We start from the raw sequence: 69,906 nt of genomic DNA, 5'->3' as shown, positions 1-69,906 counted from the left end.
CTCACTAAGGTGCCGTTTCACCTGGAAAAAACCCAACTATCACCTTGATTTCCCATCCTCTCCCTTCATCCCAGGAATATTAACACTGGAAATCTGGGCTGCAGCACAGTGAAGGCAGAGTTCAGCAAAGGCTCTGCAGGGTCCGAGGAGAGGATTTACAGATTTTAGCCAAGGTTTGCAGCAGCAGGTTGGGTACATCCCACCGGGAGAGGTGCTGAAAGGGAAAATCAAGGGGAAGCATTCCCAGAAGAGATCGACTGGAGTATTAAATATATTTCATCAAGGTTAATTGATTTAAGGCACGTGAATCCTGTCCCTATTTCTGTCAAACTTAAACTTACCCAGCCCAAAGCTTGGAATGAAAGCTCTGGGACAGCAGAACTGCTGGAGGCCCTGGTAAATCTGGGATTTAGCATTTTGCATTTAGGAAATGTGTGACATCACTTGCATCAAATCCCTCTGATAAATCCAAGCTATCTCACTGATCCATGGAAAACAGAATAAAGGAACCAATAGAGGTTATTTTTGAAGAGGAACTGGATTTTTACAGAACTCCAGGTTAAAGCCAGGGGACTTTTTGAACAAAATACAGACTGTGAGCATGATTTGTTCCAGTAGTTACAGCACAGGAAATAATACAATAAAAATTATTTCTTCTTTATCTTTTAATTAAAGTACATTTCCCCCCAGGAATAAAATCCAATCTCATAACAGAAAAAAGCCCCCAAAATGAAATGCAACTAATTAAATTTTAATATTAATTAATATTGATTAATATTACATTTTTATATTAAAATTAATATTTTCTCCCTCCAAAAATAGCTTTTTTCTTTGAATCCTATGAAATATTCCAAGTGCAAAGCCATCCCAACCCATTTTCCCAAAAAAGCTGCTGTGGGTTGTTTTGAATCCACACTTTCTCAATGTGTTGTGACAGTTTCAGTGATCAAAAAATTATTAATAATCTGATATAAATTTCCTTTGGTTTAGGCAATGCAAGAGACCACATTTATCTGAGCCACTTATAGATGTGTAGAGGATTAAAAATAAATACATTACAAATATAATGCCTTGATTGCACTGCAGGGTAGCTGTCCCACAGACTCTGAGAAATACTTTTATTCCATTTATTTCCACCAAATTTTTACATTTTTAGGCAGACCTCACCTGATGGAACAGCTGAAAAAATTATTTACAAAGCAGAACTGGGATCTGAGCTAAAGAGAGAAAAGCTCTTTTTGAAAGGCAGAATTGTTATTGTCATATCCCAGAGAAGAATTTGGGGTACAGGGAAGTAGAGAAATTAGAGAGAAATGAGGGAGAAAATAGAGAAAAATGAGGGAGAAGTTAGAGAGAAATGAGGGAGAAATTTGAGAGAAATTAGGGAGAAATTATAGAGAAATTAGAGAGAAATGAGGGAGAAATTAGGGAGAAATTAGAGAGAAATGAGGGAGAAATTTGAGAGAAATGAGGGAGAAATTTGAGAGAGAGGCCCAAGTTGTCTTAAGTCCAAGGACACAACACCAAATGTAAATAGAAATTAGGGGAAACTTTCTTTTCAAAGCAAAGAGATGCTCTTAGGGTTACTATAAATAAAGTTAAGAAATGGGGTTATTTTATGCTTTGTGGAGTCCTGGGTCTGCAAAGCTTCAGCCTTTGGAAATGATCTGTCCCTTCATTTATTTTAATCCTCTCTGGATTTTCCTCCATTATGTGGGAGTGTAAAGGGAGATGTTTGTGCCAACGAGGGTTTTTCCTGGTTTTATATGCAGGATCATGAAATTCCACTACGAGGCAGCATCAGCTCAGGAACACTTTTTGAGTGGATTCCACACACAGAATTCCAAGTGCTCTGAAGGAATGCTCACCCTGGCCATTCAAATTTCCATCACCAAAATCAGCCGTGAAAATCTGTGTCTGCAATATTTGACTGCACTGAACGAAATAAACTGCATTTAGCATAATGGGAATGCTTTATAACTTCTATTTCTATTTCTATTTCTATTTCTATTTCTAATAGTAATAATAATAATAATAATAATAGTAGTAGTAGTAATAACTGGCCCAAACCATGTTGGTTTTGAATAAACACTGGATGTAAATCAACATTAATTCCACAGGAGCTCCGTGCAGCCCCCACAGCTCCACAGCTGTTCCCCAGAGCTCAGGATTGTGCAGAGGTCACAATGAAGGGCTGCCTTGCTGAGGGTCTAAATCCCAGAATCCCAGAGTCCCCGGGGCTGGGAGAGCCCGGGATCACCCAGTGCCACCCAGTGCCACCAGCATCATCCCACCCGCCGTCCCCAAGGGTTCTGGGGCGATCCCAGTGACTCCAGACCTCCTGGAGCTGTTCATCCCAGTGCCTGGTCACTCTTTCATACAATTTTTTCCTTCCCAGTCTCCAATCTGCCCCTGCCCTGGTGCCATTTGAGGCCGTTTCCTCTTGTTTTTCCCTTGGGACAGGGCAGCAGAGCCTGAGCCCACCCCACTGCCCCTCCTGCCCCGGAGCCGTGGCCTCCCTGAGCCTCCTTTTTCCAGACCAAACAGCCCCAGGAGCCACCATGGCACCAGCAGCCCCCTCCATCCATTCTCCCAGAAGAGAAGAACGGGAGAATTTCTCCTGTCACACAACCACAGAATCAAGGATTATTTAACTTCTTGTACGTGTAAGTCAAGAAGTGTCGAGCTTTTCGTGGGTCCGGGTCTTCAAAGAGTCAGGAGCAGTTGTTGGTTGCTGTAAAGTTGTTTATTGCAGGAGTGCATCAGTCTCCAAGACAGAGTTCAGAGTATTGAAGTCTGTGCTAAAAGCTTGCGTGCACCCTGAGCAGCAACTTATTATTATTTCTTCTTCTTCTTCTTCTTCTTCTTCTTCTTCTTCTTCTTCTTCTTCTTCTTCTTCTTCTTCTTCTTCTTCTTCTTCTCCTTCTCCTTCTTCTCCTTCTTCTTCTTCTTCTCCTTCTTCTCCTTCTTCTCCTTCTTCTTCTCCTTCTCCTCCTTCTTCTCCTTCTTCTTCTCCTTCTTCTCCTTCTTCTCCTTCTTCTCCTTCTCCTTCTCCTTCTCCTTCTCCTTCTCCTTCTCCTTCTCCTTCTCCTTCTCCTTCTCCTTCTCCTTCTCCTTCTCCTTCTCCTTCTCCTTCTCCTTCTCCTCCTTCCATTTCTTCTCCTTTCCTATATTCTCTGTATTCTCTCACCCCGATCCAGGGGTTTTTATTCACAAATCATCCAATCAGCTAAAAACACCAATCTAAAACATTCTTTATAGACCTATTAGAATCTCAGCTCTAAAGTACAGAAGTGGTGCCAGCCCTTACACATAAGTGACACATACAGTTCTATTTATTCATGTAAATGGTTCTGTTTTATCTAGAAATACAAGCAATTCTCTTATTGTGTTTTCATTATGTCTGGGGCTAAGCTACTGAACCTCTACCTAGGCTTGGACTTTAAACTAGACTTTAGGGATTTTTGCTTTCTCAAGGCACTTAAAGTATATTCCCACTTACTTAACACTAAAACTTGTACTTCACGTCTGCATGGCTTGATATATTTTAATTTCTCTAAAGGCTTTAATTCAATCCCTGCATTCTTTTCTCTCTCTGAAGGGCTCAGAGAGGTTTCTGTTTTATACACTAAACAATATTTTATACATCCAACAGAGAAGGTTATCAGCAGCAGAAGGCTCCCCCCAGCTGCTGCCCACTGGATCCTCCAGAGCCAGAACCAGCTCTGGGAGCTCAAAGCAACTCCTGAAAGTTCCAGTAATTACCTACAAAGAATCCGTGTGCGTTCCATCTAATTAGATAATCTGCCCACGTGTTCAGCACCAAGGCATCCACTCCTTAATTGGAAAAAGTCAAGGGCAGAAACTAATTAGCAGCAATAATCAAAAGCAGAGGTCTAATGATAATTAACAACACATCCCCTCTACAATAAATCCTTTTATTAGGGGGTTCAAATTGTAAAATTAAAGGAGGAGTTTTACAGTAAGTGTTTCCAATTGCCATCTTCTGGCAAAACTCTGCAGCATTTCCTCAAAATAAAGAGTAGGAATCCATGATTTTCCACGCAAGGCCTGTAAGTATTTGTCCTGTTTTGCTAAAAATAAAAAAAAAAAAAAAGAGAAAGCTGAAGTTCCCAGGTCACTCTCCAGATTATTACAGTGCCATGGCCAGAGCAGTCTGGGTCATGCTTTGGGCAAAATGTTCCCTCCCACCATCACTCCAGCAAAAAAATGCACACAAGGGGAAGGGGAAACCACCAAATCTTGCTACAGGGGGAGTTTTACTGCTCTCCACAAGCATGGGAGGCTACAAGGTTTAAAAGGGTGGCAAAACCTCGGATTTGGGGGGAATAAAGGGTTAATGAGCTGCAGGGGGGAAAAAACAAAACAAAATAAAACAAAAAAAAATACCAAAAGAAAGAAACAAACAAAACCAACAACAACAACAAAAAAAAAAAAAAAAAGAAAGAAAGAAAAACACCAAAAAAAAAAACCCCAAAAAAAGCATCTTCATGGCAAGTCAGAAATTCCCATCCCATGGGGAGGCAGGGTCAGCAGTTGTTTGCTGCCATTATTAATGCCATTATTAATGCCATTATTAATGCCATTATTAATGCCATTATTAATGCCATTATTAATGCCATTATTATAATATGACCAACGATTTCCTCAGGAAAGTGGGCTCTGGTGTGTCATTATTGGTTATTCACACCCAGGAAAACTCTCGGGAAGTCGGGATCCTGCAAACTGGGAATTTGAGACTTTGTGTGCTGACAGGCACCGATCCCCCCAAAAAATCCCGTTTGTGACCTGAGCCTGTGGACAAGGCTCCCAAAACGACAGAAGTGGGATCATGGGTGTGCAGTTTGAATAAAAGTCTGCAATATCACATGGGGAAAAACTTAAAATGTAAGGTTTTACAATATAGTCACCGATAGATAGCAAAATTAACATTTAAAGGCATTTGTTCTTCTTTTTCACCTTCTTGTCCATAGGTCTAAGCAGGATTTTGTAGTTAGAGAAAAAGTCGGCATTGCGGACCATGGGTAGTTAGTTATTAAGTTAAAAGTAAAAAATAATTTAAGTATAACTTCTTAATTGGACAGTTTATCCTTAAAAGAGCCTTATAGAAAAAAAAATACATCTCAATTTTTAACTTGTTATCTTAAAGAGCTATAAAACTCACAGTTTATAAAAGTCTCACTGGAAATTAAATTTCTCCACCTCTTCTGCACCTTTCTCTACTCTTTCTCTACCATTCCAAGCCCCTTTACTCACACTTTGAATAATCTTATTTATTTCACTGAGACTACTCCTGTGAGTAAGATCAAGTGAATGCTTGCAGGGCTGCAGGAACCCTGAAATTCTGAAATTCCATCACTTTTATTCTGCCCCCGTGGGCTGGCTCACGTGCATTCCATGGTAGTCTGTCAAATCCTGAGGAAAAACTTCCCAGGACTGGAAATCCACCAGCTTTCCAGAAGTTTACAAAAGGGAAAAATTAATAAATATAAATATAAATATATAAATACTATAATTAATAGGAATAATAGGGAGAACTGAAAAAATAGAAATAATATGAATAATGTAAATAATAGAAACAATAGAAATAAATCTCCCTGAGCTCCAGTCTTCTCATGTCCCCCCCAACAAAGGTATTTTGGATTTTGCAGCATCCTCCTCCCAAAGGACTCTGATGGAACAAAATAAATCCATCACTACTTTATCATTTTGCTATTTGTGTGTTACACCTCTGAGAGCAAAGCAGGAGAAATAGAAATTATTATTTCATCCACTGTGTGGATGAGGAATGATTGCCATCCATATTGATTAACCCCTGGGGATTTAAAACCCACGGGCTGTGAAATCCCAGCTGCTTTGTTGCTTTATTTTGAGTGATTTCTTCTGAGTTGTTTTATTTCAAGTGATTTATTTTGAGTGATTTCTTCTGAGCTATTTTATTTTGAGTTGTTTTATTTTGAGTGATTTGTTCTGAGTTGTTTTATTTCGAGTGATTTATTTTGAGTGATTTCTTTTGAGTTGTTTTATTTCGAGTGATTTCTTTCGTGTTGTTTTATTTTGAGTTGTTTTGTTTTGAGCTGTTTTATTTTGAGTTGTTTTGCTTTGAGTGTGCTGATCTATGACATACTGGAAGGTTTAATATCCTGAGTTGAGTTTTGCTCAGACACATGTTCCTGTGTTTATATTTGTTTATATTTGTCTGAGAACCTGAGAAACCACTGCTGCCACCCAGGGAATAAAGTGTTTTCATGCCCAGAATTGTGCAGATCCTGCAGCTCTTCATCAGGTGCTAAGCAATAATTAGAGTTACTCTAAAATTGAGTAACCTGAGAAAAACAAACAAACAAACAAAGCAGTTATGATTTTTTTGCAGCCCCAGAAATCATCTGATTTTTTTTTTGTTTTTTCCCAGGCATTATTAGCTCAGTGCTGGTTGTTAATGTATATAATATATAATATTATAAACCATAATATGAAAGATTTCATTTCAGTTAAAATAAAATATAACAGAAACCAGCTCAGTGCTGGTTGTTAATGTATATAATATATAATATTATAAACCATAATATGGAAGATTTCATTTCAATTTAAATAAAATATGACAGAAACCAGCTCAGTGCTGGTCTAATATGAATAGAATTTATATAAATAATATATAAATAATATATATAATATAATAATAGAATGGAATGGAATGGAATGGAATAGAATAGAATAGAATAGAATAGAATAGAATAGAATAGAATAGATATTATATAGAATATATATAGAATATATAAATAATATATTCCATCCCAGGGACTCCCCAGCCTCCCAGGAAAGAACCTGAGCCTGGAAAAGGGATTTGAAATGACCTTGCCCAAAACAAAAGTTTTTCACCAAAAAAGAACCAACAAAGAGACCAGAAATTTGCCCGGGGTGTGAGAATTTGAGACGAAGGTGGCAAAAAGGGACAGGATGGAGGAATTTACTGCAGAAACTGCAGAGCTGCTCTGGCTCTGGCCTTGCACTGGCAAATCTCTCAAAACAAAGAAAGAAAAGTGGTTTTTGTGGGGACAGAAAGCACAGCTGGCCCAGCACAAACCTCACAGAGCACAGGGCCAGCAGGAAGGACGTGCACTAAGAATAATGACAATCCTTAAAAATCAACCGCTGCCTTTTGTTTTGAGTGTGCTGATCCACGACAGGCTGGAAGTTGTGAAAAACTGGCTCGAGCTGGGTTCAGATGGAATTCGATCTTCCAAAGAGTTGGCGAAAACTTCCCAACACAAAGAATATAAATCAGTGTATATTGAATTTTAACACAAGTAGTTCCCACCAGACTTCCCAGTGGCTTTTCCAATATTTTTTTTTCCTAGAGAAACAGCATCACCTTCAGGCCAAAAAAAAGAGACACATTCCAGGTTTTTTTAATCGGGAAAACTTAAAGAAATACATCTCATAATCTTGCACATTTTTATTTCTTTCTGATCTGAGGCTGCAAAACATGAACATGCAAAAAAAAAAAAATAAATAAATAAATAATAGGGCTGTACACAAATTTTAAAGAATTAGGGGGAAGGAGCAGTCTCTCATAGTTTTGGATGCACTGAAGTTTCAGACGAGCCCACACAGAACAAATCAAGACAGCAAAACCACAAATACATTATTTTTTTATTCTCCATTTCCTTGCATGGTCAAAAGGCCCATGTGGTACACGAAGAGCACAAAACAGGATGTTCCAGGCTGTGCAAGTTGACATTTTCAGCAGAAATCAGATTTCTGCTCCAAATTGAGACATAAACCACTAAAGCACAGCAGGAAATGCTGCTGCCATTGCTCTAGAGTGTTAGCTTTCATTTTCTTTTCTTCTCTTTTCTTTTTTTTTTTTTAGTTAGAGTTGGGATCAAGTTTTTGGACCCAGTTGTTTATCAACTTTTATTCATATATATTATATATATATATATATAATTTATTTTTAGTATTTTGAATGTCTTAGCACTTCTAGCTAACAGTCTAGAAGTGAAGTAACGGTCATGTATTTCACTCACTACAAGGTTTTTTAAGGTTAAACAGTTTAATTAAAGCTAACACTTACTTATATTTTTGACCTAATGACTAAACACTTGTGACCTTCAATGCAGCATTTTTATTTAATTAAAAAATACTGCTTACACCTAAGAAGAAGAAGAAAAACAAGAAGGAAGAAAAACTTATGCCTTAAACTTTCGTCTTGTCCTATACTTATTATTATATTCTAAAACTTTAAAATCTTTACCATGCCATATTCCACGCTTTTATTTAAACTAGACATCAGTGACTTTAGTTCTATTATTTCATTCTGGAAGCTTTCTCCAAGGCCTCAAGTCAAAAGCAGTGTTCCCCTTGGGGGGATCTGTGCTTGACTGCACAGAAAGTTCAAATTTCTTAATTTCTTAATTAATTAATTCTTAATTTCGGGGTTGCGGCAGCAGAGAAAGCAAAGCCAAGGGAGCAGCCTGGGCTGGTGGGGAGTTCCCTGCTCGGGGCAGGGGTGGAATGAGATGAGCTTTAAGGTCCCTCCCAGCCAAACCACCTCGGTAATCCTCTGCTTTCTACCAGATGTGATGTTGATCATGATTCATGATTCAGATCTTAATTCACGCAGGGAAAGGGCAGCGAACTCTCCAGGCGGTTTTCTGTAACTCTGCCGCGCGGCGCCGGCAGCGCAAACCCGGGGCGCAGAGGCTGCAGAGAACGGGAAATTCAGAATTTCAGCGGTTTCCTCAAACACCTCCCAGCCTGTCCGGGGCACGGCAGCTCTTCACCGGGCTGGGCCGGGCTGGGCACGCTGTGCACAGAGCATCCCACGGAGAGGGACCCCGAGCTGCCAGCGACAGCACGGCCGGGGCGCTGGGTACGGATACCACGGCATCGTGGCTGGGAATGGTGCCTGAGGGGCTCCAGGAGAGCTGGACAGGGACTGGGGGCAAGGCATGGAGGGACAGGACACAGGGAATGGCTTCAAAGTAGGACTGGATGGGATACTGGGAATTAGCAATTGTTCCCTGGCAGGGTGGGCAGGTCCTGGCACAGGGTGGAATTCCCAGAGCAGCTGTGGCTGCCCCTGGATCCCTGGCAGTGCCCAAGGCCAGGTTGGACATTGGGGACACAGTGGGAGGTGTCCCTGCCATGGCAGGGGTGGGATGGGATGGGATGGGATGGGATGGGATGGGATGGGATGGGATGGGATGGGATGGGATGGGATGGGATGGGATGGGATGGGACGGGACGGGACGGGACGGGATGGGATGGGATGCGATGGGATGGGATGCGATGGGATGCGATGGGATGCGATGCAATGGGACGGGATGGGACGGGACAGGAGAGGAAGGGACGGGATGGAATGGGATAATGGGATGGGATGGGATGGGATGGGATGGGATGGGATGGGATGGGATGGGATGGGATGGGATGGGATGCGATGGGATGCAATGCAATGGGATGCAATGGGATGCAATGGGATGCAATGGGATGCAATGGGATGCGATGCAATGGGATGGGACGGGACAGGGCGGGATGGGATGGGATGGGATGGGATGCGATGGGATGCGATGGGATGCGATGGGATAATGGGTTGGGTTGCGATGGGATAACGGGATGGGTTGCGATGGGATAACGGGATGGGATGGGATTTAAGGTCCCTCCCAACCCCAAACCTTCTGCGACTCTGATCTATGAGCGATGCAGGGCACCAGCCACCGCCCCCACAGCTTTCTCACACAGCGAACACCGCAGAGCCGGGGGTGGAGCGGGTCCGGACGAGTGACAGTAAAGGAAATAGAGGCAGAAAAGGAAATAAAGACAGAAAAGGAAATAAAGGCAGAAAACGCTTTTCCCATGTTTGGGGACAGAGCAGGGCCGCTCGGTGGGCGGGGCCTGGTGGGAAGGGGCGGGGCTTTGATCACTGGGGCGGGGTCCGATGTTGAATAGGCGTGGTCTGTCCTTACGGGGGCGTGGTCTCTGTGGAGGGGGCGTGGCCATCCTTCCGCCATTCCCGCCCCGTTCTCGCCGCCATTTTCCGCTCGGTGCCGGCGCGGGCGGACCGAGGCGTGGGGGCTGGCGGGCATTGATTAGCGGCCATAAAGAAGCGATCAGGAGCCATGGGGAGCCGCAGCGGAGTCTCTGGGGGTTCCCCGCCGCGAGGTACGGCTGTGAAGCGGCGGTGTGTGCGGTGCCGTGCCCCCTCGGCGCGGCCCTGCGGCGGTAACGGAGCCGTTCCCTGAGGGCAGCGGGCCGGGCTCCGGCTGCGATCGTTCCCGGGGGTTCCTGGAAGGCTCCGCGGCTCCCGGGAGCGCTTTGCTGGCTCCGTGTGGGGCTGTCTGAACCGCTCGTGGAGGCCCAAACACCCGCCGGGTTTGTCTTTGGCAGCGTTCCGCTCGCTGAATTGACCTGGGAGGTGCCTGGGAATGGGTTTAGTGTGGGAATCGCATCAAGGCCTGGTATTTGTGAGGGGCAGGACTCAGGGAAGGGCTTCCACTGCCACAGGGCAGGCCTGGATGGGGTATTGGGAATCAGGAATTGTTCCCTGGCAGGGTGGGCAGGGGCTGGGCTGGAATTCCCAGATTTGCTGTGGCTGCCCCTGGATCCCTGGAATGTTCGGTTCCAGGCTGGACACTGGGGCTGGAGCAGCCTGGGGCAGTGGGAGCTGTCCCTGCCGTGGCAGGGCTGGGATTCAATGAACTTCGATATCCCTGCAGCCCACGGCAGTGTGGGATTCCTTGAGCTGCGGCTGCCGGTGCTGTGCCAGTGTCACCCTGCAGCTCTGGGGGCTCCGGGCAGATCCCAGGGACCCTCTGGGCACAGCCTGGGCCCGGGGGCTGCACTCACTCGTGTCCCCATGGATTCCTTGCAGGCGTTGCTGCAGATCTGAAGAGCAGGAGTAACAAAAGCTCATCAGAGTTCTGACAGAAATGGTTTTTCCCTGGAATCTCCCTGGAAGTGGTAGATCTGCAGAGGCCGTCCAGTTTCAGACACTTGTGGAAACCTGGCGATGAACACTTTGCATTTTCTCAAACGTTCTGAGGTGCTCAACGAATAACCTGGCTTTGAATCTGCATCATGTAGGAGACTGTGCTGCTCAGCACCAGAGGGACACTGAGCCTGGTGTGATCCCCTGAGTGGGATTGTTGTTCTCCCTGGCAGCATGGACACAAAGGATCCAAGGTACACAATCCCTCTGGGCATGGGGTGCTCTGAACAGGGCCTGGGATTCACTGCAAGGATTAACAGGGAGAGGAAATCATTTGCCCGGTGAATTTAGCATCCCCAAGGCTTTCTCTTGAAGGGAACATTTTGAATAACCTGGAAAATCCCAGCCTGCAGGTGCAACTGCTCTCTGAAATTACTTCTGCTTGAATGAATTAACAGAATGAGGGGAGTAGAACATTCCCTTAGACTGTGGAATTATCAGTTGTACAGATCCAAGTTCCCAGTATTTATTCAGTGACTTCTACAGTCCTGCCAGAGCTCTGAGCACAGGGAGATTCTCAAATGAGGGTTTTTTTCACCTGGTTTTAACAGATGTCTTCTATCCACTGTTAATAGATGAATATACAGGGTTAAGATTGAGCAGAGTGTGCTCTGGCCTGATTTTAAACTGGTTGCTTTGCAGAGAAAATAATTCCACTTGTATTTGCAAATAATGTTAAATTAAAAAGCAGTTCATTTCTATTAAACCTGAGGGGAAGATTATTTAGAAATAGATGTACCCTTGCCCAGCTGACTAAAAACCAGGTCCTGTGCATATTAATATTATGGGAATGTTAAATAAAGTAATAAAAATAAATAAAATATAACAGTGAAGAGAATGATTATTTTAATATATTTTAACCATTAAAAATTGTGACATAAACTTCATAGCTTCTTTATAATTATTTTTTTTCTAAGCTCCCTTTTGATCCTTTCTCTTTCTGGGAACATTTCTTACAACAGTGATGAGTTTATTTCAAACAAAGCCAAGCCATGTTTGTTGTCTTTGTATTAATCAAGTTGGAATGAGTGGCATTGAATTTTCAGATACTAGCAGTGCAGAGTTAATATAAAAAATCATTTGGTGGTTTGTGCTTTGCTTGAAATAGTGAGAGCCCTTTTCATGTGGAAAAAGGAAAGGGCTGTTGCCATAAAATGGACAAAAATTGCCATAAAGTAAGGATCAGTGCCCCCCTCCAGGTAACTTTTTCAGTACCACTCACTCTCCTGCCTCAGACCCTGCAGAGGATAAAATAACTGTACAGAAACCTTGGGTTAATTAAAAGTGATTTACTAAGGTAATTTATTCTGATGATTTAGTAAATGTGCTTATTTTTCATGTATTGTAGGAACAGAAGCAAAATGTTTCTTTTGCCAGCAGAAGGGTTTATTTGTTAATCCCCATGGGAACCCTGATGGATGTGCCAATGCCTTTCTATCAGCTTGGTAAGTACCTGAGCCTTTGGGTTAGAGAGGAGCAGTGCAGGGAGCTCATTAATTCATTAATAACCCTGCTGAGTTAATGAAGAGACCATCATGGTGGTGTGAAACTGTCCCTGGAGTCATTGCCAGAGTAAGGATCTCTTGGCTTCCATCTGCATCCTCCATTCTGTGCATCAGCCATGAGCAGAGCTCTGGAGCCAGGCTGGGAGAGCTGGGGGTGCTCACCTGGGCAGGAGAAGGATCCAGGGAGAGCTCAGAGCCCCTGGCAGGGCCTGAAGGGGCTCCAGGAGAGCTGGACAGGGACTGGGGACAAGGCATGGAGGGACAGGACACAGGGAATGGCTTCAAAGCAGGATTGGATGGGATACTGGGAATTAGGAATTGTTCCCTGGCAGGGGCTGGGATGGAATTCCCAGAGCAGCTGTGGCTGCCCCTGGATCCCTGGAATGTTCAGTTCCAGGTTGGACACTGGGGCTGGGAGCAGCCTGGGACAGTGGGAGGTGTCCCTGCCATGGCAGGGGTGGCACTGGGTGGGCTCTGAGGTCCCTTCCAATCCAGGTCATTCCATTCCATGGTTCTGCCTCCCTGCACATCCAGGAGCTCACAGTTCCATGTGAGAGTTTTTATTTTTCATTCTGTTTTAGTTCCCAGCGCTCCTCAGTTTCTGGATTAGCAGCTGCAGCAAGCACAGTTTGGCTGAGCTGTACTTGTAAGAAGGGGATTTGTTAGGGTCCTTTAATCCTGCAAAAGGTGTAAGGTCATCATCCCAGAATTCCAGAGTGGTTTGGGTTGGAAGGGACCTTAAAGAACATCCAGTGCCACCCCTGCCGTGGCAGGGACAGCTCCCACTGTCCCAGCTGCTCCCAGCCCCAGTGTCCAACCTGGAACTGGGCACTGCCAGGGATGGTAGAAATTCCAGGTAGGACAAGATGCTGAAGAAGATTCCCGTTGCAGTTTCCAGACCATCTGTATTTTCCCAGTTACTTTTTCTAAGCTGTTTGTTCTTGGCTCCGTCTCCTTTGTAAGAGTGTAACACAAACAGTTTTGCAACTGTTCAACTTCCTTTGCTTAATTTGTTTGTTGAAACAAAGTTCAGAGGCAGTTTGAACTCAGCCTGAAAGGAATTTGGTTTGGGTAGAGAAGAGGCATTGAAAAATCAAATAATGCTAAATGGAATACATCAACAATTCAGCAGACACAGATTATTACAAATTTGAGTTTGTGTTCAACTAATAATAATAATAATAGCTGTTAAAATATTGGTTGGGTTTTTTTTATCCCCACTGGATGGTTTGGGGTTTTTTTTACCCAAGTGGGTGATTTCCATCCTGGTAAGAAAACTGTTGTTCTAGGTTTACCTGCAGGTAAACCCATTATTTGTGATTTTCCATAAAGATTGTTTGAATTTTCTAATTCAAGGCCTGAATTTCTCTTCTCTTTTCAAAGCCATGCTGACTGTGTCACATGCTAACACAACAGGTCAAGAAAAAAGAGAATTTTAGGGAAGATAAGGAAGGAACTTTGCAGATTTTCCTATGGAGTTCATGTAAAACTGAGAAGAAAGATGATTAGAATTAAAGTAAATGACTGCTTTGGCCAACTGGGTGTGGGAGTCAGCATCTTCTGAGTCAGAGGCACGACCACAAAATGCCTTAAAGCAAGAACAGGAAGTTTGTTGCACTCCAAGCAGAAGGGAGGCTGAAGGGTCTTGAGGAAAAATAGTGGAGTCAGAACAGAAACTTCCAAGTGTTTTGAAGGCCTGTGTTGAAAAGATGGGAATGAGAGAAGCTGGGTTGGCGAAAGAAAGGAATCCTGGATGCAGTGAGAGCCAGGGTGGATCACAGCCCCAGGGAGGTTTTCCAGGAAGATGTAGGAACCCCTGGAATGGCAGGATTGCCCAGGGAAGCTGTGGCTGTCCCTGGATCCCTGGAATTGTCCCAGGCCAGGCTGGGGCAGCCTGGGACAGTGGAGGTGTCCCTGCCATGGCACGGGTGGAGCTGGATGTTCTTTAAGGTCCTTTCCAGCACAAACCATTCTGACTTCTGTGAGGATGAGTTAAGCAATAATGGAGTATTTTCCCAGATCATTTCTAAAATTCTTGGGACGGTTTGAAATAGAGTCAAGACAGGACTTGGTGAGAATATCTTGGGTGTTTTTGCTGACACTGAGCCTTAAACCTCACATGGAGGGAGCAGCTTGGGATCCAAGAACCAGACCCCCAGAGCTCTGGGCTCATGGACACTTCCCAGGCTCTGGAGAAGGAGGGAACTGTAGGAAAGATGTAGGAGGATGTGAAAGAAAGTACCAGTTCCACCAGGGAGTGCTGGGTATGAACCCAATTGTTGCAAATGAATGGTTGCAATAAAAATCAGATCCTGTGGATACATCAGTGCATTAATACAGAGTTTCAATTTCCAGTGTACCTCACCTTTCTGTCTACAGCTGTTTGCAGCCTGCCTGGTAAGAATTTTATCATCTTTGCAATGCTTCTCCTAACATATTTCATGGCTTGCACATCCTCACCAGTCATCATTTTGGAACTTCATGCTTTTTGGAGAAAGAATTTACAGAATTGTAATCCATGTGCACAGTGCTTTCCATTGCGGGGTCAGTTTGCTGAGCTCTCCCCTGTGGCTGCTTCTTGGGGGCAAATCCTGAGCTGCTCTAAATGGGTTTGTTTATTTATTAGAATTGTTGCAAAACTCAGAGTTGTTTTTTGTGGTTTTGTTTTGCTATTTTTTTTTTTCCTTTCTAGAAAGAATTTTGGAATGGCTTCCTTATAACCTCCGGATGGACTCCCACAATTTCCAGCACATTTTGTCCTGGCAGGCAGAGCATGACCCAGCTGTGCCAGCATCCTACAACGTGCTGTACACACACCACAGGCAAGTCACACAAAATCAGGCACAAATTCTACTTTTATTGTTTATTGACCCAAAGAGGAGGGAGGTTTGCAGTGCCCATCCCTGGAGGTGGCACTCGGTGCTCTGGGCTGGGGACAAGGTGGCCGTGGGGCACAGCTGGGACTCCGTGGGCTGGGAGGGCTTTGCCAGCCTCAGGGATTCTGGATTCTCTGAAAATACTAAGGCTGAGGTTTTCTCTTTTTTTTTCTTGGGGTTTTTCTGTTTCTTTCCCCTGGGAAATGCTCTCCTCACACTCCAGTGCCTTCTCATATCAGACAGTCAAGACTCTTCTGCTGTTTTCTGCAGGAGCCAGGGCTGGATGAGTGCTCAGCAGTGTTCAGGTACTACCCAGCTGTCCTGTGAGCTGACAGAGGATTTCAGGAACATATCCAATGAATATTCTGCATTTGTTCAGAGCATTAGAGGAGCTCAGGTGCTCAATTCTTCTGTGCTGCGTTTTGTACCATTCAGTCAGAGTAAGTTCTCTCTCTGCATTTCTTCTTTTTGTAGTTTTTGTTAACAGCTGATGCCTGAATTATGTTCTGCTGCCTTTTCTCTAAGACTCCACACTGACTGGGTTGGTGGCTGTGTGTAGCATTTCACATATCTGTTACAAACCTTTAAGTATAAAGCTAAGTTTCTAAAAGGAGTATTTCTCATTAGTAGCTCTGATAAATGACAGAGATTCTGGTTTTGAAATAAATACATCTATATAGATCATAAATATAATGAAAATGTCATTGTGCGTTCACAAACATAAAGTAAAAATCTCTTGACTGTGTAAGATACATAACTTAAAAAAAACAACATTGTTTTTGTGTATTCAGATAGTGAATGTTGAGTTACAGAATGCTGGGTCTGCACCAGGTGTAGGGAAGAGATTGATTGTCCATCAGTCTGCCCTTTTCCCTGCTGAAGATACTTGTCTTCAGTGCCAGAGGTGGCTCTGCTTAAAATTGAGTTTTGAGATAACAGAGGCAGAAACTGAGGAACAGTTAGAGAACTGTGGAGGATCAGCTGATCATGTTTCCTCTGAATTCAGCAGAGGCTGCTGCTGTGTCCACTTGCAGTGACACGAGGGAATGGGGAGCATGGGCACAAGGAGAACTCAAGGACTGGAGAACATCCCTGACAAGGAGCCCTAGAGTCCCTCAGCAGTTGGTTTAATAAAAAGGAAAGGACAAGAGGGAGTGGCTTTAAGCTGAAAGAGGGCAGGGCTGGATGGGATCTTGGGAATTAGGAATTGTTCCCTGGCAGGGTGGGCAGGCCGTGGCACAGGATGGAATTCCCAGAGCAGCTGTGGCTGCCCCTGGATCCCTGGCAGTGCCCAGTTCCAGGTTGGACACTGGGGCTGGGAGCAGCCTGGGACAGTGGGAGCTGTCTCTGCCATGGCAGGGGTGGGAATGGGTGGGTTCTTGAGGTCCCTCCCAACCCACACCATTCCAGGACTGTATTCTGTACTTTAACCTCAACTTTAATCTCAGGTAGATACAAAGGTCCCATCTCTGAAGCTGGAGCAAAGCCTCTGTCCCCTTTCTGCTTCTTCACCCCTTTTCCTTTAGACTCTGGCCCTGTGGGAAATGATGATTTGGCTGTGGAAGTTAAATGTTGCAGGGCCTTGTGGTTCTACAGCATTGGCCCCTCTGGAATGTGCTGATCCAGCTCTGTATGCATCACAGAAATGGAATTGGTACTGAATAAAGTGTGTTTTTTCCAAATTTTTTTCTCTTTCATGTTTTCCAACAGCAATTCTGGGACCACCAGAAGTGAGTATCACTTCCTGTCCAAACTGCATCAACATCACCATAAAGCTGCCAACCTCTCACTTCAGAAACAAGGGAAAGCTGCTGTCTTTAATTAATATCTATGAAGAGCTGGATTATATCATCACACTGAAATCACAGGATGGAGAGCATAAGGTGGGGACATTTGGGGGTTAGTTGTTAACTTTAGGGGAGGAACACAGAGGGCATGAAATGGCTCTGATGGTTAACAGGTTCCCAAAAAACAATATGTGAATAGAAGTAAAAGAAAACCTAGAAACAGATTTTTTTAGAAGAAAAGAGAGACCATGGGCAACAGAATCTGAGCTTCCTTTCACTGCAGGGGAGCAGGCCTAGAGGATTGAGCAGGGGCTCTTTTGAGCCAATAACTGACTTCAAAACTTTGTTTTTCATGGCAGAGGCCACGGCAGAGAACCACGGAAGAAATGTTCAGTACTGTCATTGGAGACTTGTATCCCAGCAGGAATTACTGCGTGTCCGTGGCAATCACTGCATCCCTGAACAAAAATGCCATGCCCTCCCCCTGGAAATGTGTCACTGCAGACTCAGAGGCTCAGAGACAAGGTAACACAGCTGTGGGGCAGGGGGGCTGCTCTGAGTCTGCCATGTTTTCTTTTGGGGTAGGGACATTGCCAGTTCAGTCCTGAAAAACAAGGGATCACAGAATCATGGGATATCGTGAGCTGGGAGGGACCCCCAGGGATGATCCAGTCCCAGCCCTGTCCCTGCCCAGCCCCCCCAACAATCCCAGCCTGGGCATCCCTGGCAGCTCCTGGAGCTCTGGCTGTGCCCATTCCCTGGGGAGCCTGGGCAGTGCCAGCACCCTCTGGGACAGGGCAGAACCTTTCCTAAAATCCATCTGAGCCTGCCCTGGGCCAGCTCCAGGTGCTCCCTGGGTGCTGTCCCTGTGCCAGAAGCAGAGACTGGAGCCTCAGTGGCAGAGAGAAACATTCCAAGAGAAAACTATTATGGATATTTAGGAGTGAAGTATAACATCCCATTGACTGTGGGGCAACAAATCTTAGTAATCCCCTGAGCCATACAGATCTCCATGAACTCTGCATAAAGATGGAATCACTTATTTAATTCCTGAAGCTAATTTAAGATTTGCTCTTGGTTTGACTTTGACTTTCACAGGTCACTTCCAACCAAAATTATTGGTGATTCCTAGTAGTTGTTGTGACTGTGAGGTCTGAAATGTTGTCACGGGACACTTGCTCCATGTGTGTTTGTTTTTTTTCACTCCAGGTTACCATGCAGTTGCAGTGGCAGGTGCTGTCTGTGTTTCTCTGATAATTGCTGTAGTCCTGAGGTGTGTGCATGCAGCAGGTTTTGTTCTCCTGAAGATTTCCCTCCCTCAGACCTTGGTATGAAATATTCTCAGATGTTCCCTTTCTGGCTGGCAGGAGGAAGTTTTAACAACTGGAATTTCCAGGGTTTTTTTCCTGTCCTATAGGTACAAGTCATAGAAGAGCACAGAATGTTTGCATTTTCAATTTGCCTCAGTCACAGCTGATCTCGAGGCTGCTAAATTTTGTCTGATCTTGACAACAAGTATCCAGAACCATTTTTTTGCTGCTTCTGTGACACGTTACTATAGGAGAGGATCGTCCCACCCTGCCTGGGGGGAATATCCAGGAATATCCCACCCAGTTCTGGTCCCCACAGGGCACAAAAGGTGTGGACAGTCTGGGGTGGGCCCAGAGCAGGGCCAGGGGGTGAGCAGAGGGCTGGAGATCCTGCCCTGTGATGAGAGACTGCAGGAGAAGTTGTTCCATTGTTTAATAATAGTAAAATAATCTCTCTTGGACTTTCTCTGTGATCAAGTGTTTCAGCACTTGAGGGAGCCAGTTCAGAACTAATTTTTTATTTTCGTAGACTTGACTGCCACTAAATTTCAAGCAAAAATAAGATGATTTCTTGTTTCTATCTTTTCTTTGCTTGCTTTCTTCTATTTTTTATACTCTCTGACTTCTTTTACATTTAGTTTTGTAGGGTTTTTCAGCATAAATATTTTCCGTTTTTCTAGAAACATACCCAGAGCAGATGGGTATCACTTTTTTCTAAGGCTTTTGCCTCATGTTTCTGTCTTTTGCTGTGTCACTACTTTGACATCCTGACAATTGCTGAACGCTTTACAAAGGAATGTCTAAGATTTATTTATTTGTTTTTTACTGTCAACATGATTAATGCTTCAAATACTGAATCATCCACTGAAGTGCAGAGGGAAGGTGGGGCTTGGGATGTTAAAATGGTGAAAATTGCTTCAAAAGATAATTTCTAAAGGACATGAAAGTTGATCAGCTGTGCTAGGTGATAAAAGAGTTGAGAGAGCAACAAGACTCACCTCACCCTGTGAGGGTGGGCAGCCCTGGCACTGGGTGCCCAGAGCGGTTGTGGCTGCCCCTGGGTCCCTGGGAGTGTCCCAGGCCAGCTTGGATGGGGCTTGGGTTACCCTGGGATGGTGGAAGGTGTCCCTGCCGTGGCAGGGGATTGGAAAGTGATGATCTTTTAAGATCCCTTCCCACTCAAACCATTCTGGAGTTCTATGATGTCCAGGAATGGAAAAGCAGGAACAATCAGAGATACCCTGAACTCTGCAGGAAAAGCCAAAACTGAGGCACAGAAGGAGTTGTTTGTTTGACAACTTCATGGCTGGAGGTTATTTGGGGTTTTGTCACCGTTTTGTGTGCGCGTGTGCAAATGTGGCAGAGTTGATTTAATTCCTTTTACTCTTCCAGGCGTACATCAGGAAGTTGGCCTACTCCCCTTGGGTGTCTGAGCCAGAAAACCTGGCCTCTGTGGAGATCATCCCCAGAGAGGTGAAAAGCAAGGCCAGGGGCTGCAGAGGCAGTGCCAGTGATGACAGTGACAGCAGTGACAGTGACAGCAGTGCCCTGAGTGACCACGACTACACCAGACGTGCAGGGCCGGGCAGGGACCTTGTCCCCCGGGGCCGTGCCACCCCCAGCGCCCTGGTGCAGTACTCGGTGAACAGCACCTGTGAGCACAGCAGCAGCCAGGCTGGGGACACGCCAGCTGCCGAGCCACAGGGCTGCCAGGGACACGAGTGCCAGGGACACGGGGGGGACCCTGAAGGAGATGGAGACACGAGGAGCGAGTTGCTGAGCCCTCTGTCTGAGGGCAGCACTGAGTGCTTCACCATCGGCTTGCACACGGTGCTGCTGGGAGCCCTGGAGCAGGACGGGCAGGGCTCTGCAGCTGCTGCCCCAGCTCAGGAAGATGCAGGGGGCTGGCACTGTGCTCCTGCTCTGCAAGAAAATCTGCTGGAGGACGCGGGATGTGTGCGGGAGCTGCCTTGTTCTAATGATTTCCATGAGTGGCAAAACTCTTCTTCTGAGGAAAGTGATTCCTTGGACTCGGACACAGAGCATGTAACGGGGTACATGAGGAGATGAAGGGAGAACTGCTTTTACTTCTAACAGGAACCAGTATTGTCTAACTTGTGTTTCTACACTGAGCACACAGATCTTGTCTTTTCATTAACACCCTGTGAGCGTGGCTCCTACAGAAGAGCTGGGGGTATTTGTCTGGGGAAGGATCCAGAGAGCCCCTTCCCTTCCTCCAAAGGAGGCTTTGGACCAGGGATGGAGGGACAGGACGAGAGGGAATGGCTTCAAACTGATAGTTTTGGAATAGAAGTTGTTCCCTGTGAGGGTGGGAAAGAGACAATTTCGAAGAGATGGAGGGACAGGACACAGGGAATGGCTTCCCACTGCCAGAGGGCAGGGCTGGATGGGATCTTGGGAATTAGCAATTGTTCCCTGGCAGGGTGGCCCAGGGTGGAATTCCCAGAGCAGCTGTGGCTGCCCCTGGATCCCTGGCAGTGCCCAAGGCCAGGTTGGACACTGGGGTTGGGAACAGCCTGGGACAGTGGGAGGCTGTCTCTCAACCAGACCACTTTTTTCAGTTTTTTTTATTCTTTATCTCTGTGAGTGAATTTTTGTGGACCCTATTCTGGTGGCTGGAAGCGTATTTGTACAGAGAAAGCTGATCAGGTGCAATAATGGAGGTAGAGACAGGAACGCTCAGCTGACAAAAGACTGGACTCTTAAGAGGCATTAATACACTTTATTACTTTATTTTTGTATAATTTTGTACAATTAGCAATTCCTATTAAATATCTTTATGACATTTAAAATCGCTGGTGTGAGCAGCCCTGGTGTGTGAGGGGGAACAGACCGGGCAGGTGAGGGGGAGACAAAGTCGGGAGCGTGAGGGGGACCAGCCCGTTCCCCCGGGGAAGGAGAAGGGGAAGGTTTGGAGGTGTCGGGAAGCAGAAGGGTTCGCGTTCCCCGCAGCCCGCCCCGCCCCGGCGGGAAGCGGAAGGTTCGGGGTGCCGGGGCGGCCCCGCTCCCACAGCCATGGTGCGGCGGCCGCGCCGCTGCTGAGGGAAGCGCCATGGCCGCCGCTCGGTGCGGCGGGCTCCTGCTCTGCTGCGGGCTCCTGCTCTGCGGTGAGTCCGCCGGGGGGGGAGAGAAGGAGGGATGGACGGAGCGAGCTCCCCGTCCGGGCTGGTCGCGGCACGCCGGGCGGCGGTGCCCGCAGCGGGCGGGACAGCGAGGGGCGCCGGGGGCGGCGGTGCCGGGGATGGCGGTGCCGGGGGCGGCGGTGCCGGGGATGGCGGTGCCGGGGATGGCGGTGCCGGGGGCGGCGGTGCCTCCGCGCTGCCCCGAGCCCCGCGCGGCTCCTCGGGGGCTCGGAGCAGCCGAGCGGGAGTGCCCTGAGGGGCCAGCCCGGCCGGGCTCCTCCGGGGCCTGGCTGCCGGTGCCGGGGTCCTGCCGCCCGGGGGCGTTACTGCCCCGGGGCTCAGTCTGTGTGGGAAATGAGGATGGTCCTGCCAGGATCGGGACATTGTCCAAGTCCCGGCGAGGAAAGGCGGGCGTGGGGGCGAAGCCGCGCCCTGAGACCTCCTTGTTACTGTCTAGAGAGGGGACAGGGAGGGTGGGTCGGGCTCTGCTCCAGGAACAGGGACAGGAGCAGAGGGAGCGGCCTCAGGCTGGGCCAGGGCAGGCTCAGCTGGGACAGCAGCAGGAATTTCCCCATGGAAAGGGTGCTCAGGCCTTGGCAAGAGCTGCCCAGGGAGGTTTGCAGTGCCCATCCCTGCAGGTGTCACCTGGACGTGGCACTCAGTGCTCTGGGCTGGAGACAAGGTGGCCGTGGGGCACAGCTGGGACTCCGTGGGCTGGGAGGGCTGTGCACAAACCTGAAGGCCCAGAAGTATTACCTCATCTCTTTGGGTCCACAGTGCCCAATGGAACATTTTACCTGGAGGCTTCTCAGGTAGGAAGGACCATGAGGGAAGTGAGGCTTGCAAGGAAATGTGCTTTTTCCTAGGAATTTACATGCCTACCTCAGACCTCATCCTCAAAGCATGGGCAGCGCTCCAAGAGAACTGAGAGGGACTTTGGACAAGGCCTGGAATGCCAGGATAAAGGGAATGGCTTCCCACTGCCAGAGGGCAGGGCTCGATGGGATCTTGGGAATTAGGAATTGTTCCCTGGCAGGGTGTGTTATGAATGAGCACAAGGGGCCATATTCCGGTTCAATTTTAGAGAATTTATTAATTGTAAAAGACAAAGGCAAATGTCAGCGCTGGGTGGCAGGGAGTCCGTGCTCCGAAAAACTGCCACACTCCTTCCTAGAGTTCGTCTCTCTTAAGTCCTCCGGTCTCCGGGTACGTGATAGGCCTTGCACACGTTCTTCCGGTTGTTATGGTGTCTTCCATCATCTTTGCTGACCTCGCAGTACTCTTTGTTTCCCTGGGAATTACTGAGACGTCCGGTTATTGAGTCAAGCTTAAACAATCAGTAACCACCTACCTATCTGTTTACATAGTAACTAGACTGCATCGGGTTTCAAGGCTATCTATCTATCTATCTATCACAACGAACCAAAAAGGCCTTCAATCTCTCACAATCCCCCCTTTTTCTATTTTCTTATTTTTGTTTGTTGTATCTTTGGAGTTCCCTTCGGCTGAGCTCTAGGTGGTCCTCAGTTCTTACGCTATTTAGGGGCTCATATTTTGCCCGTACCAGCATAAGGTGGGCAGCTTCCAATCTTCCTTTTACTACATTGATTCATTTGTTAAAAATGCAAGGACCAAACGTTAACCCAGTTATCAGTAAAATTAGGGGTCCCGCTATGGTTGATAAAAGAGTAGTTAGCCAAGGGGAGTGATTGAACCAGGATTCATACCAGCTTTGTTGAGCTTCTCTTTCTTACGTTGTTCCAGTTGTTTTCGAAGCTCAGCCATGGTATCTATAACTATACCAGTCTGATCTGCATATGTACAACACTATTCCCGTAGGGCCACACATAATCCTCCTTGTTGTAAGAATAGAAGGTCTAACCCCCTACGGTTTGTAATACTACTTCTGACAGAGATCTTACTGATTTTACTAAACCATCAATAGCCTTTTCAATTCTACTTAGATCTTCATCTACTGACATTCTTAGATCCTTCATCCCCTGTTGTTGATTTACTAGGGATGCTACTCCAGTTCCAACCCCAGCTCCCCCGATGCTTAACAGTATTGCTACAGTGAGGGCTGTGAATGGCTCTCTCTTGACTAAGTGATGTTCCGGGGTGATATGCTGTTCATACACATACTCCTTTGGGTGATATGAGATTTGGGGGATAATTAGAACTTGTATGCAATACTCATGTGTCTTGTTAAAGTTGTTAATCGCTAGACACGGGGTAACTCCCAGAGTATTGCAAACCCATTTAGTATTTGCAGCTGGAATTATCCATGAGGCTGGTTTTCGGGGTTCAGTTATGGACATTTTTACTTGACAAAGGTGGTCCTTGTCCCTGGGTACATTGCCTATGCACCTGCCTTTTCCTCTTACTTGTGCCATTGATATTCCGGGAGTATTGTCCCTCCCCTTTTTCCACAAGCATTCCCTAGGGTTTGTCCCATTAATACGTTTTGATTTTGCAGCAGATCCCAAAGCCTCATAGAACGGTGGATTTACTATATAACACAACCAACAACCCTTGGTTAAATTCGGATAGGTGTTATTTAAGATCCCAAACGTGGCCTGCATTATTTTCCAGAGAGAATTATCTTTCGGGGTAGGTTGGGTTATGGGCCAGCTCAGAGGCTGATTCTCTTCTCTAGAAGTTTTGTTGGTTATCTCATTTGTATTGTTCCACCCTACTCCTTTTTCTCCGATTACTGGGTTGGGTCCTATGGCTATTGGGTCATGTGGGATGGATTCCTTCTTTATCAGAATATGCCCCCCTCTGTCTTTTCCGGGTTCCCATAGCCTCACTCCCCAGAACTTCCCTGTTAACCAAGCAGGATCTTGGGGTTGGGTGACGTTGAGGTAAATCCATTTACAATCTCCTGCATATGTTACTACCCCCGATGGATCTGTCCAGGGTTTTTTACATCCATGTGGACCCCTCTCTACCTTTAAGTATTTATCTGGATTCTCAACTTTCCATCCCAGGGAAATAATTTCGCAACCCCAATATCCACAATAGAATTCTCCGGGATAATTACAATATCCTTTTCCTGGATTTGATGCTGGGCACATGTAGATTACTCCTCTTGGTATTGACCAAGCACCCCCGGCACCCCATCTGTCAAACAATGGTTCTAGAGTTATATTGAAACTGGGAGCCCCTGAGGTAATCTGTGTTTGAATCGGTGGGTCTGGTCTCTCCCATTTTGCTAAGGACCATTTAAAGGGTTCATGCGATGGTTCTGCCCCATATGCTAACATTACATTCATCCATATTATACATCCCCTTAGAACTAGGTGATATTCACTGCCAGAATAAATTTTTCTTTTTTATCTTTGCTCCTACTGTTTTTCCTTTGTTACCTCCTCTCAAACCCTGTTCCTTTGAGGTTTTGAGTGCTGTATTCATGCATCTTTTATTCTGGCGGATCCCTCTTTCCCCACAACTCATCCCTCTGCCTCGCCCGTCGACTCGGTTGCTACGAGCCACGGGGTAAGCCATCTTCTCGGCAGCAAGGATGTTCTTCAGGGGCAGGATAGGCTCTTCTTTCCCACTTTCTCCTTTTGGAGTTCCAATTTATTCCCTTTAATGGTGGAATATCGCACCTGAGTTTCTTTTCTCTTTTTCGGCACTTTACCTCTAGGATGTCCACAACGAATGGAACAAAGGGCTCGTTAGGATGGCAACAATAAAGGTCAGGGTTTACTCCCTTTGAATATTCCTGCCACCAAGACGCAGCTCCTACTTTCAACTCCCGCGCTGCTACCTTCTGGTTCAAGACCCAGGTAGTCAGCTCCCGTTGTTCTTCCCAACAGGGTTGACACACACTCCTAGGAGCCCTCCCTCTCTGGCAGTGAACCCACCACAGTTCTTTACAAATTTTACAAGAAAAACACACCAACGGATAACAGTTACAATCTAACCAGCTACACTTTACTCTTATGTCCCTATGATCTACGTGCCCTTTTCCATTCCACAATTGAGATTTATATTCTAGTCTAATAGGTCGATAATAGGGTTGTTGAGCAAAATCTTCTAAATATTTACAGTATCCAGGGGGCTCTGAGTGTCCGATTAATTCTTTTTGCAACACCCAGTTTTCCCCCACCCAAATGTCTCCTGAGTCCATTCGGCAATATCTTGAAGTTTAGGTATCCCGGTATTCCTTAGGATTGTGTTTTTCTCTTTAGAGTCAACTTCAAATCCCCAGCTGTGCCCTTTACTTCCCAACCAGAGTCTTTAGCGAACTTGGATGGGTCCACTGGTCCTTTTATTCGGCTCGCGTGGGTCCACCCTCTTTCCGCGGTTCGTACTGCTGTATCCCTTGTGAGCAACACCAGGTAAGGCCCTTCCCACTTGGGTGTTATTGGATTTTCTTTCCAATTCCGGATCAATATCCAATCTCCGGGCTGCACCTGGTGTAATGCAAGATCCAGTGGTGGTTTCTGGGCCCACATTCCTTTTTCCCACAGTTGTTTCTTAAACTTTATCAGGGTTACTAGGTACTTGTTAATGTATTGTTCACTAAGGTTTGGGTTAGTCTGTACCTCTTGTAAATTATATGGCATACCATATAACATTTCATATGGGGAAAGCCCCACGTCTGCTCGTGGTTGAGTTTGGATATTTAACAAGGCCAGTGGGATGCATTTTACCCATGATAACTTAGTTTCTAATACTAGTTTAGTAAGTTGTTTCTTTATTTCTCCATTTATTCTCTCTACTCTACCTGAACTTTGGGGATGCCAAGGGGTATGCTGTTCCCATTTTATTCCTAATGCATCTGCCAATTCTTGTGTTATTTTGGATGTGAAGTGGGGCCCTTTATCAGAGTCAATGGTTTCAGGTACCCCATATCTAGGGACTATTTCCTCCAACAGGGTCTTTACAACCGTCCGTGCCGTTTCCCTTGCCGTTGGAAAGGCTTCCACATAGTGGGTGAGGTGATCTACTATTACTAAAAGGTATTTGATCCTTCCTACTTTTGGCAATTCAGTAAAGTCTATTTGTAGATTTGCAAAGGGTCTTTTTGCCAATGGTCTTCCCCCATGAGGTAGCTTCCTAAGGTTACTCCGGTTCACTCGTAAACAGATGGGGCATCCTTTAGTAATATGCTTGGCCATATCGTGGAGCCCAATACTTATAAACCTAGTGGCAAAATGATCCACTAACCCTTGGGCTCCCCAATGTGTTTTCTGATGTAGTTTGTATAATATTCGTTGGGCCACTGCCCTGGGTAACACTTCCCATCCATCCTCTAATACCCATTTTCCTGACTCCTCTTTAACTCCCATTTTCCTCAACTTTTCTTTTTCTCCATTGGTGAAAATTAGGTTAGTCTCTTCCGTATTGTGTACTCTCTTGTTCTCTTGCCCCCCTTTTTCTTTTAGGACCATTTCCTTCATCGCTGCCCGTTTTGCTTCTTGGTCTGCAGCGTTATTTCCTCTACTTCTGAGGTCTATGCTCCGTTGGTGTCCTTTGAGATGAACCACAGCCACCTTCTTAGGTCCCCTTAAAGCTTGTAGTATTTCAATTATTAGTTTTTGGTGCTCTAGGTCTTTTCCCTGCAAATTGATCAAACCTCTTTCTTCCCATAGTTTTCCAAAGGTATGAACTACCCCAAATCCGTATCTGGAATCAGTGTATATCGTTCCCTCTTTTCCCTTGAGGAGTTTTAAGGCTCTTAATATAGCATATAGCTCACATGCTTGTGCAGACCAGGACTTATCCAAAGTGCCTGCTTCTATTACTTGCAGGTCTGGACCTCCTACGATTGCATATCCTGATCTTCTTTTTCCTTCTGTTACTCTAGAGGATCCATCTACGAATAACCTTTCGCCATCCTCTAATTCCTTCTCCTCCAGATCAGGCCTAATTTCTGTTTGTTCTTCTATGGTAACTATACAGTCGTGGGTTAAAGGCTCATACTCCGGTTCCCCGTATAAAAAGGCAGCTGGGTTTTGTAATGTGGTAGTCTCTAGGGTAAAATTGGGTGCCTCTATTAAAATTCCTTCATATTTTAAAAGCCTTGCGTCAGAGATCCATTTGTCTGCCTTCTGCTGCAGTACACTCCGAATGTTATGGGGAGACATTACTCTGAGACTACTGTTAAAGGTGATTTTTCTAGCTTCTTCCACTAATAGAGCACATCCTGCTACAATTTGCAAACATGTGGGCCACCCCCTGCTTACTGGATTTAAAATTTTTGACAAATAAGCAACTGGCTTCTTTTTCCCCACCCAATCCTGAGTAAGCACCCCAAATGCGACCCCCTCTTCTATATTCACAAACAAAGAGAATGGTCTTTTTAGATCCGGAAGGCTCAGGACTGGGGCATGGATCAAATTTTCCTTTAATTCTTGGAACTTGTCCGTGTCTTCTGGGTTCCATTTCATCAGCCCTTCCTGTGCTAATTTCTGATACAGGAATCTGGCTTTGCTACTGTAATTTTCAATCCACTGCCTACAGTATCCAGTGAGTCCCAAAATCTGACGAATTTGTCTCTTATTCTTTGGTATTGGTAGTGACACAATTGCTTGGATCCTTTCAGGGTCTATTTTCTTTTCTCCTTTTTTTTTTTTTTTTTTTTTTTTTTTGTAAGTAATGTCCCAAATACGCATTCCCTCCCTCCTAATCATATTCTTTTCCTCTGCGGTAAATAAAATGTTTAGAATGGGCTGTAACTCTTCCCATGTGTACATGTTTGGGCCTAAAAATTGATCCACTCTCTCGGCCACTCCCAGTGGATCCTCTAACAAGTGTCCCATCTCCTTTTTAAAGTCTCTAACATCTCCCGAACTAAGGGGTACTGATATAAATCCTATTCCTGCCTGTGGACCCCCCCTTGGCATCTCCCTCAGAGGATACAACCCTTTCCGAGCCCTGCTCCGAGTTGTCGGCCCGGTGTAGTCTGGTCTGAATCAGATTCCTCCCCTGGGGTGCATTAGGACCCGCTGCTTCCTGCGCGTGGGGAGGAGGCACATACGGGGAAGGGGCTATAATCGTCTCCTCGGCCCGACTTCCCTTTCTCTTTTCTTTATTTTTCTTGGATTTCTCAGTCAGCTTAAAAATAAATACTTCTGGGCGGCCTACCCACACCTTTGCGTACTCACTCTCCCCTATACAAAAAGGTTTCTTTGTATTCACCCAAATATTTAGTTTTTGTTTCACCCAGTCCTCAGAGGACCCAAATATTGGCCAAAACACATTTTTTGAAATTTCCTTTCCACCCCACACCTCCACACAATAATGTATCATCCTAGCCTTATCTTTTCCTTCCATATTTGGAAAATGTTCCCAATTATTTAATAAAAACCCTAAGGGACTATCTCTTGGTACAGGTGGAAGTTTAATCTCTGCAGGAGGCTTACTCTTCCCCTGCCCCATTTCTTCCGGAGTACCTTCACTCGCACACAAAATATCGCTTTCGCTTCCCCTGTTTCGTGGCCCAAGCCCTCGCGGGTCAGTGGGAACCGCACTACTAAGGGTCCGCACTCGCTTGGGGAATCCGGCTGCCAGTTCCCCTCTCACACACACATCGAGTCACCGTACTCCGGGATCCCGACCCCGCCCGAACGGATCCCGTATACTTACGCGTCCTGCGTCTTCGTCCGGACTTTGTGCACAAATTTTAAGGGGTCTACCGGGCCCTCTTCCCTTTGCCTTTGCCTTTTAGGGTTTTAGGTTCGTCGGTCGAGGCGAGAGAGTGAGCTCCCGTCCCCCGGGACCACCAACAAAGGTGGGGCGCGCCTTCCCGCAAGGGGAAACCCCCCCCAGTCTCGATCCGAGTCATGGCACCAAATTGTTATGAATGAGCACAAGGGGCCATATTCCGGTTCAATTTTAGAGAATTTATTAATTATAAAAGACAAAGGCAAATGTCAGCGCTGGGTGGCAGTTTTTCGGAGCACGGACTCCCTGCCACCCAGCGCTGACATTTGCCTTTGTCTTTTACAATTAATAAATTCTCTAAAATTGAACTGGAATATGGCCCCTTGTGCTCATTCATAACAGGGTGGGCAGGCCCTGGCACAGGGTGGAATTCCCAGAGCAGCTGTGGCTGCCCCTGGATCCCTGGCAGTGCCCAAGGCCAGGTTGGACACTGGGGCTGGGAGCAGCCTGGGACAGTGGGAGCTGTCCCTGCCATGGCAGGGGTGGGAATGGGTGGGCTCTGAGGTCCCTCCCAGCCCAAACCAATCTGTGATTTGAACTTCTGTATTTGTAATGTGCAGCACGTTTGATTTCTTTGTTGGCTGCAAGGGTAACACTGTAGGACCAGTGTCTGAAATAGGTTTTGTTTAAGGCAGGTTCATATTTCAAACTCCTGCCTGCCTGAGGGGTTGACTGACACATGAATTTCGTTCACTTTTGCATCTGACTGGGACACGGCTCAGGGGTGATTCTGGGGTTGCTGGGGTGACACAGGGTGACCTTGAAGGTCTCTTCCAGCCCTGGTGATTATGTGAACTACAGACATGGAAAATGTGTTATTTATCTTAGAGCACCTGTCAGCAGGTGTGACTCCTGTGACATTTAAGCACTGCTCTGTTCTGACAGGGTTTGTTTGCATTGCTCATTTGTGGTGCAGCAATGAGCTGGAATCTTTGCTATATAATAGCAATATATATATAATCAATACCTACAATTATGTAAGAATAATTAAATCATAACAGTAATGGACTTTTCATTGATACTTTACACTACTATAGGATTTCTTTCATTCAGTTCCAAGAAAGGAGAACAACTGAGGATTTGTTACTTGTGAATAATGCTGATTAATGATCCTTAATTATATTTAATTATATGTAATAGCTCTCTTACCTTCAGAGGTGCTTCTGTTTCATCTCTGTTTATCAATCCCCACGCCCTTGTTATTCCCACAATGCTGCTGGAGAACTGCTTAGAAAAATTGGGTTTGACAGTCTCAGGGAGAGTTCCTGCCCTGAGTCCTGGGCAGCACCAGCTCAGTCATGCACAAGAAATGTTGGTGTCACAAGGACTTACTGGAAGTCACTGGGGCCAGTAATTTGTTTTGTTGCATAAGGAGGCAGGAGAGGCAACAGGATTTAAAATAATTTATTTGCGCTCTGGTTTTAAATAAGCACCTAAGGCAAGGCAGGGGCTGCACTTAAATTTTGGATGAGTGAGAAGAGCTGGAGCAAACACTGAAATGTTTGGTTCTGATTCCTCCCACAGTTTCTGGAATGATCCCAGAGCCCCAAAACGCAAGAATCACTTCAGTCAATCTTCACAGCACCCTGCAGTGGGATGCACCAAGGTTCCCCAAAGGGAACATCACCTACACTGTCCAATACAAGAGGTGGGTCTGGGGCTGGGCTGCCTTTAATTCACATCTCACAGCTCTGTGAGATTGGGATTTGTGTCCTCTGCAGAGCACAGCCAGGAGCTGTCCCTTTATTTCAGCTTGTAAGAGGCTTCTCTGCAGAGCTGAGGGGCAGGGCAGAGCCATTTTCTGGCCACTCACACCCGAGGCACCTTTGTCCTGTTTATTTTGGAACCACAAACACATTCTGGCACTGGATGTTATTGGCTGTGGGTGTGGTTTTCCTGTCTCGTGGAACTCTTACCTGAGACTGAAGGGACCTGGTTGTGCTGAGGGTTTGCCCTTCCCCCATCTCTGAGATGCAGCCATCCCATCCCATCCCATCCCATCCCATCCCATCCCATCCCATCCCATCCCATCCCATCCCATCCCATCCCATCCCATCCCATCCCATCCCACCCATTCCCACCCCTGCCATGGCAGGGACACCTCCCACTGTCCCAGGCTGCTCCCAGCCCCAGTGTCCAACCTGGCCTTGGGCACTGCCAGGGATCCAGGGGCAGCCACAGCTGCTCTGGGAATTCCACCCTGTGCCAGGGCCTGCCCACCCTGCCAGGGAACAATTCCTAATTCCCAAGATCCCATCCAGCCCTGCCCTCTGGCAGTGGGAGCCATTCCCTGTGTCCTGTCCCTCTCTGCCCATATAAAACTCTTCCCTGTTCTTACTAAGCCCCTCCAGGCACTGGAAGGAGCTCTAAGCCTTGCCCAGAGCCTTCTCTTCATGCTTAGTTGAGAGATTTTTCTGGGTTCTGTAGCCATGGTCCCTTGATCTTTGCTGGGCAGGCTTTTGATGCAAAGCAGAAAGAATGAAATGTATTAAATATTGATCAAGGCCCTGCTGCTTGGAGCAGCCTGGGACAATGGAAGGTGTCCCTGCCATAGCACTGGATGGGCCCTGGGGTCCTTCCCAACCCAAAGCTTCTGTGGCTCTATTCCATAAACAATTCCTGGGCACTTCCCAGCCCTGTTTCCTCTGGCTTTTCCTGTGTGCAGATCCTGGAGACAGCTCCGAGCAAAGTCCCAGTGGGACAGCAGTGCCCTGCAGTGGCACTGGCTGAGTTTGTGCTGGCTTCTCTGAATTGCTGCCTGCTGACAGGAGTGGTGTGACCCTGCCAGGAAAAAAGGACATTTTTTACACAAATAGAATTGTAATCCCTAAGTTTATCATGGATTTATAGATGAGTATAAAATCCTTAGTGTGAGTCTTACACACACTGGATACATTTTGAGTGCTAATAATGCATACAGGTAAAACCTTATAAAAGAAAAGCCTTATAAAATCAGGCCTTGCTCAGGTTAATTAACTGCTAGCATGTTAAGTTACCATTAAAAAAAAAATCACCGGAATGAAAATCAATTTACATAACAATCTATCCTCGTAAGAAAAGCAAGTTACACCTATAAAAACTAAAAAGTCTATCCCATGAGAATCGATCAAAAATAAATGTAAGCACCTACTAAGGAGAGAGTCTTAACACATACACACACAATCACCTTCTAACCACTTAATTAAGTGGCAGAAAAAGTACTAACCTCTTAAAGTCTTTAAAAACTATATAAAATCAGGCTATAACATGAAATGAGGCTTTAGCCACTAAAACTTTGAAGTTATACCTGTTGTTATTTGCCAAATTATTGTATTCCAGCTGCTTGCATGAACAGCTTTAAATGCCTTAAAGCCATTAACCAGCTGTGATTCCCCATCTCCTGTTGGAACCCTGGTCACTGAGGATTTGAGACTTTCTGTGCTGGCAGGCACTGACCCATGAGAAAGTACAGCTTTTGACCTGAGGCTGTGGAGAAGGTTTCCAAAATGGAATGTTAGCACTGGGATCACGGGAGTGTAGTTTGAATAGAAGTGTGTGATATCACACGGGGGAAAGATTAGAGTTTAAGGGTTTGGAATGCAGCAAGATATATAAAGCAAGGTGGAGGTTTTAGGGCAGAGGTTTCTTTCTCCTTCACCTTCTTCTTCATGGGTTTGGGTGAAATTTTGTGAGCGGATAGAAAAGTCTACATTGTGAGCCACAGGTGGTTGGTTATTGGGTTAAAAGTAAAAATAATTGAGGTGTCCATTCTTAATTGGGCAGTTCACCCTTCAAAGGCCTTGCAGAGAGGGAGATACGTGTCCATTTTCAGTTTGTTAGCTTGAAGTGCCGCAGAACTCGGGGTTTGTGGGACTGTAATATAGATAAGAATTAATAAACATCCGAGTCCGAACTCAAAGCACCATCTCACACATTTAATCCCCACCCTGCACAAAGAAGACAAAACTCGGCGCAGGGACGACCCCCAGAGTCCTAGACTGTCTCCCAGAGGCTGTTTCTGTTCCCTGCAGCACCTACGTGCGGGAGGACACCTACGAGACGCTGAGGACTGGGCTGAGGCTGCCGCGGTGTGACCTGTCCTCGCTGTCTGCCTACGGCGATTACATCCTGCAGCTGCGGGCAGAGGCGGGGCCGCTGCGCTCGCCCTGGCTCAGCCTCCGCTTCAAACCCATGGATAACAGTGAGCCCTCCCCCGTTGTTCCCAAAAAACCCCTGCCTGCTCTTCAGGCACGGCCTGCAGACACGGAGCACGCAGGGTGTTTTAGGATTTAATGACGCTGAACTGTAAAGCCTTGGTTGTAGCACTGGCAGAAAGCAGAGTAGGTTTGCTGTCGTGGTATCGGTAACCTCTTGGGAGGAGATTTTCAAATAATGCATCGTTTTCTATTAAAATAAGGCACATTTCTATTTTCCAGCCAGGGAGAAGTTGTCTTCAAGGAGCCAGACTTCCCGTATATCTAAATAAATTCAGTTACTTCCTTATTCGTTCCTTTGCCAGACAAAAAACTTTAATTTTTATTTTTTCTTACTTCAGGAAAGCCCCGCTCTCACAGAGAAAGATTATTTTTCAGCCAAGAAATCTTGATTTCACAAGGCAGAAATAATTAAAATGTTTTTATTTTTCAAGCTGATCATAATCAAAACCCACAAAACTCCACAACAAAACATTTTTCTAGAGGTTTGCTCAGGCCAGACAGATGTTGTGACAGTTTGGCCCAGAAGGAGAAGTGAGTGATAGCCATGGAAATGGTCCTTCCTCTCCTGGAATCACCACAGCTGGCAAAAGGGAACTGAGTTGGTTCAGAGGGTGTGGGCGTGGAGCCCGCATTGGTACCTGGTGCTTAACTGCAAAAACAAAATCCCTTTGCAGAGCAGTTCTGTGAGGAAAGGATGGATTTCTGCCTGTACAGGACAAGAAGTGACTTCCTTGTAACGCGTTATTTACACGGTGATTTCTGGGCTGGGTAAAAATGTCCAGCTGAGCCGGCTGAAGCTGAACTCCCTCCTGTCCCCTCGTGTCCCTGTGTGCAGCCACCATTGGCCCCCCTGAGGTGAGGCTGAAGTCGGAGTCCGGGGCCCTGCACGTGGATTGCTCGGGGCCCTTTGCGGAGCGCAGGCAGGACAGGTGGCCCCTGAAGCAGTACTATGGCTCCTGGAAGTACAGGATCCTCTACTGGAGGGAAGGCAGCACGGACACAGAGCTGCCCTCTGCTTCCCAGGTACGGGGAGTCCCTGGCCTTCATTTCTGCTTTTCCTGGAAAACACCAGCCTGGGAAAGTCCTGGGAGCTCCTGGAGGGTCTGGAATAGGTTGCAGAGCCCCTCTGGAGCCAGGCTGGGAGAGCTGGGGGTGCTCACCTGGGCAGGAGAAGGATCCAGGGAGAGCTCCGAGCCCCTGGCAGGGCCTGAAGGGGCTCCAGGAGAGCTGGACAGGGACTGGGGACAAGGCATGGAGGGACAGGACACAGGGAATGGCTTCAAAGTAGGACTGGATGGGATACTGGGAATTAGGAATTGTTCCCTGGCAGGGTGGGCAGGCCCTGGCACAGGGTGGAATTCCCAGAGCAGCTGTGGCTGCCCCTGGATCCCTGGCAGTGCCCAAGGCCAGGTTGGACACTGGGGCTGGGAGCAGCCTGGGACAGTGGGAGGTGTCCCTGCCATGGCAGGGGTGGCACTGGGTGGGATTTGAGGTCCCTCCCAACCCAAACCAGTCTGGGATTCTGTGATTCTAAGAGTAAAACTGTATCTCTGTTAATTACAATTAATCAAGTGTGGTCACTACAGGTGGGACCCAGAGCAAAGGCAGAGGCTGTGTAGTTAATGTGTAGTTAAACAGCAGCATGGACAGAGTTTTCTCTACTCATAATTATCAATAACTCCGTTTTTCACTCTTAGTGGTGGTTTGGGCTGTTTACCCCCAAAAGTATCTAAAAATGGGTAAGGCTTTTATTCACTGTGGTCACCTGGAGCTCTGCACTTTGTATCCACTGCAGTTCCCTTTCTCCCTCTCAGGGACAGCCTCCTCCATAGGCAGTTGTGCTCCTCTATACACAGTGCATGGAGAAAGATCATTAATAATGTATTAATTGGAGCATTATGGCCTCTATTTCAGGCAGGCAGGAAGCCCCAGTCACAGTTAATGAGTGCTTTGTACATCAGTGCAATTTTATATAATGGGACTCCACCATGTGTAGTTCAGATTTATATCTGTGTAATTCAGATTTGGATCTGTTACCTGCACACTGCTTTGCCATTCAGTTCCAGAAAAGCAGAAACTTTCCATTGTTTCCCTCACAGCAGCCTGGTTCTCTATTCCCAAACTCCTGAGGAATGTAGGGATTCCTGCACCTGGGCTGCACTCAGCTGGATTCACCAGAGGAACAGAGCTCAGTTTGAGTCTGTGCTTGCAGCACTTCCAGCTGCAAGTCTGAGACATTTCCTAGGGATCAAAGAGGCAGCAGGCACAGACTGGGGAACTTCCAGGTTATTTGTGAGGTGGGTGCTTGCTGCAGGATGGAAACCTGCCTGCAGAGCCTCCTGTTCCTGCTGAGGGATGCTCTGCAATTAATCCTGAGCAGCAAATTCATCTGCTCAGCCCCCTCACAGCTCCCAGAAATTTTTTTTTTTTTTTTTTAATTTTGTCTAGATCAAAGAATCACAGAGTTGGGAAGACTGGAAAAGCCCTCTGTGGTTATCAGTTCCAGCCATTAACCCAGCACCCTGTGTTCACCACTAGCCCATGTCCCCAAGTGCCACATCTACACATTTTTTAACACTTCCAGGGGTGGGGACTGCACCATTTCTTTGGGCAGCCTATTCCAGGGCTTGACAGCTTTTCCAGTGAAGAAATTTTTCCTGATGTCCAATCTAAAACTCCCCTGGCACAACCTGAGGCATTTTCTTCTTGTGCTGCTCCTCCATCCCCCTTGCTCTCTCTCCAGTTAATTGTGTGGAACTGTGCTCCTAGCTGATCTCATTTGGCTGGGTGACAATTTCTGGCTGCCACCAGATCTCATTTATCATCCCTCATTAGCCTAAAACTTTGTTAGTGCTGCTGGAAAGAGCCCAAAGGTCAGTGATGTGGATGGTCTCACAGTACAGTTGTAATTGCAATTCCTTGGTTATTCCTTAGCTAATTCCATAGCTAAGTCGCTGATGTCACACACTTTGATTTTTTCTGTTTTTCTCTGATTTCAGGTGGCTCAGGTGGAGACCCAGCACAGCTCTGAGATCCTGTCCCAGCTGCAGCCATGGACAGTTTATTGTGTCCGAGTGCAGGCCGTGATTCCCGAGTTGAACAAGACAGGGGAGCTGAGCAGGGAGCTCTGTGAGCAGACAACCCACAATGGTAACGTGGGCAGCTGGGAATCATGGACTCACACACTGGGATGGCTGGGAGGGACCTCACAGCTCCTCCAGTGCCACCCTGCCATGGCAGGGACACCTCCCACTGCCCCAGGCTGCTCCCAGGCCCAGTGTCCAACCTGGAACTGGGCACTGCCAGGGGTGGGATATTCCATAGAGAAAGTGATAGTTTGAAAATAATGGCTCAGAAATGATTAATGAGAATTTCTGTTGGAACCCTGAAGCCTGGGAGTTCTGAGCTTTCTGTGCTTCCTGGCACTGACCCCCTGGAGAACACTGCTTCTGACCTGAGGCCTTGGAGAAAGCTTCCCAAATTGAGTGATGGAGTTAAAATCATGGGTGTGTAGTTAAATAGAAGTGTGATAATATGGTAATACCACATGGTGAAGGGTTTGGGATTTGGGTTTTAGAATATAGTCATAGGTATGGGACAGGACACAGGGTCTGGGCATTGGCTTCTTCCTTCTTTTCTTCTTGGTTTTAGGTGGTAGTTTTTAATTGGATAGAAAATCCCACAGTGCAGGTCACAGGTGTGGTCATTTTGTTAAAAGTATAAATAATGCAGATGTTAGCTTTTAATTGGACTGTTTGCCTTTAAAAGACCTTGTAATGAGCAAGATGCAGCTACATTTTCTCATTTTTAGCTTGTTAGCTAGAGGTGCTGTAGCACTCACTGTAATAGAGATAAGAATTAATAAAAAGCTGAGTCCAAACACAAAATTCCATCTCTTGAGCTTTTAATCCCAACTCCAGCAGAGGAAAAAAAAACCCACAAAAAGTTTGAATTGTTTTTTTTTCCTTGTCTCTTGCAGGTGTAACCCCTGTGTGGATAATTGTGACTGTTCTGGTGGGATCCATGCTGGTCGTGGTCACAGCTGTCACCGTTTGTTTCTTCTGCACTTTTTATCTGTACAGACTCACTAAACACGTTTTCTGCCCTTCCTATGTATTCCCACAACACTTGAAAGAGGTTTGTTTTCTGCCTATCACATGAAAATCAGCCTTTCCAGCAGAACCACTTGTTTTCTCAAGGCTCTCAGTGCCAAAACATTTAGAGCTTCTTTTAGTTTGCTTCCTTTCACTGGCACCTGATGGTCAGTGATCTGTAATTTGTGATCCCCAGCTTTTTATGGCTCAGAAACAGGATGGGTTTGTTGATTCTAAAGTGTGAGAGTACCAGGTGTCAGCTTCAGTTCTTCATTTAGCCAGGGAGCAACAGAAATCTCTGTCTCTCCTGTCTCCTTTTAGACCTAGACCAGCTCCTTTTTTCTCCTGCAGTAAAGTCCTGTCATGAGTGAGTTTTAACTTCAGAGAAGTGTCTGAGGCAGGAGCCTGGACTAGATCAGCTGAACCAGGGCAGAGCTGATCCTGGGCTATGGAAGGTGTCCCTGGCCATGGCAGGGGAAGGATGGGAGGAGCTTTGGAGCCCCATCCAACCCAAACCATTCTGGGAATCTGATTCTATGGAGTCTGAAAATTCCAGCTAAAAGGAGAGCAATGACAGCAGCCATTGCTGACTGCCCCGTCACACACCCAGAAGACAAACAGGCTACAGCAGAATCCCTTCCCAGAAACAAGGATTACAAAGTCCTCCTGTACCAACCTGTGCTCTCCTGAGTTCCTGCAGTTCCTCTGGGGCTTTCACTTTGCCTCATTAGAGCTCAGCACCCCAGGTTTGCAGCTGACCTTGGCTCCTGCTTCAGGTTGAACACGTGCCCAGCACCAGGAGTGTCATGGAATCCCAGAATCCCAGACTGGTTTGGGTTGGGAGGGACCCCAAATCCCACCCAGTGCCACCCCTGCCATGGCAGGGACACCTCCCACTGTCCCAGGCTGCTCCAGCCCCAGTGTCCAACCTGGAACTGAACATTCCAGGGATCCAGGGGCAGCCACAGCTGCTCTGGGAATTCCATCCTGTGCCAGGGCCTGCCCACCCTGCCAGGGAACAATTCCTAATTCCCAAGATCCCAGTTTGGTAGAAAAGGGTCTGATAGTGAAGATATTTGTGCTGATTTTTGTATTTGCAGTGCACAGCACTCCTGACAGAGCAGCTGGTTTCTTATTCCAAATTCTGTTCAGAGTTGTTTCATCTGAGGGCACCAGGATGAGCAGAGGATGGAGCAGCTCTGGGAGGAGGGGCTGGCAGAGCTGGGATTGCTCAGCCTGGGAAAGGAAAGGCTCTGGGGTGAGCTCAGGGTGTCCTTCCAGTGCCTGAAGGGTTCCAGGAGAGCTGGAGAGGGACAGGACACAGGGAATGGCTTCCACTGCCAGAGGGCAGGGTTTTACAAATCTCTCTGTGAACTCCTTCCCCTCCACCCAGTCACCATTTAGTATTTGTTCCCAATCAAAACTGTTGGATTTTTCTCAAGTTTCTGTTCCAAACAAGACTCTGAGCCCTGGGGTTATTCTTGACAGGCACTTCCATCTTGCTCCCAAGCCTGGAACAGGATACTGGGGAGGATGTGACACTGTGGGATGTGTAAGGCCCGAGAAGGCCACTTGATGTGTGCAAAACAATCCAAATGTTGTTTAATAATCCCAGTATTTCTGAGCAAACAGGATGGGACAGCTGGAGAGACCTAATCCTCACTTCCTCTTTGTTTCCCAGTTTCTGAGCAAACCTCCCAGTGCTCCACAGCCTTTCCCTCCACTTCCACAAGAAGAACCCCTGCTTTATGACAGGCTGACTGTGATTTCCCAGGAATCCCAAAGCCTCAGTGAAGGGAGTGGGAATGAGGCCAGCAGGACCCCAGAGCAGCCTGAGGACTCTGCACAAGGAGACTCTGACCCAGGAGTGGGAGCAGCCTCAGGAAGAGCCTGAACATCCTCCTCATCCCTCCTTGGAAAAGGAGAAGCAAATGGACACTGGGGTTTATCCACTGTGTATCCTTCTCCAGCAGGAAAAACCCACAGACAAACACATGCTCACGGACTTTGGACAGAATCATTTTTTTTAAGTACAAGAAACTTGGCTCTAAATGAGAAATTCAGTGATCCATAATTTTTGCCATTGTTGATGGTGGCTCCCTGAGGAGATGTAGCAATTCTGGAACTGATTTTGATCTTAAAAAGCAAATGTCATATTTTTATATAACACTAATTAATTTAACTTTGATGAACTATTTATTGCAAAAACTAATCAAAATGCTTATAAAAGAAAATGGTATTTTGTAAGGAAAGACCTGATCTGGTTTATTTTTTTCTAATGAGAAATGATGTGTTTGTAAGGATGTCCCCACTGGAATCATATTTCTATGGAATTTATTCTTCCCTCATTCAAAGTGGTGAAGTTTTCAGAGCGGGATGAACTGATGTCTGTGGGAAAATGGGCAGCTGAAGTGGGAATTAAATTAGGTTCAATTCAATTATCTACTGACGTGTATTCTGAATTTTAAAAATCCAGGGAGCTGTGACTCCAAATCCAGCCTCACCTGTACAGGTGGGTGAAGGCTGCACTGGGGCAGGAGTGGGACTTTGCAGGGGGCATTAACTGGGTTTTTGTGTTACTGCACCAAAGTGAGAATGAGAAATTAAATTCTGTCACCAAAGGAACCTTCCAGGAGTGAAGCTGTGTCTCAGCTCGATTGGGAATCGCAGAGTTTTGGGGGTTGTTTCTCACTTGGTGTGTAACTATTTCCTTTTTGGGAGTGGCTGCAGGAAGAAAATAGGAATTGATTCCATCAGCTTTTGTCTCCCAGCTCCCCTCAGAGAACGCTTAGGAAGGATCTTCCCAGTGTCCCCAGCTCCCTGACAGGAGGGGCAGGGAGGGGGGGTCGGGCTCTGCTCCAGGAACAGGGACAGGAGCAGAGGGAACGGCCTCAGGCTGGGCCAGGGCAGGCTCAGCTGGGACAGCAGCAGGAATTTCCCCATGGAAAGGGTGCTCAGGCCTTGGCAAGAGCTGCCCAGGGAGGTTTGCAGTGCCCATCCCTGCAGGTGTCACCTGGACGTGGCACTCAGTGCTCTGGGCTGGGGACAAGGTGGCCGTGGGGCACAGCTGGGACTCCGTGGGCTGGGAGGGCTGTGCCAGCATCAGGGATTTGGGGATTCTGGGGTTCTATGGAATCCGTACCTGGTTTTTCCACACTTAAGTTTCGGTCAAATTCTGCTTTTATGAGGAATGTGGAATTTATTGGGTTGGTTTTTTTTCAAGGTATTTTGTTCCACTGGTGCTTTTCTGCACCTCTCCGCAAGGCTGCTCTGGTTATGCTGATCCTGTGTCTGGATCACCAAGGAACAAATCCAGCTCCCTGTGTGTTCCCTGTCCCTCCTCCCACAGCATCAACTTCTTTCTATATTTTCTTTCGCCCCCTTTCTTACCCTTTTATTTTGGCTTTCAGAGTGGCAAAATGCACATGGAGCTGGTGAGGGGCGGGAGTTTCCCTGCCTTTCCCTCAGTGCTCCTGGAACTGCTCTGCACAGGACAGCAAGTTCCTGTCGTCGGAGGTGGCTGCAATCCATCAGCTGTTTCCAAGGTTCTGCTGAGGGCAGATAAGGCACAGATAAGGCAGAGCCACTTCAGGACAGGCTCACTGCTGAGGGAAACCAGAGAACAGAAATTACAGCTGTGCCTGCTCAGGGACACTGCGAGATTCCATGGAAGTAGGGAAAATGTCTGCAACGACACCATGGCACAGGCCCAGGGTGCCCAGAGCAGCTGTGGCTGCCCCTGGATCCCTGGAATGTTCAGTTCCAGGTTGGACATTGGGGTTTGGAGCAGCCCGGGGCAGTGGGAGCTGTCTCTGCCTCACCTTGGACACTTTCAGGATTTGTGAGCTGCTAAAGTCAACCCAGATGTGGGGGTTTTTTTCAGGCTGACCTGCACTCTGTTGTTGTTCAGAAATCTTCCTGCCCCACACCCAGGAAAGCTTTTGTAGGGGAGAGGCCTCTTCCTCAGCCACAGCTGCTGTGAGAGTTACAACATGAGCCAGGCCTGGGGACAAGGGGCAGCGTCTGCTGTCCCCACTTGGGCTGGGTGGCACCACAGCTCCCCCACGAGCCTGGGGTCTCAGAGGGAAGAAATAATTTAGAGGAGGAGCAATAATTTAGAGGGAGGTAGCAATTCAGAGGAGAGTTTATCTTGAGCTGAGCTTGTGGACACTACAATGACAGTAAATCAATAAATCGGGTGAATTTTAACCATGTGCTGATGTAAAGTACAGAGGGATGCTGGAGGCTGCTCGCTCTGCTATGGTGGCGTGTTCTGGCAAAGCCAGGAGGAAAACAGAACCCCTGGAAGGCCTGGGAGTGCTTGGGAAAAGATTCCAGACCTGAAATGCAAAGTAAAACAGAATGATGAAAGAATAGGGAAGTGGGGAAAACTGGAGGAGAAGGGTCTGAGCTTGTGGTGAGCAAAACAGATTCCAGAATAGGGCAATGAGGGAAGACAGAAAGGAACAGGAGTTCAGAGGATTCCAGTCAGGGGAGTGGAGGGAGAATTTCACTGAGACAGAGAAATCAGAGCCCAGGACCACCCAAGGGGTCAGGGACACAGTCACCTCCCAGCTCCACATTTTTATCTCTCCCTGTTGGGAACTTTGGGGTCTTCCCTGCCCAGCAAGTCCTGGAGGTTCTGAGCCCCAATCCAGAACGAGCCCCACTGAACAGCAGAGTCAGAGAGGCTTTCAGGTAATCCCAAGCTCTAGAAAAGGTTTTAAATGGATTCTTAACCAGAAGCACTTGTGCTTGTAAGTTCATGCTTTTTTTCTTTTCTGAGGCAGATTGGGAAAGAGCCATTATCACCTGGCAAATTGTCATTTTCTAGGACTCACCATCCTAGAAAATTATTATTGAATAAGTGGTGTGCAGAGCAAGGTTCCTTCCCTTGAGATTGTGATGTTGTGAAAAACAAGGCTGCAAAGAGCTGCTTTACTGGAAGAACTGTGAATAATCCACAAGCTTTGGGCCACCTATTGGCAATGTACTGGAAATGATTCTTCCGTAGGGACTGGAGTTCCTGAAGAGTTCATTGTGCATTCTCTCAAGCCATTACAGCAGGCACTGAGGGCATGGAATGATGATGGCACCACAAAGAGGGAGGAGACGCCCCTGGGGAAGCTTGAGAGAGGAAATCCTTGCTCCAGCATCACCCGTGAGCATCACCCACCCCAGGATTGTCCAGTGCAGAAAGCACCAAAGAATCTGATTAACAACTTCCAGTTCTTCCATTTCCCCATCAGCTCTGCCACGACGTCACTCAAATCTCCTCCCTGATTTCCACTCCCTCCTCTCTGCTCCTCTGGTTCTGTGACAGTTTTTGAAACCACGTTACAGTTCCTCAGAGAGGGACTTGGCTTTCCCTTCTGGGTGAGTGTCGTGACAAAGGCGATGGGAATCCCACCAGGATTTCCAGTGGGTTGGATTTTCAGCTGTGCTGACCTAAGGGTGAAAGCAGGCTCTGGAAGTTCCCTGAACAGAGCAGAACTCACTGATCACTGTGGAATTCCAGCTGGGAGAGAAGAAGGGAAGGATCCAGGGAGAGCTCCGAGCCCCTGGCAGGGCCTGAAGGGGCTCCAGGAGAGCTGGACAGGGATTGGGGACAAGGCATGGAGGGACAGGACACAGGGAATGGCTTCAAAGTAGGACTGGATGGGATACTGGGAATTAGGAATTGTTCCCTGGCAGGGTGGACAGGGGCTGGGATGGAATTCCCAGAGCAGCTGTGGCTGCCCCTGGATCCCTGGAATGTTCAGTTCCAGGTTGGACACTGGGGCTGGGAACAGCCTGGGACAGTGGGAGCTGTCCCTGCCATGGCAGGGGTGCCACTTTAAGGTCCCTCCCAGCCCAAACCAGTCTGGAATTCTAAATATTTTCCATCAAGATGGAATTTGGAGATGTGTTCAAAAATACACATTTTGAAGGCACCACAGGCTGTAAAAAGAGGTTTATGGCAGGCTCTTCTCATTCTTCCACCCTGGTCTATGCCACCCAGGACACTTCTGTCCTTCCAAACCTAATCTCAGAATAATCAGGGCTGGAAAAGCCCTTCAGGATCATCCACTCACACCCCAGCACCAGCATGAACCCAAGCCCTGTCCCCAGGGGCCACATCCAGGCTGCTCTGGGACACTTCAGAGACAGTGACTCCAAACCTGCCCAGTGGGGCAAATCATTGCAGTGCCTGAGCCAAAAGATCATCCTTGCTGCTCTTCAGCACTGCTGAGGCCTCGTGGAGAGCTGGAAGCAGGGCTGGGGACAGTCAGGAGCAGGACAAGGAACAGACTCTGCAATGAAAAAAATGTTGTGTGCTCTGGGGAAGGAAGTCTGATGGCAGAGTAATGACAAGGAAGGGAATGAATCACCTGCACTGTGTCCATGAGGGAGGTGAGAGCAACACTGCAGTGAAACACAGATAAGGAAAGTTTTCTAATGATGAAACAACAACAACAACAACATCAACCAAAAAAACCTCACATAAGTAATAATAATAAAAAAATATGTACATATATATGTATATATATGCACACACACAGAGGTGATGTTGCCTGAGAAAGGGGATATTAAAAATCCCTTTGGGAAGGGGTAGATAGATCTGATCGCTCTTGGCTCCCTGGGGTCCCTCCTTCCTGGCCCGCTGCTCCTACACTTTTCACACGAGATGAAATGCTGTATTTGCCCCTTTCATCCTCGTCCAGAGCTGACAGGAGAAGGAACCACCAAATTATGTCTCCTTTGTCTGTCAGCCAGCAGAAATAAACCCAGCAGAGCCCAAAGGGCCTGGTTTCCTCCATCACAGGAGGGTTTTGGGACAGATATCAATGGCCACAGGGACACACATTGTCCTCCCCTGGCTGCCTGTGCTCTGCAGATAGCACTTCTCACCTCACAGCCTGAGCTACACCAGCTTCTGCTCCTTTCCTCTGGAACATCACTAAGGAAATTGTATTCAAACTCAGCAGAAGATGAACTGTAGATATTTAGTCATAGAGTTATAAAATGTTTGTAGCAGTGGTTCAGCAGTTGTGGTTCACGGCCTACGTGGCACAGTGGTTGCCCTGAGGTGTGGTTACATAATGATCTTGCCATAATCATGTTTCCTTATCAACCTGGGGCAGCAGGTAACCAATCCTCCCAGGATGAGTCTGGCTCATGCTCAGCAATGTCCCTCACAGGCTGTGACAGCCATGGATTGATCTCCTACGGGCTCAGCAATCCTGGGTGCCTGGAGCATCTCCGTGCCCAGGAGAGGCTGAGGGAGCTGGGGCTGCTCAGCCTGGAGAGGAGCCCTCAGCCCTGGGTGTCCTTGGCTGTCCCCACATGTCCCTGGCTGTCCCTGGGTGTCCCCACACGTCCCTGGCTGTCCCTGGGTGTCCCCAGGTGTCCAGAATCTGTCCCCAGATTCTGGAATTCTGGGACCCTGAGATCAGCAGACATGGTCAGAGTAGGTGCAGCACCCCATGGCACAAGAGGCAGCAGCTGCAGCCAGGAACATCTTTATCCAAAAGTCTGTCAGTGTTCCCCCTAAGAAGCAAAGCCTGTCCTGTTTATAACAGCCAGGATGTCAAGGTCACAGACCTTTGCCCACCAGAGTTTCAAATCCTCCTTTCTGAAAACACTGCTCTGGCCACTGAGGAGTTTGTGTTTGAGGGGGTGGGAAGTGAAAGGTGAACACCTGACTTTACCTCCCTCCCTGCAGCTGGGCAGGCCCATGGAAAATATGAAACAAAAAAAGAGAAGAGGAGCTCTTGAATATTGTGATCAGAACCTGTGGCTGACAAAAAGGAGCTGAGCCCAAGCCCCAGTTCAGAGGCTGTAACATTGACACTGTATTTAATGTTCACTGCAGCACTCAACAGAACATTTGAGAAATGGACAAACTGCTGCAAAAGAGAGATTCTTCCTCCCCAGACAATAACAGAATCATGGAATAGTTTGGGTTGGGAGGGACCACAAATCCCACCCAGTGCCACCTCCCACTGTCCCAGGCTGCTCCAGCCCCAATGTGCAACCTGGCACTGGGAACTGCCAGGGATCCAGGGGCAGCCACAGCAAATCTGGGAATTCCATCCCAGCCCCTGCCAGGGAACAATTCCTGATTCCCAGTATCCCATCCAATCCTACTTTGAAGCCATTCCCTGTGTCCTGTCCCTCCATGCCTTGTCCCCAGTCCCTGTCCAGCTCTCCTGGAGCCCCTTCAGGCCCTGCCAGGGGCTCGGAGCTCTCCCTGGATCCTTCTCCTGCCCAGGTGAGCACCCCCAGCTCTCCCAGCTTGGCTCCAGCCCTGCAGCAGCTCCGTGTCCCTGTGCTGGTGCCAAGGGCTGTGCAGGCTCGGTGCCCTCAGCTCGGGGTAAAGCTGTGACTGTGACATCTCTCATTGCCTGCGGCAGGCTCGGGGAGGGCCGGGGCTCCCGACACCGCTCTCAGAGCGCCCGGACAGAGCCGTGAAACAGCCCAGATACCGCCCCGATAAAATCCAAAACCAGCCCGGACACAGCCGTGAAACAGCCCAGGCACAGCCCAGACACAGCCCTGATAAAGCCCAAACATAGCTTGGACATAGCCCCCACAGAGCCTTGATACAGCCCTGACACAGCCCTGATACAGCGCTGACACCGCTCTGACACCGCTCCCTCACCACCCTGACACCACCCTGATACCGCCCTGACATCGCCCCAACACCGCTCTGACACCGCTCTGACACCGCTCCCTCACACCGCTCTGACACCGCTCTGACACCGCTCCCTCACCGCTCCCTCACACCGCTCTGACACCGCTCCCTCACACCGCTCTGACACCGCTCTGACACCGCTCCCTCACACCGCTCTGACACCGCTCTGACACCGCTCCCTCACCGCTCCCTCACACCGCTCTGACACCGCTCCCTCACCGCTCCCTCACACCGCTCTGACACCGCTCTGACACCGCTCCCTCACACCGCTCCCTCACACCGCTCTGACACCGCTCTGACACCGCTCCCTCACCGCTCCCTCACCGCTCCCTCACACCGCTCTGACACCGCTCCCTCACCCCTCACACCGCTCTGACACCGCCCTGACACCGCTCTGACACCGCTCCCTCACCCCTCACACCGCTCTGACACCGCCCTGACACCGCTCTGACACCGCTCCCTCACTCCTCACACAGCCCGGGCCGCTCGCGCGCAGGCGCACCCGGAGCTTCCGGCAGCGCTGCCGTGAATGGCGGAGCCGGGGGCTGGAGCGGCGGCGGAGCCGGAGGAGCCCGGGGATGGATGGACGGAGGAGCCCGGGGATGGATGGACGGAGGAGCGGCGGCGGCTGTGGGTGCCGGGCGGGCGCGGGCTGGCGGCCGTGCTGCCCGTTTTCCTTCTCCTGGTGGCGGTCCCGCTGCCCTGTGCAGGTGGGTCCCAGGAGCCCTCGGGGAGCGGGGCCGGGGCCGAGCCCCCTCCCCGGGCCCGAGGGGGGAGCGGGTCCCGCTGCGGTCCCGGAGCTCTGCGGGGATGCGCGGTGAGATAACGGTGTCGGTGAGATCTGTCGTACTTCCTGGGTTTTAATGGAATCACAGCAGGGTTTGGGTTGGAGGGACCTCAGAGCCCACCCAGTGTCACCCCTGCCGTGGCAGGGACACCTCCCACTGTCCCGGGCTGCTCCAGCCCCAGTGTTCAACCTGGAACTGAACATTCCAGGGATCCAGGGGCAGCCACAGCTGCTCTGGCAATCCCACCCTGTGCCAGGGCCTGCCCACCCTGCCAGGGAACAATTCCTAATTCCCAGTGTCCCATCCAGTCCTCCTTTGAAGCGGTTCCCCGTGTGCTGTCCCCCATCTCCTGTGCACAGTCCCTCTCCTCCCTGCCTGTCCCGCCTGTTTCCGGTGAATTGCAGCGGCTGCAGCTGCGGAGTGGGAGAAACAGCTTTGGATTCGTCATGTTTGGCTTGGCAATCATAGTCTGGCAGAGCCTAAAAGATAAATGAGGAAATAAGAGGTAGAATGGCAGGATGAGGGTTTTGGCTCGCAGGGCAGGGGCTTGAGCCTCGTGTTTTGTCCTTACACAGCAGAAAACAACTATTGTCGTTGCTCAAAGAGGAAATACGGTGAAGCATTACAAAGGAGGGTGCAGAGTTTGTATAGGCAGAGAGTGACAGGACCAGGGACAATGGCTTTAAACTGGCAGAAGGCAGGGCTGGATGAGATTTTGGGAATTAGGAATTGTTCCCTGGCACAGAGTGGAATTCTCAGAGCAGCTGTGGCTGCCACTGGATCCCTGGCAGTGCCCAAGGCCAGGCTGCACACTGGGGCTGGGAGATCCAAACCAGTGGGTGATTGTAACTCGGAATTCCGAGTAATAGCTGTGCTCAGTGACCTGTCCCCTTCCCCTGTGCCAAGCCCAGCTGTTCCCTGTGCTGCTGCTCCAGTGTCAAGGTCTGGCTCAGAGTTCTCCCGGCTTCTCCAGATCCTCCTCTTCCTTCTTCTGCTGAAATGTTGACTGAAATTTTCCATTGGTTCCTGCGCCCAGGGATGTTGTAAACATCGAGCATCATGTGCTCTTCCTGGGATTTCCCCTGACACCGGGGTTTGCTGTGTTGCCATTTCTTGCTTTCTTCTGCTCTTGAATAAATTTTGTTATATGATCATTATTACTTTCAACCATTGTTTAGTGACAATATCGCTCAACATCTCGTGGACGAAGCAGCAATTTTTCTGTATTAGAACATCTTGGGTTGTTGCAGTTTATTGGAATTTGACCGGGGAAAGATTAGGCAGATGTGCTGAAAGCATTTCTGGTTTTTAATCTCTTCTTTCCGTGGAAGTCTAATCCCTTATAAGGTTTCTCAGAACCGAAGTGTCATCATGCTGAAGTCAACAAACAGGAATTAGTTTTAAATGTCTGGCTTTTAATCATTAATGAAATAAGCCAGGCAGAAGTCTTGATTTTTAGGTTTTTCTCTGCATATCAAGTTATCACAAAATTTCTCTGCTGGTTAAACATCCCTGAGTTTGCTCCTTTCTTCCTGTATAACTGTTCATTGGGAAATTAATGATCTGTGGAATTTATTTAGAGAAGCAAGCACAAAACTCATTGGAAATAAGGGAATATGTGAAAGGCTGGATCACATTTTCCTGTCTGTGGGGTGGAGGATCCAGAAGTATCCTGAGAAACTGGGTCCGCACTCCAGGAAAAAAGTGCGGTGGTATTGAACAGGAAAATGTGCAGGGCAGAGAGAGGAGGGTTAAAATATCAGCCCTGCAATAAAAAATAAAACTATACATAAATTAACACAATATTATTTTGTTGGGTGGTTTTAGAAAGCCCCAAAAGTATCAGAGCACAGCACCTCTAATTAGCAGAAAAAGATCAGATAATATCTCATACAAATTAGACTTCCATAAATTAATCTCAGCCAGTTTATTCTGTTTTTTTTTCACACTGTTTCTATCAAGTTGAACTGTTCGGAAGGAATACAGAAGAGAAAAATAAAATTCCTGCAGGAAGCTGGAAGTTCAGCTTGAAGGGAAAACTTTGGGAGTTGCTGCTGCCATTCAGCTTTTTCTTGGTTGTGAGTTGTGAAAATAATTTTTTCCTGGGCTATTTGCCACCTGGCCTGGCTTAAAACATGGACTGGGTGTCTTCTACCAGCCTGTTCCTGGAACTGGGCAGAAAATCTCTGCTCTGAACATGGATCTGGACAGGATTTTCTCCTGCTCCCACACCTCCTTTTTCCCCATCTGCCCTGCTGAGGTCTGACAAGGAGCATTGGAAAGCCTCATGCTCTGTATAAATCAAGGATTTGAAAAGATGGGAAAGATACACTAAGTATTTGAATTTCTACCCAAGGCAAATACAGAAATACCAAAATAATTGAAATGTGGTTGTGTTTTTATCAGCTGGAGTCTGTGGGGCCCTTGTTGTCATAAGGTTTTTGGCTGAACTGTAGCCAACTGTTGGATAAATATCTGGGGGGGGAAAAAATTGGTTTTTCCTTTGCTTTCTTACTTTCTGAGCTAATGTCCTTTGGCATTCTCTGGGTTTGTCTTAGTCTGGCAGAAGAGCAACAAATTCCTGCCTTGTGGGAATAGATTCTGTAGTGGGAGCCACAAGGTTTTATTGAATTATTTGGCTTTCATGGTTTTATGCTTTCAGGAGTTATTTCCCAAAATCCAAGAAAGGATTTTGCAGAATTCAGTCAGTCTGCTTTTCCATATATTCCCTTTGGAGAAGGGGAACTCGTGTAGAAAATAAATCATATTTACAATGAAAATCCTCTCCATGAGTCAGGATAACCCATTATTGTCTAGAGACTGCCCAGCTAAAATAGGATTTCCTCTTAATGAAATCAAATATCAGACTGATCTCAAACAGCAATTTCAGATATGGCTTAGAAATTGTAACTATTGGGAAGTAGCTAATAAATTCCTTCAGAATTTATAAACCAGAAACAGATAAAATAGAAAGTCATGGCCAAGAGGTATATTTTTCTTTTGTTTTCTTTTTTTTTGCTTTAATTTATTTTAGTTTAATATTTATTTTTATTTCATTTTATTTAAATTTGATTGTATTTTATTTTTTATTATATTCATTTTAAATTTTGCTTTTTTATTGTATTTATTTTAATAATTGCTATATTTATTCCTTTTAGAATTAATTTTATTGTAATATTTAACTTTAATTTTATCTTAATATTTTATTTACTTTTTATTGTGATACTTTATTTTAATGTTTAATTTTAATTTAATTGTAATATTTTCTTTTTATTAACATTTTATTTTAAATGTATCTTAATTTTTGATATTTTTGTAATATTTATGATATAATATTTATTTTGTAATATTTGATTTGATTTCATTTACCTAGCTGTTGTTTCTCCTAGGCCAGAGCAGCCTGCAGAGCCCAGAGAATGTGCAGGTGCACGTGGTGAACACCAATTTCACTCTGAGCTGGGATTACAACGGGAGCCATCCCAATGTGACATTTTCAGCACAGTTCCAGTGGTAAGTGGGAGCCAGGTGTCCTGGTTTGAAACACAGGTGTGTTCTGCTAAGGAAGGCAGAAATGGAAAATGTAAACCCTCTCCCTCCAAGTTATTGTAATTTGGAAATTGAGGAGCTCTAAGGCAAAGATATGGGAGTAGGAATAACAATCCTTGACTAGGAAAATGAAAATAAAAATACAGTAATACAGGAAAGCAAAGCACTGGCAGAGTGAGAATCCAAGCTGACACCCCATCAGTCACTCAGGGTGTTGGAGCAGTCCCATTGAATGGTGGCTGCATCCTCCTGCAGTGACAGATGTGGTTCTGGTGGAGCAGTGCTCCTGTGGAAAGTTCCGTTTTCCTCTGAAGGTCCAGTGATGATGTGGAAGGGCCTGGCTTTGAAGAGTGGAAAGGCCTCCCCAACTAATGATAGTAAGAAAGTGGTGTGTTTATTGACAGCGCTGGGAACACGGGGAGTCATCTCCCAGAAACCTGTGTGAAATTCACAGAGCTCCTGCTCCTCATCTATTCACAAAAATCTTACATGTTCATTTAGTTACCCAACATGCCTATATATACGCAATACCTAACCCTGCCTACCCCCGCTTCATTTTAGAATGAGCTCAAAGTCCTTTCATGCTTGTGCAGGTCTTTGTTTGAAATGGGTCACTGGTCTTCTAAGATGAAGTCAGGGATGTCTTCCTCATGGTAAACGTTTCACCTCTGCCTTGTTTCCAGGCTCTCTGGTCCCTTGGCCATGGTCCAGACTCCTCAGCCTGGTTCTGGCTGCTTTTGGGGCCCAGGTGCAGTTATGGTTTTTTCATCTTCTCAATGCCCTATCCTCCCATCCTGCTTCTACAAATACAACAAAGTCAAGCAAATGATATATTATCTTAGCTCTGACTAGCTCCATCTCTTAAGAATTAACCCTTCCACTTCTACTCTAATCTTCTTGCTCAACTCTGAATCAGTATATATTGATTATCCTTCTAGCAAATCTGTTAACCCTTGATTCAGTTTTCCTCTGAGATCCAGTGGGAAAAGGCTGCTCTGATATTCCAGATCTCAGATTTTATCTAGGTAGGAAATGCTTGACTCTTCCCCCTGGAGCATCTCCCAATGGGATGATGGAATTTGATCAGTCATGCAGTGGGACTAAGTGGCCCATTAACAGGAGATATCTCCTGGAGGAAGGATGGGTTGTGGGAAAGATAAAGAGCACTGTCCCAGCTGGTTTAACAGATGGTGACAGAATACACACTGCTGGGTACATCCTGCTTTGCAAGCCAAGACACCAGGCAAAGCCAGGAAGGGGAGGGTGGGAAAATGAATTTTTGGGATGGGGAGGGTTCCTGGTGCTGGCCTGAGTTTTTCTGTTCCTGTGAGAAATCCGATTATTTATCGCACAAGGAACGCCGAGTATGCTGTTGATGCTGAATCACCAGAAGGGTTCTTGCAGAAGATTCTTGCAGAAGTGAGGTTTAGATTTATTTATCCTCTGGTTTGTTTGGTTTCTTTAGTTGTGGCCACACACAGAGGATCTGAGGGAATTTTCAGTATAACTTTCAACTAATATGTCAGAGTTCATTAGCCCGCATTTCTCAGCTGCAAGTTTAATGCCCAGATGAAACAATTTAAGGTTTGTTCTTTAATATTTGCTTGGTTTCCTTCAGTTGTTCTATTTCACAGTTCTTTTGCACACATTAGCACAGGCATTTTGTGGCACTTCCCTGACAAGTAAATATTGAAAAACATGTCTGAGATGAAATTACTGAAATTCCGAGCAACTTCCTGCGATCGTGGAATGTTCCCTGCCCTTCACAGTGGTGGAATGGGATGGGCTTTAAGGTCCCTCCCAACCCAAACCATTGTGGGATTCTGTGATTTTGGATTTTTAAAGGATAGCTCTTCTTTTCCAATATGTAGATGAGAACAGTTGTTTTGAAAACAGATTTGTTTTAAAAATGTCAGACTTATCTTAAAGACAAGGTAGGAGTTAATGATAAACAATTACTGCTTCAAGTCAGTGCCTCTTTTTTTTTGGCCAGAACATTTTAAATGTCTCTATAAATCTTTTTCTTTACTGAAGTGTGGATGTGTGTTGATTAAAAAGAGCTGCTGAAGACTTGGTTATTGCTGAACTCCACTTTTCACATCTGTGTTTTTATTTTCCCTTAATTTGCATTCCTGGCTCATGTTAGAATTAGTGGAGTTCTGCTGATTTTATGCTCCTTTAACCACTTTTGTCAAGACTTTAAATTTCTCCCCATGAATTATAAAATCTCTGCCAGGCTAGGAAATACAATAATCCTGAGCATGTAATTCTGTGCTTTGGCAGTTGTAAGATAATTTCTAAAGAGATGACACTGATTGCACTGGTGATAAAGCAGCATGGAAAGGGGTCATGTTTATTAAAGTTAAGAAGAAAAGAGGAATAATTTCTGGGCTTTAACTGAGGGTTGCATTTATCCTGGGGCTGATTATCCTGGGGGTGTGTTATAAATAACGATGTAGTTATTGTCTTTCTCTATTATTGGCATTTGTAAATTGTTTTGATATGGTACAGTTTGTAATCCCTTTTTAACTATTTATGATACATTATAATTTGTCAGCCTTTTCTAGTTAACACCCTAATCCCCGTGTAGATTGTATATCTTAGTGTGATAAATATATAGCATAATTTAGGCTTTGGCAAACTATTAAATTAGAAGATGTGTCCTGTGTATTATAGCATTAACTTTTGCAGAAGTAATTGTACTTGTAAAATAATGATTAATGCCTTTATTTTTGTAACTGACTGACAGTCGTGAAATAGCTAATATTGATTGAAAGTACTGATAAAGATAGCTGGAACATGTGTATGATAACATTAAAAAGAACCAAATAACACCAAAAGCACAAGGATGAATCCACCACTGACCCTCAGCTATCAGTAACTCTCTAACCACAGAGCAGGGGGCCTTGTGAGGAAATAAAGACACTCAAAATCACATCTGCATTGTGGCACACATCTAAGAAGATGGGGTCAGGAGTCTGTATAAGATAATTCTCGAGGCATTTAAACTAAAAGGAATGTTTGAATATGTATGACCTTCATGAATATGCATTTAACCAGTGCAGAAGAGTGTGCTTTCTGACAGTTTGCCAAGTACACCAGCACTGAAAGCTGTTCTGCTTATCCCTTATTAAACTTTTAAACATTTTAAAGAGTGAGCCTTGTTTCTCACGGGGTGTTGATGGTCCCGGGGGTGTTGTATATCCCAGGGTGTTGTTTGTCCCGGTGGTGTTGTATATCCCAGGGTGTTGTTTGTCCTGGTGGTGTTGTTTATCCCAGGGTGTTGTTTGTCCTGGTGGTGTTGTATATCCCAGGGTATTGTTTGTCCCAGTGGTGTTGTTTGTCCTGGTGGTGTTGTTTGTCCTGGTGGTGTTGTATATCCCAGGGTGTTGTTTGTCCCGGTGGTGTTGTTTATCCCAGGGTGTTGTTTGTCCTGGTGGTGTTGTATATCCCAGGGTGTTGTTTGTCCCGGTGGTGTTGTTTATCCCAGGGTGTTGTTTGTCCCGGTGGTGTTGTTTGTCCTGGTGGTGTTGTATATCCCAGGGTGTTGTTTGTCCCGGTGGTGTTGTATATCCCAGGGTGTTGTTTGTCCTGGTGGTGTTGTTTATCCCAGGGTGTTGTTTGTCCCAGTGGTGTTGTTTATCCCAGGGTGTTGTTTGTCCTGGTGGTGTTGTATATCCCAGGGTGTTGTTTGTCCCGGTGGTGTTGTTTATCCCAGGGTGTTGTTTGTCCCGGTGGTGTTGTTTGTCCCGGTGGTGTTGTTTGTCCTGGTGGTGTTGTATATCCCAGGGTGTTGTTTGTCCCGGTGGTGTTGTTTATCCCAGGGTGTTGTTTGTCCCGGTGGTGTTGTATATCCCAGGGTGTTGTTTGTCCCGGGTGTGTTGTTTATCCCAGAGTGCTGATCCTGGGCTGTTTCTGTCCCACAGGCTGAGGCTGGAGGACACGGGCTGGCGGGAGCTGCCGGGGTGCCAGGCTGTGGCTGGCATGGGCTGTGATTTCTCCTCAGCCATCTCCGAGTACTACGATGCCCACTACGTGCGTGTGAGGGCTCAGGCTGGGCCTCTGGTGTCCCCATGGTCTGCAACCCTGGAGATAATGCCAGAATACGTCGGTATGAGCTCTGGGCTTGTGGGTACACTTTGCTTCCTTTAGCACCTTAGGGGAGGATTCTGCTCTCAGGTGAGACCCTGCCTGCAGAGCCTCCAGCCCTGGGACACCAAGAGCAGGGAAAGGAGCTGGAGCTGCTGGAGAGAGCCCAGAGGAGACACGGAGCTGCTGCAGGGCTGGAGCCCCTCTGGAGCCACGCTGGGAGAGCTGGGGGTGCTCACCTGGACAGGAGAAGGATCCAGGGAGAGCTCAGAGCCCCTGGCAGGGCCTGAAGGGGCTGCAGGAGAGCTGGACAGGGACTGGGGACAAGGCATGGAGGGACAGGACACAGGGAATGGCTTCCCACTGCCAGAGGGCAGGGCTGGATGGGATCTTGGGAATTAGGAATCCTGCTGGTAACTGCAGGACAGGGTGGGTTTCCCAACAGGAACAAAGCACCAGGCATCTACAGGTCATGGAATGCTGCAATTCTGTCTTTTCTCAAAAGGGAAAGCTATTCCAAGTGATGCTGGTTTCCTGACTGAATTTCCTGACACTCTGTATTTTCCCAGATTTTTTCTTGTAAAAATCCTTTTGGATAGATTTTTGTAGAATCCTAACGTGGTCTGGACTGGGAGGGACCTTAAAGCTAATCCAATTGCACCCCATGCCATGGACAGGGACACCTTCCATAGACCAGATTGCTCCAAGAACCCCGTTTTTGGGAAGTTTCTGGCTTTACAGCAATTCCAGTGTGGTACTGAAGCCCTCCTTTGGTGTTGGGTTAATTGGACTGAGCTAAGTCTCTTGTCTTGCAGGTTTTATAACAATTTATACTGATTCTTTGGAAAATATTTGCTGGTAATATTTCATTTTGACTGCTTTCAGAACCAGGTGATGGTATTTAGTTGTTACGTTAATTTTCTTTTAGAAACTGCCTGAGTCACGAAAATTTAAGAGTCATTCAAAAGAATTAAAAATAAGATACCACAGGCAGGTATTTTAGGTTTATTATTGTCAACTGCTTTTTGGGTGTATTTTCTCAAAGTAGACATGTTTAACTTCTTTTTTTCTTTCCATATTTGCAGCTCAGATTGGTCCACCAGGACTGGAATTGCAGTCCACAAATGGAATTGTAAAAGTTAAGGTTTCTCCTCCAGAAGCAAATCAGAGGAGAAAAATGTGGATCAATGATCTGATTTTTAAATATAAACTGGTCTTCTGGGAAAATTCATCACATGCTCAGGTATGAGCATTTCTTTTTTGTTATTTAACCTTACCAGAACTGTCAGAGATGGACTTTGATTCATGCTTTGAAATGGAATTGTTTGGTTCTGTCACTGTGTAGCTGCTCCTGTGTAGTTTGAAAGTTGGGGGAGGTGTTTTATTATTGGTGGGATGATTTTGTTCTTTCTATAGGATTGTTTTATTTGGATTGCCCTGATCCAGGGATTTTTTTTTTGAGGTGTTGTCATTGTGAACTGGTTTCCAAGGCATTATGTGTGTCCTGCAGAGCACCCAGAGCTCTCCTGTGAAGAGCAGGGGAGAAACTTCCATTTTAATATTTTTTAGGGAAATTGGTGTCATCTAAATTAGGGCAGGGATTGAAGGACAATCTCTGTTCTTTTGGGAGATCAGATTAAAATCATCACTTCAGAAAGGACTGGAGGTGCTGGAGCATGTCCAGGGCAGGGTGCAGAGCTGGGAAGGGGTTGCAGAATTCCTGAGGGAGCTGGGAAAGAGGCTGAACCTGGAGAAAGGGAGGCTCAGGGGGGACCTTGTGGCTCTGCACAACTCCCTGACAGGAGGGGCAGGGAGGGGGAAACACAGGAATGAGGAAAGGACAAGAGGGAATGGCCTCAAGTAGTACCATGGGAGGCTCAGATTAAAGACAGAATAAAATTTCCCTTGCAGAGTGATCAGGCACTGGATTGAGCTGCCCAGGGAGATTTGGAGTCCCTGGAATTGTCACAGAGCAGTCTGGATGTGGCCCTTGGGGACAGGGTTTGGGGTGATGCTGTTGCTGCTGGGTGGCACTGGGTGATCCTGGGGGGCCCTTCCCACCTCTGGGATTTTGGGATTCCAGAGCAAAGGAGCAAAAGGCCCATAAGTACAAGTTGTGTTTGGTCAGTCACCACCAAGTGTTGGAAACCAAAAGCAGGGAGGTGGCAGAGGAGAGAGGAGTGTTGGGTTCTGGAGGGCTGGGAATGTCCTGGTTCATTTTGGAATATCTGTGGGGTGAATTCCTGGGAGTGCTAAATCCCTTCCCACTTCCATGGCAGAGGAGCGCAAAATGTTCCTGCCTGTCAGTCACTGACTAAACTGGAAACTTCCCTTTAGGATTTCTCCAGCTCAAACACTGTCTTGCTTTCTCTGTTTTACCTTTTTAGGTAGGGTATTAAACAAATGTGCTGAGACCCTGCAAAATGATAATTTAAAAATGCTCCTGGGGAAGCATGATCTCCTCATAGGCTCTTTGTGCTTGTTTCTTCCAGCTTCGGAATAAAATAATTTTCCCTGTTGACACCATTGATGATCTTGCCCCTGACAGCACTTATTGCTTCAGAGTTCAAGCAAATCTCCCCATGGAGGGGAAGCAAGGCTTGTTCAGCCCCGTCAGCTGTGTGAAAACCACCCAGAAAGGTACTCAGGAAATCAGGTTATCTGCAAATGATGGCTTGAATTCAACTGGCACACAGTGGTTGTGAAGTAACAGAAATAGGCAGAAGGGCCAAATTCCTTCTCATTTTGGTATTTAAAAAACCCCATATGATAAATATTTACCCCTTTCAATCAACAGAAAATATGTCAAGGGTAGAGTGTTAATAGTACAAAAGGGTTTTTGCCATGGGGTTAATTTTGACATTAATTTGGAACAAAAACTTCATTGCGTGTTTTGGAAAGTTCAGTTTTTGAATCACTGACTGAATCAGGAGAAAAAAACCCCAAAGCCTCTGGGATACTTGGCACTCAGTGAATGCACAGAAAGTTGAACTGAGATTGGAAAAATGCTGGGTTTATATAATCTTTGGTGAACTGATTGTTACAGCTGCTGAAGAAAGGCTTTGAGGGGGCAGCTTGCTTGTCCTTGTTATGGACAAATGAATTATTTGCTGTGCTGTGCAGTTACTTTTAGGAAAAAAAATAACACTAGAAAGTCAAAGATTAGATTGGACAGGTGATACATCATAATTAGTTGATGGTACATCAAAATTACTTTATACACAAAATACATAAATTAATACACATCTGTGTCTTTAAAAATGTTTAATTATCTCTCGGTTTGAAAGACAGGTGTTTGCTAAGAAAGGCAGGGGCCTTTCTTGAAATTGAAAATGTAAAACCCCTCTCCAAATTATTATAATCTTGAAATTAAGGGGCTATCAGGTAAAGATATGGGAATTGGAATCACAGTTCCTTACTAGGAAAAGTTAAAATAGAAATATACAGTATTGTGAAGAACAAACCCAAACCACTGGCAGAGTGAGAATCCAAGCTGACCCCCTGTCAGTCACTCAGGGTGTTGGAGCAGTCACATTAAATGGTGGCTGCATCCTCCTGCAGTCACAGATGTGGTTCTGGTGGAGCAGTGCTCCTGTAGAAGATGCAATTTTCCTCTGAAGGTCCAGGGATGAAGTGGAAAGGACTGGTTTTCCTCTGGGACCCAGTGGAAAAATGCTCATATTCCAAATCTCAGATTTTATCTGGGTAGGAAATGTTTGGCTCCTCGCCCTGGGTGGAGCATTTCCCAATGGGATGATGGAATTTTATCAGCCATGCAGTGGGACTCAATGGCCCTTTAACAGGAGATACCTCCTGGAGGAAGATGGGCTGTGGGAAATATAAAGTACACTGTCCCAGCTGATTTAACAGCTGTCCATGAACAGGAGATATCTCCTCAGAGATAAGGATCACTGTCCCAGCTGGTTTCACAGCTGGTTCATGAACAGGAGATATCTCCCCAGAGATAAGGATCACTGTCCCAGCTGGTTTCACAGCTGGTTCATTAACAGGAGATATCTCCTCAGAGATAAGGATCACTGCCCCAGCTGGTTTAACAGCTGGTTCATGAACAGGAGATATCTCCCCAGAGATAAGGATCACTGTCCCAGCTGGTTTAACAGCTGGGTCATGAACAGGAGATATCTCCAGAGAGATAAGGATCACTGTCCCAGCTGATTTAACAGCTGGTTCATGAACAGGAGATATCTCCTCAGAGATAAGGATCACTGTCCCAGCTGGTTTCACAGCTGGTTCATGAACAGGAGATATCTCCCCAGAGATAAGGATCACTGTCCCAGCTGATTTAACAGCTGGGTCATGAACAGGAGATATCTCCACAGAGATAAGGATCACTGTCCCAGCTGGTTTAACAGCTGGGTCATGAACAGGAGATATCTCCCCAGAGATAAGGATCACTGTCCCAGCTGATTTAACAGCTGGTTCATTAACAGGAGATATCTCCCCAGAGATAAGGATCACTGTCCCAGCTGGTTTAACAGCTGGTTCATGAACAGGAGATATCTCCTCTGAGATAAGGATCACTGTCCCAGCTGATTTAACAGCTGTCCATGAACAGGAGATATCTCCAGAGAGATAAGGATCACTGTCCCAGCTGGTTTAACAGCTGTCCATGAACAGGAGATATCTCCAGAGAGATAAGGATCACTGTCCCAGCTGGTTTAACAGCTGGTTCATGAACAGGAGATATCTCCAGAGAGATAAGGATCACTGTCCCAGCTGATTTAACAGCTGGTTCATTAACAGGAGATATCTCCTCAGAGATAAGGATCACTGTCCCAGCTGGTTTAACAGCTGGGTCATGAACAGGAGATATCTCCACAGAGATAAGGATCACTGTCCCAGCTGGTTTCACAGCTGGTTCATGAACAGGAGATATCTCCTCAGAGATAAGGATCACTGCTTCACCTGCTTTCAACAGCTGGTGATAGAATACATCCTTTTGATAGAGTACATACAGAACACATACTCTATTGCAACCTAAGACAAATTATTATTAAAATATTTTTTTTAAATTAAATATTTTTAAATATTTGAAGTTATATTTTACCATCGAAATATCAAGAATATTGCATATTTTTAAATATTAAAATAGTTAATACCTGTGTATCTTAATAAAATATTACAATAACTGATGCATGCATGTTTTACTTATTTTATTAAAATATTGAACTAATAATCACATTCATATTTTAATTAAATAATAAAAGCAAGCAATCAAAATGTACCATTAATACAGATGTGTATTTTATAAATTTTTCTCCTCATTTTATTCCCAAACCAGTTTCTTTCTGCTCCTCTCAATATTTGTGTATTTTTTTTTCTGAATTAATTTTTAGCTGTTTTAATTAAAGACTTGATAAGATGCCTTACATACCACAGACTGTGACTTGCAATCTTATAATGACTAATCTTCATGTTTTCATTATTGACATGAGAAATATCCCTTCCCTGTCCATAAAATGAAGTTTTTTGGTAATTTTGTATTTCCTTTTCCCCCGAGCAGTGAAAGACCTCCTCTGTGCAACCAACCTGAGTGTCCTGGCCTTGAACATGAAATTCCACCTGCTTTGGAATAACCAGGAAAAGCAGGAAGTGACCTACAACGTGCAGTACCTCCTGTGAGTTCAGCCTTTCCCATCCCTGCCAGCTGAAATCCCATTTCTTGTGTTCTGCAAGTATTTCCTAGAAATTAAAATGAAATTTTTGGTGACTTTGTGTGTTAACTGGAACATGAACGGCTCGTTGTTGTTAAAAGAATTCCATGTAACATCTGAGCCTGGAATTTCAGGGGACTGGGCTGCTTTTGGGGGTGTTAAACTCCTGGTAGAAGGGACTCCTAAATGCTGAGGGACATTTTTCAGGCTGGGAAATCTGAATTGCTCAGTGGCTTTTTGAATGTGAAGAAATTTGGTGAGTAAAAGTGAGCAAAAGATACAGGTGATGGAGGTTTCAATTGTAGCAGCTTGGATTTCTTTTGTCAGACCCAAATGGGGGAGAAAACCCAAGGTAGCAGGCCAAAACCACGTTGTATCACATTGAAAAAGATTGTATCGCATAAAAAAAAGTTGTAACACATAAAAGAAGTTGTATCACAAAAAAAGGAGCATCACCTAAAAAATCCATCAGGTCACATAAAACCCTCCTCATGTCAACTGAAATAAGTCTTGCATAATATCAAACCCCATCATATCACTGCCAAAAACACTGTATCACATAAAGAAAATCAGATAAAAATCATATTGCATCAAAAACCAAGGAATGCCATAACCCCCCCCTTCTATCCCATAAAAACCCATGGAATCACATCCCAAAAATCCCATTATGAAGCAGTTCTCTCGACCTCAATGTTTGTAAATGTTGTGGGCAGCACCTAAGTGAAGAGAAGGGATCCCCCTGGCATTCCTTGGGAATTCTTTAGGCATGGCAGGAACCCCGTGGACTGCACGGAGCTGCGTGAGAACTTTTCCTTTGGATTTTCAGAACCTTTCCACCCCACGTTTCGTTTTCTCTGCTGAAGCTTGCTTAAAGCCCTGATTTGTATTTCCTGGTCCTTTTATCTTCATTGTTCCTCTCAGAAATATCTCATAACGCTGATTTTTTATTTTTTTTTTTTTGTTTTATATTACTAGAGGCCTTTTTGCCCAAAACCGAGCCGAGTGCAGCACAAACAAACATGACTTTCTTTAGGAGTTCAGGGAGCTCACATCAAAACTCTTCACTTCTCCCTTGCAGTGGGTACCTGAAGAAGCTCAATGATGATTACTCAGAAAAGTGGCGCAGTGTCCCCAGGTGTGAGAACATCACCAGCACCTGGTGCAACTTCTCCTCCATCATCAACACTACTGGATTTTATTATCTCCGAGTGCAGGCCAGGCAGGGACACAACAAATCCTGCTTGTCTGGGGAAGTCAAAGTGGATCCTCTGAAAACAAGTAAGGAAATCGTTTCCTGAAATGTTCATTACTCAACAAACCCGTGCCAAATGCCTTTGTGAGCTGACAGGAGGCTGGAGAGGGGATTTCACAAGAATATAGTGAAAAGAATTGAAATATTTCTCAGGGCTTGAGATTCTGAATAAAACTGTGAAATTACACTTTTAACTTTTGTTAGAAATTATCATGGATTTCACTGACAGTATTTGATGCAATGTTTTCAGTTGTAATTTTTTCAGTTGGAATTCAGTTATTTATTTTATTGTTTTCAGATGGAATTGGCCCTCCTGGTGTAAGGCTGGACCTCAGTGACACTTTGCTCCACATCCTTATTTCTCCTCCAGGAGGAGCTGAGGATGAGCTCATGAGGGACAACTATGACTTGTCCTACAGGATCCTGTACTGGAAGAATTCCTCAGCTAAGGAGGTGTGAACTAATTAAATACAGTATAAAATTGATTCTGGCTTAAATCCTGAGTTTCCATTCTCCCTGAGGAACTCCTTTCCAAGAGAGGCACATTTGTGGTGTATCAGTCTTTAAAAAGTCAATTTGTTGTTTTTTTAAATGAAAGATTCTATCAAAACACTGATCAATGGGACTTTTATAACCCAGTGGTTGAGATTTGTATGTAACTCTTTTAGAAACCTGAAGACTGTGATATTTTTATCTCCCACTGATGGGTTAAAAATCTCAGTTTCCATGGATGTGGCTGTGTGCAATGTGATGGAAAAGGTTTCTCAAACAGAAGTCCTGCATGCTTTTAGCTCACATTTTAATGGATCTTTCCATGTTCTTTAAATACTTCTTAGGGTAAAATATTTCACAGTAATTGGTAAAAAGGGGGCAGAAGAGAAGGAAGCAAACTGCAACAGGAAGGAGTTTCCTGGAAACTTGGAATTGTGACATTTCAGAATGGGGAAAGTGTTGGCTGAGTTTTGCTTAGGAGCTGAGGGAGTGGTTTATTTCTTTTATTGAATCTGGGTGCCCAGGGAGGTGGTGGAGCTCCTGGAAGTGTTCCAGAGACACCTGGACGTGGCCCTCGGGGTGGTGCTGGTGGGACTGGATGAGCTGGAAGGTGTCTCCAGCCCTGCTGCTTCTGGGGTTGCAGCAGTGTCTGACATTTCACAGAATCACTTCTCCTCCACCAGAGCCTGCAGTTCTCAGCTGTTTGAGATCTCTTTGCTGTCCCTGTGATCTGATCCCTTTTCTCCTCCTTTGCTTTTGCCAGGAGGAGGTGAAGCAGAAGGAGGTGAAGCAGACCATAGCCACGGTGTCTGATGTGTCCCCCTCCACCCTGTACTGTGTCAAAGTCCAGGCCTTCTCAAAGCCCTACAACAAAAGCAGTGCCTACAGCCAGCAGGAATGCATCCACACCCCTGCAGGTGGGCACACCTGGCAATTCTTCCCCCTCTGGAGGTGGGATTGTTGCCCCTTCCCTGGGAGCTCACAGCTCCGAACTCCTGGCAGCACCTGCTTGGGCAGAGAGCTTCACTTCCCACTCCTGCATCTTGGGAGGGAGCAAGGAATCGCTGGATTCCACCTTTTCAGGGCTGTTTTACATCCCTGAAACTGCCCGAGTCCTTCTGAGAATGAATCCCCTGTGCTGAGGAGGGAGGAGATAAACCAGATTTGTTAGGGCTGAAAGCTCATCTTGGTGCAAAGGGAGAGTGGGGGGATTTGACTCACTCAGAAGAGAGCAAATCATGGTGAAGATAATTGGCCACATAACATTTTAATGACACTATGAAAATTTCTGACTCTTCAAACTGCCTCTTTTGGTTTTAGTTCACAATCAGGTGGAAACACTAATTTAATGTAGTGGTTTTGGTTCATTAATTTGAATTTTTTTTGTTGTGAGATAGGATTAGGAGGAAGGGAAAATATGCTTAACTTTAAACGGTACAAAGAGAAACTTTATTATTAGAAACTATAAGAAAAATAAAAACCTAGAATGAAGTTTTAGACCGCTCTTCCTCCCCCCACACTTTTCTTTTTTTATATCTATTGAAAATCGTACAGAAAACAATTTGGTTAGTTTACCATTTTAAAAATAGTCTTTTGTTAATTTATTTGGGAGAAGAGACTTCGTTTTTTTTTTTTTTAACTTTATGGAGATTTTTTTTTTATAAGAAAGTTTTTTTGTGGCCTCAGTGTTACAGTGATCAGCTCCCTGAGAGAATGGAATTCTGATTACTGTGTCAAAATCCTTTTTTCAGCTAACATTTTTTTCAGAACTATTATTGAGGACCATAACAATTATGGGGTACACTTTAAGGATTATAACAGTTTAAAGAAAAGTTTTCCTTATTTTTGAAAAGAAAACCAGATGTCTTTCTCTCTTTCTCTCTTTCTCTCTTTCTCTCTTTCTCTCTTTCTCTCTTTCTCTCTTTCTCTCTTTCCTCCTCCTTCTCCTCCTTCTTTCTCTTCTTCTCATCTACTCTATAATTTTCTTGTGTTATTGGAAATAAGAATATTTTCTTTATAGCATAAAAAAGAGAAATTTCAGCCCATGACTTTTTTCTTTGATTGGGACTTGACTCTTCCTTTTGTCCGATTTTGGTGTTTTCATCCTCTTTTCATGCATATTATCATTTTGGTTTTATTCCTTTACTCAGGAGAGAGAACAAAGTATCTGCAGAGTTTTATTTTGGGCATTGAAAGAGTTCAGTACCTTGCCTGGGCAGCACTGAGTTTTGTGATTTTTTTTTTTTCAGGTGGGGTGGCTGGAGCTATTTAAATAATAAATAGTTAATAAATAGTTAATAATTAATAAAGAGTCTTTCAAAGCCACGCTGGGGCTGGGTTAGGATTGTAGGGTTTCATTTGAAATTTGTGATGAGTTTTCTGGCTCCATGGCTGTTTTCTGATGTTTGCTGCATTCAATTCCAGCTGGCACTGGGGTTCTTCCCTCCACCCTGCCCAGCAGGAAAGTTTTTAGCTGTGTGTTTCACTAAACTTTCTCCTTGGTGTGACAATGTGTCAGTCTTAAAATTCCCACACTGGTTCTTGTCAGGTACCAGGGAGACTGCCCAGGTCTGGGCAGGAAAAAATTTCAGGAAATCCTTACAAACCACCACATCTTTGTGAAACACATCTGAAAATTATCATCAAAAGTTACGTTCAACATACAACTTCTACATAAAACAATAAAATCTACTACATTCAGCAGAAGACCAACCTCCACCCTTAGACATTTCAACATAATTACACTTTATATTTTCTGTCATCAATCTACTTGACCTTATGACTTCATACATGCTTTGCCCATTTTTTTTCCTAATTAGTGTTTATAGCTTTCATTAATTGCCTGCATTCTCCACCAAAAGATGGTTTGGTTTAATCAGGTAGAAACACTGATTTAGTGTAGTGGTTTTGGTGAAAAACCCTGTTGGGACTGGGGGTCCTCCCTCCACCCTGCCCAGCAGAAAAGTTTTTACCTGTGTGTTTCACTAAACTTTCTCACTGGTGTAGCAAAAAGTCTTAAAAATCTCACGCTGACTGGTCCTTGTCAGGTGCAAAAAAAAAATAAAATACCTAGATCTCGACAGGTAAAAATAAAAAAAAAATCTTTACAAACCACCCACACTGCCTTAAAGCTGAGAAAATGTAATAACAGCAATGCTTGGCTCACATTAAGGGTTCATTTCTGTTGTGGTCCTCACTACTGTGTTTTATCAAGCCTAGAAAGAACCAAATGCCACTTTTTACCTGAATAGCATAAATATTTTATTCTGTTTTCCTAGGTATTTCTCTTCCTCTTACCCTGCTATTTCAGTGAATCTCTCTAAATCCAAGCAGTGCCTTCAAGGCAGACCAGGCCCTGTCTTTCCCAAGATTTTATACCCCAAAGAGAAAACTCTCCATTCTTTTCTCATAAAATAAGACCTGATGATTACTTTGGATTACTGGTGGTGCCTCTTGATTTTAGTATCACCAAACTCCTTTCAGTTTCTTGAGGTGATCATGGAATCATGGAATGGTTTGGCTGGGAAGGACCTGGAAGATCATTTCATTCCCAGCCCTGCCATGGCAGGGACACCTCCCACTGTCCCAGGCTGCTCCAGCCCCAGTGTCCAACCTAGAACTGAACATTCCAGGGATCCAGGGGCAGCCACAGCAAATCTGGGAATTCCATCCCAGCCCCTGCCAGGGAACAATTCCTAATTCCCAGTATCCCATCCAATCCTACTTTGAAGCCATTCCCTGTGTCCTGTCCCTCCATGCCTTGTCCCCAGTCCCTGTCCAGCTCTCCTGGAGCCCCTTCAGGCCCTGCCAGGGGCTCTGAGCTCTCCCTGGATCCTTCTCCTGCCCAGGTGAGCACCCCCAGATGGTGATGGTGGGACTGGATCATCTTAGAGGTCTCTTCCCACTTTGGTAATTCTCTGTTCTTGTATTGGAAAATATTTTGTGGCTTCTTTCAGCAAAATTATCTCAGATACTGGCACAGCATCAGTTTTCCCTGGTGCCCATGGCTGGGTGATGTGGAAATGTTGAATTATCTGATAAATTCTGCAGGACATTTGGAGCTGTGCTTTAATTTCTGCTGGTTCTGAATACCTCGACTGAGTGGTTTTTATTCCCAATTTTAGGTACGCCTTTGCCTCTGATCATTTTTGGGATTTTCATGTGTGCCCTGCTGGTTGTCCTGCTGGTGGCTGCCCCTCTGGTTTTTCTGCTCTACCAAGCCTACAACAAAATCAAATATGTGTTCTTCCCCTCCTGCCAGCCCCCCGTGAACATCGAGGTGAGCTCTGACTTCTGAGTCGTTACTCAGCTTCTTTTTAGGAAAATGAACTTTCAATATCGTTGAAAAAAATATGTATTTATCTGTTCTGGGTCAGGCAGGGTTCATTTTAGAGGTTTTATCAGTAGTTTATCTCCAGACCTTTGTCCAATCTTCAGCTTGGCACAGGTGGTGCTTAGCAGGGATCCTGTTCTGGAATGAAAAGGGCGACACTCAAGTGTGACTTGAAACTCTGTACCTGGATTTTTAATTCCTGTGTGGCCTCCTCAGGCTCTAATGCATGAAACGTTGCAGCTCTGTGGTGATTGACAACTGAGAGCAGGAAAGGGGCTGAGATAAAATATTGGAGTCACCCTTTAGTGCTGGATTCTGTGACTGCAGCTGGGAGGGGGGGTCGGGCTCTGCTCCAGGGAACAGGGACAGGAGCAGAGGGAACGGCCTCAGGCTGGGCCAGGGCAGGCTCAGCTGGGACAGCAGCAGGAATTTCCCCATGGAAAGGGTGCTCAGGCCTTGGCAAGAGCTGCCCAGGGAGGTTTGCAGTGCCCATCCCTGCAGGTGTCACCTGGACGTGGCACTCAGTGCTCTGGGCTGGGGACAAGGTGGCCGTGGGGCACAGCTGGGACTCCGTGGGCTGGGAGGGCTTTGCCAGCCTCAGGGATTTGGGGATTCTCTGGAGTAAACTTCATCCTAAATTCTGAGTTGGTGAACTTAGGGAAACAAGTGATGTGTTAGGGATAGAAAACCACAGAGTGCTGCTCAACATGAGCATGGAACCCCAGCTTGGTTTGGGTTGGAGGGACCTCAAATCCCACCCAGTGCCACCACTGCCATGGCAGGGACACCTCCCACTGTCCCAGGCTGCTCCCAGCCCCGGTGTCCAACCTGGAACTGGGCACTGCCAGGGATCCAGGGGCAGCCACAGCAAATCTGGGAATTCCACCCTGTGCCAGGGCCTGCCCACCCTGCCAGTAAAGAACCTGATAAATCACATTCGTGTGACTGTGGTGTTAAACACAATTAGTATTTAATTATTTAAATCAGTATCTAATTGCTATTTCTGAATGTTCATCTCTTCCCCCTCTGCTTCTGTCCTCAGGGATTTGGAGTACAGCTCTTCAGCAGCCCTTACCTGTCAGCTGCAGAGGAGCCAGTGGAAAGTTGCTGTGTGATTGAATCCATGATCACAGAAGAGGGAAATCAAATTGATTTTACAGATTGCAAACATTCCAAACAGAGCAGTCAAGACTCAGGGAATTATTCCAATGACGACAACACTTCTGGGAGCAAAGGATCCAAAGCACCACTGGAAAAGGAAATGGTGTAACTTTGGGAAAACAAGATCCATTTGTGGGGTTATCAACCTCACAAACACTTCCAGCTTTTTGTGATGGAAGTCCCAGCCTAAGGAGGAGACTGTGACATTTGGGATCCCGAGGGGGTCTCTGTGACATTTGGGATCCCGAGGGGGACTCTGGCATTTGGGATCTCTGGGTTTGGGTTCCCAGAGCCACTCTTGCTGGGGGGATCTCGTCCCCCCTGGCTGGGAATGTCCCCAGTGTCCCCACCCCACCAGGGCTGTCCCCATGCAGCAGGAGCAGCTTTGGGCACTTGTGTACTTGAAGCTGCTGAGCTGAACGCAGCCCGTGTGCTCCTCGTCCCTGGGGAGTCACTCCCACAGGGCTCACTCACCAAAGGAAATCCCTGCTGGACACAATCCTGGGGAATTTTCACTTCCAGCCCCTGGGCAGTGCTTGGTCAGCAGGGCCAGAGCTGAAGGTGCCAAGGGAGCAGGAGGAGCAGCAGGGAGGAGGCTGGGATTCCTCAGGGATTCTCCATGGGATTCCTCAGGGATTCCCCATGGGATTCCTCAGGGATTCCTCATGGGATTCCTCAGGGATTCCCCATGGGATTCCTCATGAATTCCTCAGGGATTTCTCAGGGATTCTCCATGGGATTCCTCAGGGATTCCTCATGGGATTCCTCAGGGATTCCTCATGGGTTCCTCACGGCTGTGGCTGGGGTTGCTCCCAGTGCTTGTTCCATGTCTCACTGCCCCTGGATCCCTGGCAGTGCCCAGTTCCAGGTTGGACTCTGGGGCTGGGAGCAGCCTGGGACAGTGGGAGCTGTCCCTGCCATGGCAGGGGTTGGGATGAGCTTTAGGGTCTCTCCAAACCCATTCTGGAATTAGCAGGACCCCAGTGCCATTGAGGAAATGCCTTTAGCACAGGGTTTGAGGTCCTGTTTTGCCAAGAGATTTTCTCTGGCCACCAGGATGTACTGTAGTGACATTTCAGTTGCCATGTTCCATATTTTCCATGCTGACTCTTCCAGAGTATTTTTTTGTATTTTTTTTATGAAGAAACTTTTTAATGAAGGTTTTTTAGGAAGAAACTGCTTTGGAGTCAGCTGGGTTTGAGCATCCCGTGGGTTGCTGTTGTTTGTTCTAACTAGGAACTCTTGTTGTTTATATATCCTTTTGTACTTTAATTTTGAAGATATGACCTAATTTTATAAATTTCCTATCCCCGTGTTCATTGAAGAACATAACAAATAAATTTTGCACATTTTCTTCTTATCCCTGTGTTGGTCCTGTGTGCTTTTGGTGTGGTGACATGGAGGCTGCCCTGTGGAAATTCCCGTGAGGAGCTGTTCTTCCTGAAAAACCCAATGCGAGGGAAGAAATGGAATATCTCGTGGAAATGACATCGAAATTGAATTAATGGCATGATTAATGGCAGAGAAATTGAACGAATGCCCTGATTTGAACAGCAGTTCATTCCTGGGAAGCATTTCAGTGGCAGATTTTAAGCAAAGCACCCAGTGGATGTTCCTGGAAGAGGGGGGGGTCAGTCCCTGTTTTCCTCTGGAATGCACAAGCAAATGGATGCTAAGAAATACAGTAGTTGTTGTTATTACTGTGGTTTGTGTTCTAAGTGTGCTTACAGAAAATCTTGTCCCAGCTCCTGTCAGTGGGGCCAGAAGCAGAAAAACCAGAGCAGCAATGGAAAAACTCCTTGGCTCAATGGGTATTTAAATTACTATTGGTAATATATTATTAATGTTAAAATTATATCGTTGTACACTATACACATGATTACAAAATACACATTTATATATTATTTATTTTATTATTGTAACGCAATAATAATAATGTCATGTTTATTTTAATAATATACTTGTCACAATAGTAACAATAATAACAACAACAACAACAAATTTAGTATCACATATCTAAACTGGAAAATGAAGTTCCTAAATACCCAAGTCAGCCTCACTGTGATTTTTCAGAGGTATCCAAAAAAATTCTGGGAAAAGGATTTGACCAAAATGTCACAGAGCTCTTGATCCCAGAGCACAAAGGGATTGTAATGAAATGGGATTTGTTCAGTTCCAGTTTGTGGGATCCATCCAGGGCTGTGCTGGTTTTGTGGGATTTAGAACTGATTAGGGTTTATTTGTTTATTATTTGGGGGTTAATTTATTTATTTGTAGTTTATTAAATTTTATTT

At 46.1% G+C, this 69,906-nt stretch overlaps 3 protein-coding genes across 5 annotated transcripts; all 3 read left to right on the top strand.

Annotated features, from left to right (window-relative positions):
• Nucleotides 1-10,052: 10,052 nt before the first annotated feature.
• On the top strand, nt 10,053-21,298 carry IFNAR2 (interferon alpha and beta receptor subunit 2). 2 transcript variants are annotated; one of them, XM_062488222.1, is made up of 10 exons: nt 10,053-10,185; nt 10,895-11,205; nt 12,360-12,456; nt 14,872-14,913; nt 15,209-15,338; nt 15,663-15,832; nt 17,103-17,275; nt 17,539-17,704; nt 18,389-18,507; nt 19,882-21,298. In XM_062488222.1, the coding sequence occupies exons 3-10, from the start codon at nt 12,414-12,416 to the stop codon at nt 20,557-20,559; spliced, it is 1,521 nt and encodes a 506-aa protein (XP_062344206.1). In that variant the 5' UTR covers nt 10,053-10,185; nt 10,895-11,205; nt 12,360-12,413; the 3' UTR covers nt 20,560-21,298. The 2 variants fall into 2 exon arrangements, with proteins under 2 accessions (XP_062344206.1, XP_062344205.1); XM_062488221.1 differs by lacking the exons at nt 10,053-10,185; nt 10,895-11,205; nt 12,360-12,456 and having other exon boundaries at nt 13,351-14,913.
• Nucleotides 21,299-21,562: 264 nt separating this feature from the next.
• On the top strand, nt 21,563-40,297 carry LOC134041433 (interleukin-10 receptor subunit beta-like). 2 transcript variants are annotated; one of them, XM_062488225.1, is made up of 7 exons: nt 21,563-21,617; nt 30,834-30,957; nt 33,320-33,489; nt 34,341-34,505; nt 36,503-36,655; nt 37,485-37,642; nt 39,311-40,297. In XM_062488225.1, exons 1-7 carry the CDS (start codon nt 21,563-21,565, stop codon nt 39,491-39,493), a joined length of 1,008 nt encoding a protein of 335 aa, XP_062344209.1. In that variant the 3' UTR covers nt 39,494-40,297. The 2 variants fall into 2 exon arrangements, with proteins under 2 accessions (XP_062344209.1, XP_062344207.1); XM_062488223.1 differs by having other exon boundaries at nt 39,281-40,297.
• Nucleotides 40,298-46,707: 6,410 nt separating this feature from the next.
• IFNAR1 (interferon alpha and beta receptor subunit 1) lies at nt 46,708-68,972 on the top strand. Its single transcript, XM_062488220.1, has 11 exons — nt 46,708-46,986; nt 50,454-50,574; nt 54,537-54,721; nt 55,785-55,942; nt 57,192-57,339; nt 60,224-60,338; nt 61,453-61,652; nt 61,925-62,079; nt 62,882-63,035; nt 66,243-66,397; nt 67,494-68,972. Exons 1-11 carry the CDS (start codon nt 46,806-46,808, stop codon nt 67,719-67,721), a joined length of 1,800 nt encoding a protein of 599 aa, XP_062344204.1. The 5' UTR covers nt 46,708-46,805; the 3' UTR covers nt 67,722-68,972.
• The last annotated feature ends 934 nt before the right edge of the window (nt 68,973-69,906 follow it).

Source organism: Cinclus cinclus, chromosome 2, assembly GCF_963662255.1.
Source record: "Cinclus cinclus chromosome 2, bCinCin1.1, whole genome shotgun sequence".
NCBI lineage: Eukaryota > Metazoa > Chordata > Aves > Passeriformes > Cinclidae > Cinclus > Cinclus cinclus.
Note: the sequence above shows the minus strand (reverse complement) of the source record. Positions and strands in the feature narration are given on the sequence as shown.

Coding starts and splice junctions, on each gene's coding strand:
- IFNAR2 (XM_062488221.1), top strand. CDS start 14,802: ATGAATGGTTGCAATAAAAATCAGATCCTGTGGATACATCAGTGCATT. Junction 15,339..15,662: donor GTGCTGTACACACACCACAG/GCAAGTCACACA, acceptor TGTTTTCTGCAG/GAGCCAGGGCTGGATGAGTG. Junction 15,833..17,102: donor TTTTGTACCATTCAGTCAGA/GTAAGTTCTCTC, acceptor GTTTTCCAACAG/CAATTCTGGGACCACCAGAA.
- LOC134041433 (XM_062488223.1), top strand. CDS start 21,563: ATGGCCGCCGCTCGGTGCGGCGGGCTCCTGCTCTGCTGCGGGCTCCTG. Junction 30,958..33,319: donor TACACTGTCCAATACAAGAG/GTGGGTCTGGGG, acceptor TGTTCCCTGCAG/CACCTACGTGCGGGAGGACA. Junction 37,643..39,280: donor TCCCACAACACTTGAAAGAG/GTTTGTTTTCTG, acceptor TTTGTTTCCCAG/TTTCTGAGCAAACCTCCCAG.
- IFNAR1 (XM_062488220.1), top strand. CDS start 46,806: ATGGCGGAGCCGGGGGCTGGAGCGGCGGCGGAGCCGGAGGAGCCCGGG. Junction 55,943..57,191: donor AAAATTCATCACATGCTCAG/GTATGAGCATTT, acceptor TGTTTCTTCCAG/CTTCGGAATAAAATAATTTT. Junction 60,339..61,452: donor TACAACGTGCAGTACCTCCT/GTGAGTTCAGCC, acceptor TCTCCCTTGCAG/TGGGTACCTGAAGAAGCTCA.